The sequence below is a fragment of the Ovis canadensis genome, chromosome 13, assembly GCF_042477335.2.
Source record: "Ovis canadensis isolate MfBH-ARS-UI-01 breed Bighorn chromosome 13, ARS-UI_OviCan_v2, whole genome shotgun sequence".
In the NCBI taxonomy this organism is placed as follows: domain Eukaryota; kingdom Metazoa; phylum Chordata; class Mammalia; order Artiodactyla; family Bovidae; genus Ovis; species Ovis canadensis.
Window position 1 is genome coordinate 51,738,891 of NC_091257.1, and position 60,948 is coordinate 51,799,838.

The 60,948-nt window shown below is 39.3% G+C and overlaps 1 protein-coding gene and 1 pseudogene across 1 annotated transcript; one reads left to right on the forward strand and one right to left on the reverse strand.

The window, feature by feature from the left end:
• Positions 1–18,740: 18,740 nt before the first annotated feature.
• On the forward strand, positions 18,741–19,301 carry LOC138416845 (adenine phosphoribosyltransferase pseudogene; annotated as a pseudogene).
• Positions 19,302–31,391: 12,090 nt separating this feature from the next.
• Positions 31,392–59,773, reverse strand: RAB18 (RAB18, member RAS oncogene family). Its single transcript, XM_069547757.2, has 7 exons — positions 59,476–59,773; positions 54,448–54,503; positions 41,701–41,762; positions 37,645–37,717; positions 35,881–35,999; positions 35,740–35,806; positions 31,392–32,657 (listed from the first exon to the last, which is right to left on the reverse strand). The coding sequence occupies exons 1-7, from the start codon at positions 59,541–59,543 to the stop codon at positions 32,482–32,484; spliced, it is 621 nt and encodes a 206-aa protein (XP_069403858.1). The 5' UTR covers positions 59,544–59,773; the 3' UTR covers positions 31,392–32,481.
• Positions 59,774–60,948: the final 1,175 nt, after the last annotated feature.

Here is a 60,948-nt window from a genome sequence, read left to right on the forward strand (position 1 = left end):
GTTATAAACAGGATAAAAACATCAGCATTTAGATTAATAACAGGATTGTTTAAAACATTTCCTTAATTATAATGCATTTAATTTTTTTCTTTTTGCTGTTTAAGGGATTTTTTCTTGTTATTGTTATTGGTTTCCAGAGAAAATCCCTTACTTGTGTTTCTTAAATGATGATTTCATGTTTTGGGATTCAGAGCTGAAAAATATGGTGGCAGTTATTCTGAAAGATTTTTCATTTTGCTTTATTAAAAATCTGTACTCAAGCAATAGTTATCTTTTAGGAATAGGTCTTCAAAAAATTTAAATCTCTGTGAATCATGAAGAAATAGAAGTTCACAAAACTGGAGGAAGGTCAGTGACTCTTGGAGGAAAAGTTTCAAAAGATAAAAACAAGTAAATACTGCTAGGGTGTTTACTTTCCCTTGAAATGTAGAAAGACTGGAGTCACCTAAGAGCTACATGAACCCAAGATGCTAGTTTTTTCTCACTTTTCTGCTTTTTGAGAGACTGGAGGCACAGCCCACCTGTCACCATAGGAAGCCAAGGTGAAGATTCATCATTTCAAAAACGATCAATTTTTATTTTAACACCCCACACATGACTCAGACCAAAAACCTTAACTCTTAGAGACTCAAAAAATGTTGTGGAATTAGTCCTGTTTTGATAAAAATAACAGCAGCAGTGGCAGGAGAAATAAACCACAGTATCAAGATATGATGCCAATAATTATACTCACATAATATAAATGAAGAAAAGGAAGTAGAAACAAGGAGCTAGTCACTATGTGCTAAAACTGGGTATCCTGGAAAGTTGAGACAGTCATATTTGCAATAAAATGTTCAAGAGATGGTTCTGTAGCAAAGTAATAGAAACATTCCTCAGAAAGTGTTCTGAAACTGAGATTATCTTAGATTTCGGAGGTGGAAAGAAGACAGGAACAACAACATCAAAAACACAAAACTAAAAGCAGCGATGGTGCAAGTAGAAAACAAATCAGCAAATGGTAGATACGTGTACAACTGTCTCAATAACTGTTTAATAAATAAGTGAATGAAAGTTGCTCAGTTGTGTCTGACTCTTGGAGAACCCATTGACTGTAGCCCGCCAGGCTTCTCTGTTCGTGGAATTCTCCAGGCAAGAACCCTGGAGTGAGTAGGTATTCCCTTCTCCAGGGGATCTTCCCAACCTAGGGATCGAGGATCGAACCTGGGTCACCTGCATTGCAGGCAGATTCTTTACCATCTGAGCCACAAGGGACGCCCTATACCAAAATATTCTAACTAAAAAGACAGAGATCGTTGAATTTTTTAAAAAAGCCCAATCCAATTATATGCTGCCTACAAGAGACACACTTAAATTTGAAGACACTGATAGATTGAGAGTAAAAGGATCAAAACACTGTTTCATGCTGTAAAAAGCTGGTGTGTCTATGGTATCAATGTAGACTTCAAGAAAAAGAGAATTTTATCATTTTACGGTGATAAAAGGGCTGATTAATTAGGAAGGCAAAATTCTAAGTGTGCATGGACTTAATTTCAAAATAAACATTTATAATTTTATCTCCCTAATTAATCAAAGCAAAAGTTGGGAGAACTGAATGGCGAAAAAGAGAAACTCACAATTGAAATTGGAGAATTTAACTGCAGTCTCAGCAACTGATAGAACAACTAAACAAAAAAATCAGTAGAGGTACAGAAGACAACTAAACGACGCTATTAATCACTTTTACCTCAATGGATATTTACAGAGTTCAATTTCCAATACATGGAATGTTTGCTAGAATAGATCATATGTGCTGGTACATAAAAATGTTCAATAAATTCCAAAGGATTGAAATTTTACACAAAATATTCCATCTGCAATAGAATTAAATTAGAAATTGATTACAAAAATATATCTATAATGTCTCCAGGTATTTGAAAATTAATAAACATCTGAATAATATATGGAATGTATAAGCACCCTTTTCTCCTCTGTCTGATTGTCACATGGTTCTTCTTTTATGAGATAAGCACTGTTGCCAATTTCTCACATATTCTTCTGGAGATAGTTTATGTATTTTCAAATATATATATATATTCTTCATTATACAAATGACAGCCAGCATACACTGTGTTGCAATGTTTCCTTCACTTAACAAATGAAGTCTTCCTAAAATTAGTATATTTAAAGATATCTTTCTATAATTTGTATATTTAAAGATGTCTTATTTGTTACAATGCATGGTTGAACTATATTTTATTTAAAGAGACTCACAGATTTATAGGGAACAAACTGAGACAGGTCTGGGACCTGGGAACTTTTGCCGTAATGAGCAAAGCTTGCACCTAGACACACCTCTCCTCAAGCTACAAAATACGAAGAAACTGTATGAGAATAAAACTAACCATGTATACGCACAATTGGGGCAAATTCTGGACCAAAAGATACAAAGCCAAAAAAAACACCACCCAACTGCCGGATTTCTGAAGAGCTGGAAGCAAAAGCAGGGTACTGTACACTCCCCTCTGCACTCAACACCACAAGGGGGTGAGCAAACCACCTAAGCCACCCCTCCAGCCTGACCCTTGGACACATCCCTACACCTCACATTTAATGAATGAGCTCCTGTTCCCTCAGAGAGTGAGCAAGGGAGCTTGTTACTTGTTCTTGCTCCCTCCTGCTGCAGGCATAGGAGCCCCAATAAAGCCTTCTCTGAATTTCTTGTCTGGCCTCTAGTCAGTTTCTGTTGCTTGGGGAAGACCAAGAATTCCGGTCGGTATCAAAACTAGTGGTTACCAGTGAGGAGAGAGAAGGAGGGAAGGTCAATACAGGATTAAGGGATTAAGAGACACAAAGAAGCTACAAGAACATATTGTATAACAGGGGACATAACAAACACTTTATAATAACTATAAATGGAATATAACCTTTAAAAATTATGAGTCACTGTAATGTACATCTGTAACATATAATATGGTACAGCAACTATACTTTAGGATATGTGAGTATATAGAACTCTCTTTTAAAAATGTGGACTCCTGGAAGAGCATCAAAGTAAGAACGTCTCAAAATTCTTCTTTGGAACCCAGGTGATGGAGTAGGTGAACAAGAACGATCAGTGTGTGAAATAAACTTATATTTAAAAATTCTACCAGCAGATACTCCTAGCCACTTCATCTTTGCAGAGTGACTCAGAGCTGTTCCTCTGATGTGAGTTAATACAGGGATAAGGGAGGACATGGACCTTTCAGCCCAAGATCCTCATCTCTAGACATGGTACCCATTCTGCTTCTACCACTGAATTTGAGCATAAACTCTGTGTTTCTGCCTGAAAGCCCAGGAGAGTTAATCCCTTGGCAATGCAACCAGATGTGCATATCTTTTAAACTAATGTTCCATTTTAGCTTGTGAAGAAAATCCCTAATTAAACTCAGCCTTCATCACTAATGGGATGAAAAATTTAGAGCAAGATTCCAGAGTCTTGCTCCTGTTTCTGGGATGCCACGCTCATACCTAGAGAAATATTCTGTCAACAAACGGAGCCATTACCACTCCTGGGTGTGTAAAATAGTGCTCAGTTTGATCTCAAAGGAAATAACTGTGGAGTGTCTTTTACTACTGGAATCAAAACGACTGTAATCAACGGTTAGCGTTTTTTGGAAGGAACGTTAGGACACTGGGGCTTCCCTGGTGGCTCAGATGGTAAAGAATTTGCCTCCAATGCAGGAGACCTGGGTTCAGTTCCTGGGTTGGGAAGATCCCCTGGAGGAGAGCATGGCAACCCACTCCAGTATTCTAGCCTGGAGAATCCCATGGATGGAGGAGCCTGACAGGCTTCAGTCCATAGGATTGCAAAGAGTCGGATATGACTGAGCACAGCACACACACTGTACCTTCTATTAAAAAAAAAAAAATCTAAAGTCAACAAGCTCTGCAAACAAGTGTGCTCCATCATGGCTGACTCTTTTATGACCCCATGGACTGCAGCCTGTCAGGCTCCTCTGTCCATGGGATTTCCCAGGCAAGAATACCAGAATGGATTGCCAGTTCCTTATCTATGGGATCTTCATGACCCAGGCATTGAACCTTCGACTCTTGTGTCTGCAGCTTTGTAGGTGGATTCTTTACCACTGCGCCACCTGGGAAGCCCCAGCAAAGCACACATTAACATTTGCTAAATCTGGTTCTTAAACAAATCGATGTTTTGCCGTCGATTTTCTGTCAGAAGTAGTTTGTAAAAAAATATTATTTCATAAAAGAAAACATTGCATTTTACCCAAATATGACTGTGAAATTATTTTATTAAATTGTTTATCATACACTGTCTTCTTCAATATGACAAAATTAAAATTTAGCTGGCTGCCATCCAAATGAGCTCGCTGGCACTTGACACTACTTCCTACCTCTCTGTTCTTTATTGGTCTTTGGCTTGTCTGCCCTTTCTTGGGAGCACAGTGCTGTGGAAAGAACACTGACCAGGTCAACAGAGAAAACACAGTAACAAAGAAAACTGAATAACAAATAACAGTCTGTTTCCAATGCAAAGGAAGAATGGCACCCCAACTAGTAAGTGTTTAACTCTATCAACAGCTCAGGTTAAAATATATTAACTACAGGCTCTATCATCGGATTTCACTGGGTCAGGGAGATGCATGGGCTCCATGCACAGAAAAGCAAGCCATCCATCACACAAGAAGGCTACACAGGATGCAGTGTGCTGCGGCGGGCCTGCCCCACTCTACAGCCGAGCCGCCGAGCTCTGCCATGTGGTTCTCATCAAAGCCCGCAAAAGTGCATTTCACATCATAATCTAAAGAGACGACCCTAGATTAAATGCAGGCCCGACACACATACATTTCAGGGCTTGGTAGAGGTATTTCGATGGTATAACATATGTAGTCATTTCTGGTACATAAATTGGATTTTTACAGGCCCTTACAGAATCCATAAAGAACCCTCCTACATTTTATATTCTGACAATACTCTGTGTAAATCGTTGACATTTATCCTTCGGCTTGTGTTAATTGGGTGGTATGGCTTCTGTGTCCTTGTAGGATGACTTTGAGATTTTAGTGTTGGGGAGCAAGAAGGGGAGAGGAAAGGGACAAGTGGGCTCCACGGGGGCAGTGAAGCGATAGTGGGGTGGGTGAGCGGGGAGTGGGGAAACTGACAGGGAAAGGGCAGAGGCACAATAGAGGACCCACCCAAACCTAGGAGACCTCTTCCTCACCTGCGTCAGAGAGCACCCCCTGCTCTGCATCAATAGGCTCCGAGGATACAGAGTAACAGTCCCCTAAAGATGTTCACATTCTAACTCCCAGAACCAGTGAATATGTTCTCTTCTATGGCAAAAGAGACTTTGCAGAACTGACTTACTTAAGGCTGTTGGGATTGGGAGGTTAGCCTATCACCTGAAGGGGCCCAGTGTAATCACATGGGTCCTTACAGGAGAAAGGGAGAAGGATCCAATTCACTGAAGGAGATGTGGTGAGGAAAACAGAGATCAGAGGAAGATTCAGAGACAAACAGGCAGATCAAATATCCTGGTTCTGAAGATGGAGGAGGGGCCATGAGTCGAGGAGTGGAGGTGCCTCTAAAAGGCCAGGAGTAAAGCCAGGGACTGGATTCTCCCCTACAACCTCCAGAAGGAAACGGGCCCTCTTGACATGGATTTTAAGACTTCTGACCTTTGGTGCTGTGAGATAATGCAATTGTTGTTTAAGCCACCAAATCTGTGACAAGTTGTTGAGGCAACAATAGGAAACTAGTATGTCTCTCCACTCACCGAAGAGTTACTGTTGCATAGCTCCACTCTTCCAAACCTTGATGGCCTCTCCAGGCTTCAAAGTTTGTGTCATTACTGACTATGAGGAAAACCTGTTGTGTTTTAATATGCTGCACATACTTTCCTCTAAACAAATTATGGACTTAATGTGAAAGACGCTCACTGGGGCCACAGAAACGGGTACTATTCCACTTATATGTCAACTGACAAGAAACATGGGAGCCCCACACCCACCAGACATGGTAGCTACTGACAGTAAGAAAAACCCCCCAGCAAGAACATCCTCCTTGTCTTTCTTACATAATCTTGGGAATATTAACTTCCAGGAAAACAAAAGTTCTCAATTTGCTGAAGGAATACTTTTCAGCTAAAAGCACTGAAACAAAAATCTCTCCTCATAAACATAAGCATATTTCCAAGAACCACAGATGCCTGAGAAAACATGAAAAAAGAGCTGACACGTAAGGAAACATAATTTTCATAGTAGACCGGAGGAGAATAATCATTAGTATCCTTAGAGAGATGAGAGGTTATCCCAACAAGAAAAATAAGGGTATTACAAAGGTGATCAGAGTAGCTGGAAAATAGAAACAATCATTATTCCCCAACTCCACAAACAAATTTCACTACATAAGACTCATTTGAAAAGACCCTGATGCTGAGAAAGATTGAGGGCAGGAGGAGAAGGGGACGACAGAGGTTGAGACTGTTGGATGGCATCACCGACACAATGGACATGGGTTTCGGTGGACGCTGAGAGTTGGTGATGGACAGGGAGGCCTGGCATGCTGCGGTTCATGGGGTCGCAAAGAGTCGGACATGACTGAGAGACTGAACTGAACTGAAGCTGAATTACATAATGGAAATGTAAAGATTAAATTGAACCTGAAAACAAGGACTGAAGGATTCTTCAGGAACAGAGTGAAAAATAAAGAGTAATGAATTATAAGGAAAAACAAGTAAACAGTCCACTGAAAGTCTAGCATGACTTGTGGGGGGAAAGTCATATCAGATACATCTAACTGAAATTCTTGGTAAAGACAGAGTTATTTAAGTGCCAAAGAAGAAATAAAGGAGGAAAGGAGGAGAAGGAGGGAAGAAATGAAGAATGAAATAAGGAAGAAATGGAGAGAGGGAAGAGACAAAGGAAGGTGGGGAGGGAGGGAAAAGGGCAAAGCGCAAAACAGGTTGCCTACAAAATTTTTAAGTAGACTAGCATATGACTCCACATCTGCAAGAAATCCATAGAGCAATATATTATATCCATAGCAAAAATAATTTTAAGCTTGGGACTCAAATACAGAACCACAACTTCATATAATTTTGAATGCAGAAAAAGAAAAGATATTTTCAAATAGGAAGATTCTATAGAAAGTTGACCTCTCCTGGAACCCATTCCTATGGAATTTCTAGATGGCGTACTTCACTAAATAACAATAAAGTTGGGGAAAAGCCATCATGGAGTTCAACAAATAATGCAAAGTATTGAAACCAGTAAAATCATGACATTTTTATTCTATATGGCTTTGACGCACAATACAACTTAGGAAACCATTACTTGAAAAGTAGAGGAATCAAGGTCTTAAAATAATAAAAATCTGCAAATATCAATTCCACATGCTTTTAAGAAAGTCAGTCCAATGGGTAGACAAAAAGAGGGATTGAAGTGCCAAACTGCTGACTGTTCAGCTGCTGAGAGAAGATGGTAAAGAAAATGTTTTTTATAGAAAAACATAAGGTTACCAATTTGGAGAATAATAATAAGATGCATAACTTTCAAACCACAAAAATATTGAAAAAGGAAGGACAGAAGGGAGGAAGGGATGAGGGAGAAGGAGGAAAGGAAACGGGAAAAGAAATAAGAACACATTAGTTTAAAATGAAAGTAAAATACATGGGAAATATAAACCAAGGTAGGAAGTATAATGCTAAATATTTCAATTAATGTGGCAAAAATAAATGGGTTAAATCCAGTGTCTCTGGGAGGGCAGGGGGATTCTTAGACTGAACCCAAAATAGAAAGCATAAACAACTTAAGAACACACACATAAATCACTGTCTACAGAACACACACATCAATCAAAATGCTACAAAAATGGGGAAAAATGGGATAGAAATTGATAAACTAAGTAAATGTTAGCACTTCGGCACTATTAATGTCAGCCAAAACATAATCAATGCGGAAAACATATTTTGTTAAAAAGACACACATAAGAGAAGTACCTTTTGTGGAACAGGAAGAAAGAGGAAGGTAAGAATGGTTAAAAAAGCAAAATTTGATCAGTATAATACAGCACAGTTACAGAATGAAGGATGAAACCAGCACATTGTCTCAATTGATGCTGAAAAAGTATTTGATAAAATTCAACACCCTTTAATGATAAAAAAAAATCAAAACACAACACTCAACAAAGTAGGAATAGAAGGAAACTATCTCAACATAATAAAAGCCATATGTGAAAAGCTCAGAGTGAACATTTTACTCAGTGATAAGACTGAAAGCGCTTCCTCTACAATCAGCAACATTTTCATCATTTCTATTCTACATAGTAGTAAGTTCTAACCAGAGAAATTAGGCAAAAATAAAGAAATAAAATGCATCCAAACTGGAAAAGAAGAAGTAAAATTATCTCTGTCTGCCTATGATATGATTTTCTATGTAGGAAAACATAAAGATCACACACACACACATGCACACACACACACACACACACACACACTGCTAGAACTAATCAATGAATTCAGCAAGCAGCAGGATATAAAGTCAACACAAAAATCGGCTGCATTTCATTACACCAGCAATAAACAATCTGAAAAGAAAATTACAAAAACTATTCCATTTACAACAGCATCAAAAAAATAAAGTACTTGGAAATTAAGTTAAAAGGTAAAAGACTTGTACAATGAAAACTAAAAAAAAAATTAGTGAAAGAAATTAAACAAGATATAGTAAATGGAAACACATCCCATATTTATTGACTGAAAACTCAATATAAGATGACAGTACTACTCAAAGCAATCTACAGTTTTAATGCAATCCTTATCAAAATCCCAACATTATTATTTGTAGAAATAGAAAAATTCATTCTAAAATTTCTATACAAAAAAAAGATATATACAAAAAAGATCTTTACAACTAAGATAATCACAATGATGTGATCACTCACCTAGAGCCAGACATCCTGGAATGCGAAGTCAAGTGAGCCTTAGGAAGCATCACTACAAACAAAGCTAGTGGAGGTGACAGAATTCCAGCTGAGCTATTTCAAATCTTAAAAGATGATGATGTGAAAGTGCTGCACTCAATATGCCAGCAAATTTGGAAAACTCAGCAGTGGCCACAGGACTGGAAAAGGTCAATTTTCATTCCAATCCCAAAGAAAGGCAATGCCAAAGAATGCTCAAATTAGCGCACAATTGCACTCATCTCACATGCTAGTAAAGTAATACTCAAAATTCTCCAAGCCAGGCTTCAGCAATATGTGAACCATGAACTTCCAGATGTTCAAGCTGGATTTAGAAAAGGCAGAGGAACCTGAGATCAAATTGCCAACATCCGTTGAATCACTGAAAAAGCAAGAGAGTTCCAGAAAAACATTTATTTCTGCTTTATTGACTACACCAAAGCCTTTGACTGTGTGGGTCACAACAAACTGTAGAAAATTCTTCCAGAGGTGGTAATACCAGACCACCTGATCTGCTTCGTTAGAAATCTATATGCAGGCCAGGAAGCAACAGTCAGAACTGGACATGGAACAACAGACTGGTTCCAAATAGGAAAAGGAGTACATCAAGGCTGTATATTGTCACCCTGCTTATTTAACTGTTATGCAGAGTACATCATAAGAAATGCTGGGCTGGATGAAGCACAAGCTGGAATCAAGATTGCCGGGGAAATATCAATAACCTCAGATATGCAGATGACACCACCCTTGTGGCAGAAAGTGAAGAGGAACTAAAAAGCTTCTTGATGAAAGTGAAAGAGGAGAGTGAAAAAGTTGTTTTAAAACTCAACATCTTAAAACTCATTGGAAAAGACTCTGATGCTAGGAGGGATTGGGGGCAGGAGGAGAAGGGGATGTCAGAGATGAGATGGTTGGATGGCATCACTAACTCAATGGACATGGGTTTGGGTGGACTCCAGGAGTTGGTGATGGACAGGGAGGCCTGGCATGCTGCAGTCCATGGGGTCGCAAAGAGTCATAACTGAGCGACTAAACTGAACTGAACTGAACATTTCTATGGAATCTCAAGTAACCCTGTATAGCCAAAACAATTTTTTAAAGGAAGAACAATCCTGATTTCAAAACTTACTACAAAGTTACAGTAATCAAAACTCAAAACAGTGTTACTGGCACAGACATAGACCAAGGGAATAGAACAGAGAGCACAGAAATAAACCCTTGTATAAATGATCAAATTATTTTTGACATGGCTGCCTAGACCATTCAATGGGGAAAGGATCAGTTCAGTTCAGCTCAGTTCAGTCGCTCAGTTGTGTCCGACTCTTTGCGACCCCATGCACTGCAGCACACCAGGCCTCCCTGTCCATCACCAACTCCCAGAGTTCACTCAAACTCATGTTCATCAAGTCGGTGATGCCATCCAGCCATCTCATCCTCTGTCACCCCCTTCTCCTCCTGCCCTCAATCCCTCCTAGCATCAGAGTCTTTTCCAATGAGTCAACTCTTCACATGAGGTGGCCAAAGTACTGGAGTTTCAGCTTCAGCATCAGTCCTTCCAAAGAACATCCAGGACTGATTTCCTTTAGGATGGACTGGTTGGATTGCCTTGCAGTCCAAGGAACTCTCAAGAGTCTTCTCCAACACCACAGTTCAAAAGCATCAATTCTTCGGTGCTCAGCTTTCTTCACAGTCCAACTCTCACATCCATACATGGCCACTGGAAAAACCATAGCTTTGACTAGACGGACCTTTGTTGACAAAGTAACGTCTCTGCTTTTGAAAGTGCTATCTAGGTTGGTGATAACTTTCCTTCCAAGGAGTAAGCGTCTTTTAATTTCATGGCTGCAATCACCATCTGCAGTGATTTTGGAGCCCCCCAAAATAAAGTCTGACACTGTTTCCCATTTCCGCATCTATTTCCCATGATATGATGGGACCAGATGCCATGATCTTCGTTTTCTGAACGTTGAGCTTTAAGTCAACTTTTTCACTCTCCTCTTTCACTTTCATCAAGAAGCTTTTTAGTTCCTCTTCACTTTCTGCCATAAGGGTGGTGTCATCTGCATATCTGAGGTTATTGATATTTCTCCCGGCAATCTTGATTCCAGCTTGTGCTTCATCCAGTCCAGCGTTTCTCATGATGTACTCTGCATAGAAGTTAAATAAGCAGGGTGACAATATACAGCCTTGACGTACTCCTTTTCCTATTTGGAACCAGTCTGTTGTTCCATGTCCAGTTCTAACTGTTGCTTCCTGACCTGCACATAGGTTTCCCAAGTGGCAGGTCAGGTGGTCTGGTATTCCCATCTCTTTCAGAATTTTCCACAGTTTATTGTGATCTACACAGTCAAAGGCTTCAATTCAGTCACTAGATGGGGAAAGGATAGTCTTACCAATAAATTGTGCTGGGAAGACTGGATATCCACATGCAAAAGAATTAAGATAGATCCTTACCCAATAACATATACAAAAATAAAACCTAAATGTAAGACATAATACTATAAAACTCTTAGGAAAAAGCATAGAACAAAAATTTCAAAAACTGGATTTTGGCATTGATTTCTATGGAATATGACATCAATATGATTTCTTGGACATGACATCAAAAGCACAGGCAGTAGAATAAAAAATTTTTTTGGATTTTATGAGAAATTAAAAATTTTGTACATCAGAAGACAATCTCAACAGAGTAGAAAGGTAACCCACAGAAAGGAAGTATTTGCAAATCATATATCTGATAAGGGAATAAAACCCAAAATATAGAGAACAACAACATAAATTTAAACAGTATAAAAACAATCTCTTTCAAAACTGGGCAAAGGACTTAGAAGAGACATTTCTCCAAAGACATACAAATGGTCAATAAAAACATGAAAATATGATCAATATCACTCATCATTAGGAAAATGAAAAATTAATACTAAAATGAGATACCATTTCACACCCATTTCAAATCAAAAAGTCCAGAAAGTAACAAGTGTTGCCAAGGGAACACTTGCACATTGTTGGTGGGAATGTCAAGTCACAAAGCTACTGTGAAAAGCATTATGGCAGCTCCTCAAAAAAATTAAAAATAATATGCCACATTTTCAGCAATTTGTTCTTGGTATACACACAAAATAATTGAAGGCATGGTCTTGAAGAGATATTTGCACATGTCAATAGCAACATTATTCACAACAACTGAAACTTGGTTACAACCCAAGTATCCATCAGTGAATGAATGGGTATGTATAATGTGGTATAACCATGAAATATTATGCTGCCTTAGAAAGGGAGGAAATTCTGCAGTATGCTCTAATATGGATGAACCCCATGGACATTATGCTAAGTGAAATAACCCAGTCGCAAAAAACAAATATGGTATGATTCCATTTACATGAAATACTGGAGATCGTCAAAATCATAGAGACAGAAGTTAAAATTATGGTTGCCAGGAACTGGCAGGAAATAAATGGGGAGTCATTGCTTAGTGGGTAGAGGATTCCAGTCTTACAAGATGAAAAGAGTTATGGAGATGGACAGTGGTGGCAGTTACAAAACATTAAGAATATATATATATAATATCACTAAGTTGTATACTTTAAAATAATTAAGATGGTGAATTTTATGTTTTGTCTATTTTGCCACAATGAAAAAAATCAGAAAAAAAGAGATGCTAAACTTCCTTTATAATTAATTAAATAAAAATTAAAACAAAAAAAAAGGTAGAGACCAAAACCACTGCAACAGAAATGAATAATGTCTTGCATGTGCTAGTTAGTAGACTGTGTATGGCTGAGAGAAGAATCACTGAACTTGAGGAGAGGTCAACAGAAACTTTCAAGAGAAAAAAGAATAAAAAAAAGTAACAGACTATCCAAAAACTGTGAAACAAATACAAAAGGTATAACATACACATAACAGAAATACCAGAAGGAAAAGAGAGATAGAAAAAGTACAAAATATTTGAATCAGTAATGACTTAGGGGACTTCCCTGCGGGTGCAGTGTTTAAGAATCTGCCTTACAATGCAGAGGATGCTTGCGGGAGAACTAGGGTCCCACGTGTGGCAGGGCAACTGGGCCCACACACCACAGCTACTGAGCCCACACTCTAGAGCCTGTGAGTCACAACTACCGAAGCCCATGCTCTGCAACCAGGTCCAAGTGCTTCAACAAAAGATCCCAGGTGATGCTCAGTAAAGATCCCCCATGTTGCAATTAAGACCCAATGCAGCCAAATAAATCATAAATAAACTTTAAAAAATGACTGAGAATTCTCCCCAAATGAAAGTCCAACACTAAACCACAGACCAGGAAGCTCAGAAACACCAAGCAGAATAAATGCAGTAAAACAAAGCCCCCCAGACTCTACACCTGCTGCTGCTGCTGCTGCTAAGTTGCTTCAGTTGTGTCTGACTCTGTGCGACCCCAAAGACCTAGGCATATCATTTTCAAAGTGCACAAAGTCAAAGATAAAGAAAAAATATTAAGGAAGTCTTCAGAAAAAAAAACACAACCTTATCTGTTAAAAAAGAAAGATATGAATTATATCAAAAATCTCCTCAGAAACTATGCAAGCAAGAAGAAAGTGGAGTGAAATATTTTAAATATTGAGAGGGGAAAAAAAAAGTCAATACTTCAGAATTCTGTATCGTGCAAAATTATCCTTCAAAAGTGAGGGATAAAGACTTTTTCAGGCAAACAAAAATTGAGGGAATTTATTGCTAGCAGGGGCTTTCCAGGTGGTGCTAATGGTAAAGAACCCACCTGCCAATCCAGGAGATACAAGAGATGTGGGTTCGATCCCTGGGTAGGCAGATCCCCTGGAAGAGGGCACAGCAACCCAGCCCAGTATTCTTGCCTGGAGAGTCCCATGGACAGAGGAGCCTGGTGGGTTAGAGTCCATAGCATTGCAGAGAGTCAGACATGACTGAAGTGACTTAGCATGCACACACGTGCATATGTAGGGCAAGGGGTATATGGAAACTCTGCTTTTTGCTCAGTTTTTACTGTGAACTACTATTAAAAAAAAAAGTCTGTTTCCTTAAGTAGAGGGAAGAATTAATCAAAACTGAAACATTACCAGTAAAAGTATAGACATTATCAATAAAACCAACAGTTTAAAAGTGGCAAGGGTGATCAAGAACACTAACTGAAAAAAGACTCCTGAACCTTCTAAAAATGACTAACATTATAAACATATATTTATACCAAGCATGTCTGCCATTACTCAGTCCAGAAACAGTGCCATTTAAGCAAAGTAAGCAGAGAAAGAGAGGTCCTGCCAGATTCTGATGAAGAATACAATGACAGAATTGTCTTATAATTCAAAACATTTGTAGAAAAATAGCCTATGAGAATTAAGTGCATTCAGTATACTGGAGTCAAAATCATCGAACAATTTAGTTTTAAAAGTTTGGTGGAAAATGAAGTGCAATTTTAAATCCTTTAACTGAGTGTTTCCAGAAAAGTTCTCAGTCCCACAAAAAGAAGCTTAATATAATCTCCTCTTTGAGCTCTAAAATGACTTAAAATAAAAAAAAAAGTCAATAATTTTAAAGCCTTAAATTAATGCAGTTTCACAGAATATCTGTGGCATCCTCATCTTATCTGGAAAGTCTCTATTCAATCCCCCAAAACTTCTCTTTAAAAAGATATAAAGACACACGAGAGGAAGGAAGCAGTCCTCTTCCAAAACGCTAGTCAATTATGCTTCCATTTTCTCCACCTCCAGCCAAGACAACTGTAAGGAATGTTATAAAGTCTATACGTTGACTTTGGTATAAGTAGGTCATTTCAGAACAGAAAGTCTCAGGTCTAATAAAAAGGTGATCTGTGCCTGAACTTTGCCAAAAAGGAAAAAGAAAAGAAATGTAAACAAGAGATAGTGACAGAGAGAAAGAGAGAGAAGGCAGGAGAGAGGGAGGAGGAAGATGGCAAGATAAAACAAAACAAAACACAGGCAGCAAAAACAACCCCGCAGGCTGTAAAAATTCTCAAAAATATTGGACAGTGTTTGACTGTGACCTTCACCGCGGGAATTCTCAAATAACTGAAGAGCTGCTGCCCCCTCATGGTAAACTGAAATATCTCATTTAGAAGTGCTGATTCTACAATCACACATTTATTAATACATTCTGACTTCTCTTTTTTGGGACTTTTTTTTTTTCTTAAAAAGCCACAAACATTTTCTATAGAAGACACCCACTATTCTTGACCTATAAGTAAAAATAACTGATTTAATTTTTGATGACTGTGGTATTATATAGCACGTGCACAGGAAAGGAATAAAACATAGAAATTCACAGTAAGCTTTTACTTGGATTTAGATGTCAAACTCTTTTTTCCCAAATATGACTATGGGGAGAAACAGCCTGATGTTCCATGTTACAATTCTTCCCTGAACACACACTCTACAAATCTAACAGTGAAATAGCAGAGTTTAGAGAATAGTACCTTCCCTGAAACAACCTGACTGAAAATCAAGAATCTTTCCTTCCAGTCTTGTGTATTGTCCTTCCAATTTCATGTCTATGTCAAGCCATGTGATCCTAGCAACAGAAATGCGCAAGCTCAATAAATTCACTTGCAAAAACCTTTCATCAGTTCAGTTCAGTCGCTCAGTCGTGTCCGACTCTTTGCGACCCCATGAATCGCAGCACGCCAGGCCTCCCTGTCCATCACTATCTCCCGGAGTTCACTCAGACTCACGTCCATCGAGTCCGTGATGCCATCCAGCTATCTCATCCTGTCGTCCCCTCCTCCTCCTGCCCCCAATCCCTCCCAGCATCAGAGTCTTTTCCAATGAGTCAACTCTTCACATGAGGTGGCCAAAGTATTGGAGTTTCAGCTTTAGCATCATTCCTTCCAAAGAAATCCCAGGGTTGATCTCCTTCAGAATGGACTGGTTGGATCTGCTTGCAGTCCAAGGGACTCTCAAGAGTCTTCTCCAACACCACAGTTCAAATGCATCAATTCTTCGGCGCTCAGCCTTCTTCACAGTCCAACTCTCACATCCATACATGACCACAGGAAAAACCATAGCCTTGACTAGATGGACCTTAGTCGGCAAAGTAATGTCTCTGTTTTTTAATATAGTATCTAGATTTGGTGATAACTTTTCTTCCAAGGAGTAAGCATCTTTTAATTTCATGGCTACAGTCACCATTTGCAGTGATTTTGGAGCCCAAAGAAATAAAGTCTGACACTGTTTCCACTGTTTCCCCATCTATTTCCCATGAAGTGATGGGACCGGATGCCATGATCTTCATTTTCTGAATGTTGAGCTTTAAGCCAACTTTTTCACTCTCCTCTTTCACTTTCATCAAGAGGCTTTTTAGTTCCTCTTCACTTTCTGCCATAAGGGTGGTGCCATCTGCATATCTGAGGTTATTGATATTTCTCCTGGCAATCTTGATTCCAGCTTGTGTTTCTTCCAGTCCAGTGTTTCTCATGAGGTACTCTGCATAGAAGTTAAATTAGCAGGATGACAACATACAGCCTTGACGTACTCCTTTTCCTATTTGGAACCAGTCTGTTGTTCCACGTCCAGCTCTAATTGTTGCTTCCTGACCTGCATACAGATTTCTCAAGAGGCAGGTCAGGTGGTCTGGTATTCCCATCTCTTTCAGAATTTTCCACAGTTTATTGTGATCCACACAAAGGCTTTGGCATAGTCAATAAAGCAGAAATAGATGTTTTTCTGGAACTCTCTTACTTTTTCCATGATCCAGGGGATGTTGGCAATTTGATTTCTTGTTCCTCTGCCTTTTCTAAAACCACCTTGAACATCAGGGAGTTCACGGTTCATGTATTGCTGAAGCCTGGCTTGGAGAATTTTGAGTATTACTTTACTACTAGCATGTGAGATGAGTGCAATTGAGCATTCTTTGGCATTGCCTTTCTTTGGGATTGGAATGAAAATTGACCTTTTCCAGTCCTGTGGCCACTGCTGAGTTTTCCAAATTTGCTGGCATATTGAGTGCAGCACTTTCACAGCATCATCTTTCAGGATTTGAAACAGCTCAACTGGAATTTCATCACCTCCACTAGCTTTGTTTGCAGTGATGCTTTCTAAGGCCCACTTGACTTCACTTTCCAAGATGTCTGGCTCTAGATTAGTGATCACATCATCATGATTATCTGGGCCATGAAGATCTTTTTTGTACAGTTCTTCCGTGTATTCTTGCCACCTCTTCTTAATATCTTCTGCTTCTCTTAGGTCCATACCATTTCTGTCCTTTATTGAGCCCATCTTTGCATGAAATGTTCCCTTGGTATCTCTAATTTTCTTAAAGAGATCTCTAGTTTTTCCCATTCTTTTCTTTTCCTCTATTTCTTTGCATTGATCACTGAAGAAGGCTTTCTTATCTCTTCTTGTTATTCTTTGGAACTCTGCATTCAGATGCTTATATCTTTCCTTTTCTCCTTTGCTTTTCGCCTCTCTTCTTTTCACAGCTATTTGTAAGGCCTCCCCAGACAGCCATTTTGCTTTTTTGCATTTCTTTTCCATGGGGATGGTCTTGATCCCTGTCTCCTGTACAATGTCACGAACCTCATTCCACAGTTCATCAGGCACTCTATCTATTAGATCTAGGCCCTTAAATCTATTTCTCACTTCCACTGTATAATCATAAGGGATTTGATTTAGGTCATACCTGAAGGGTCTAGCGGTTTTCCCTATTTTCTTCAATTTGAGTCTGAATTTGGTAATAAGGAGTTCATGATCTGAGCCACAGTCATCTCCTGGCCTTGTTTTTGTTGACGGTATAGAGCTTCTCCATCTTTGGCTGCAGAGAATATAATCAATCTGATTTTGGTGTTGACCATCTGGTGATGTCCATGTGTAGAGTCTTCTCTTGTGTTGTTGGAAGAGGGTGTCTGCTATGACTAGTGCATTTTCTTGGCAAAACTCTATTAGTCTTTGCCCTGCTTCATTCCACATTCCAAGGCCAAATTTGCCTGTTACTCCAGGTGTTTCTTGACTTCCTACTTTTGCATTCCAGTCCCCTTTAATGAAAAGGACACCTTTTTGGGGTGTTAGTTCTAAAAGGTCTTGTAGGTCTTCATAAAACCGTTCAACTTCATAGCAAAGCAAAGCCGCATGCCTTTTTCTTCTTCAGGGAAGAATAATATGCTGTAGTGTGAATTTTGATCCAGGCAGAGAATGACCTCAAAATCTAATCTTTTAATTGCCTGTCTCATCCTCAGTTCAATTCAGTCGCTCAATCGTGTCCGACTCTTTGTGACCCCTTGAACTGCAGCACGGCCAGGCCTCCCTGTCCATCACCAACTCTCGGAGTTCACTCAGACTCACGTCCATTGAGTCAGTCCAGCCATCTCATCCTCTGTCGTCCCCTTCTCCTCCTGCCCCCAATCCCTCCTAGCATCAGAGTCTTTTCCAGTGAGTCAACTCTTCGTATGAAGTGGCCAAAGTATTGGAGTTTCAGCTTCAGCATCAGTCCTTCAAAAGAATACCCAGGACTGATCTCCTTTAGATGGACTGGTTGGATCTCCTTGCAGTCCAAGGAACTCTCAAGGGTCTTCCCCAACACCACAGCTCAAAAGCATTAATTCTTCAGCGCTCAGCTTTTTTCTCTGTCCAACTCTCACATCCTACTAGAATATAAATTCCAGGAAAATAGGGAACTTGTCTATCTCGTTCTAGGTCATAGGGAATTTAAAACACTTCCGTGTCAATGCAAAAATTAACGTTGGTGTTTACACAATGACAATCATTTTTTTTTTCCCCACTAGCACCTGTATCTTGGCTGCATTTCTAAGTTTTTTCAAAGCACCTGATGTCATATGGACAGAAATCTATCCACAAAACTAGTTTTCTCTCAAAATTCAAAGAGGAGCCCACGACACGTGCGGAAGTGGCAAAGGCGGGTCCTGTTCAGGGCCATCTCATCCGTCCTGAAAGCCCCCAACTCCTTCCACGCCTCTATCAGCCTCCTGGTGAATCACCTGAAAAAGGCCCACAGGGGTAGGATCGCCTACATCGCTGGGCCTAGACTCCTGCAATTTCCTTATTTGGTCCGTCCCTGGCCCAGGAGCTGGGCTTGGACTACGTTCTCATCCGAAAGCAAGGGAAGCTCCCGCCCCACACCGTGCACGCCTCATATGCGCTGGAGTACGGGAAGGCTGAACTGGAAATCTAGAGAGATGCCCTGGGACCAGCTGAAGGTGGTGGTTGTGGGCTGTTCTGCTCGCCACTGGTGGAACAATGCGCGCCGCCTGTGAGCTTCAGGGCCACTTGCAGGCTGAGGTTGCTGGAGTGTGTGAGCCTGGTGGAGCTGAGCTCACTGAAGGGCAGGGAGAAGCTGGGGGGCTGCGCCCTTCTTCTCCCTCCTGCAGTATAAGTGACCCCAGCCCCAAGCCACCTGGAAGAAGAGGACCAGCATGGGCAGATGCAGCAACCCCCACTGGCCACCAGGGGGCACTGGCTGCCCGCCTGGACTTGCTCTGTGTCTATGGCTGAGTGACTTTCTTCAGAGTGGGGCTGCCCCTCGGGCCCTTGCTAGGGCTGTTAAGTCCTATGGCCGGGAGCTGCCGGCTGGTTGATAGTGGAATGAGAATAAACAACTTTCTAGGGAAAAACAAAATTCAAAAAGGATGAACTTTGAGAAACTACTGAATTTACTTCGATCTCTATTTTCAAATACTAACCTAATGCTTATGCTTTGTAAGTCAAGACTCATTCTTGAAAAAAAGAAAAGCTCCTTGTATCCAGCTTTACTGGAAGCATAGTAAATACTGTAAGATATTTAAAGTGCATATCATGAGGATTTGATATAAGTATGGATTGTGAAAGCATTCCCCCCATCTAGTTAATTGATGCATCTAAGATGCAATTTATACAAATTATATTCATCCCTGCTTGAAATGGGGTTCCCAATAGCTGCATCTTAATTCTTAGAAACTAAGTGAATTTTGGTATTTCCACATCTTCTTTGAATGCTTCAATAAGGACCCCTTCTCCATCAAATCTGTGTAAAAACTAAGACTTTAATAACTGTGTTCACCTACTTTTGACCCCACTTAGATATTAACATGATTTGAAAACAAATCTGAATTCCTGTATTTTGCACACTCTCCAAATTTTTCCAAAGTTGGAAGAGAAAATCTAAAGGTAAAAGTCTATTTTCAATTTTATTACCAAGTCTGATTTGTATAGAAATTGAGTAAATCTCCCAAAATAAATTTTATACACACACAGGCACATTCACAGTAGGACCTCAATGGGTGTTCATCGTATTATTCTTAATAACATATATACATTATCCACATTCTCTTATAAAGATGAAAAAATTAATGAAATAAAAACAAAAGAATACATGGTTGTTATATTATCAGGTTAAACAAATTCAACATGCAAATAGATTTAACGAGGGAGTTTATGTAATGATAAAAGATACAATCATAAAGAATATATATGTTCTATTTCTTTATGGACTAAATAACATAAAGCTAAATCTTACAGCTCTATAGGAACTTGATAAAATCATCTATCATGATAATACCCTTTAATACAACTCTTTCAGAATTTGATGGCTCAAATATACAAAATAACAATGTATAAAACTTTATTCTCTATAAATGATATATATTAAACTTCTGATATCCATGAAACATCTTTTAAAATGAATCAGAATTTCAACTCTATTGGCTGTGTGACCTTGGAAAAGTTACTTAATTTTTCTGAGTTTCTATTTCCTTTTCTGTAAAATAAAAATTGTCACACCTGCAGTTCCCTGGTGGTCCAGTGGTGAAGAATTGACCTGCCAGTGCAAGGGACACAGGTTTGGTCCCTCATCCAGGAAGATCCCACATGCCACAGGGCAACTAAGCCAGTGAGCCACAACTGCTGAGCCCACAGGCCCTGGAGTTGAGGCTCCATAAAAAGAGAAGGCACTGCAATGAGAAGCCCACACATCAAAACGAAAAGTAGCCCTTGCTGGCCATAACCAGAGTAAGCCCAAACACAGTGATGAAGACCCAGCGCAGCCAAAAATTAATAAATAAACCTTAAAAAAAGAGAATATTATGAACCTAGAAAGTAAAAAACAATAGATTAGTATTAACAAATTTCAGTAGGATTATGTTTATAAGAAACATATAAACTAAATTTTATTACAGAGAAAAATAAGAAAAAACAGTGGTACATGATAGTAACAATAAAATGCCTAGGAACACATTATGCTGCGCTGAGCTTAGTTGCTGTCATGTCTGACTCTTTGCAATCTCATGGACTATAGCCCGCCAGGCTTCTCTGTCTATGGGACTCTCCAGGCAAGAATACTGGAGTGGGTTGCCCTGCCCTCCTCCAGGGGATCTTCCCAACCCAGGAACTGAGCTGGGGTCTCCTGCATTGCAGGTGGATTCTTTACTGTCTGAGCCACCAGGGAAGCCCAGGAATACATTATAGGGGGTGTGTATGAAGGAGATTCTGAAATTTTATTGAAAGACTTAAAATAAGAACTCAATAAACGGAAAGATATGCCATGTTTCTGGATGGGAAGATTTCTTAAAATGTCAGCTTATAAATTAATACACAAATGTAATGAAGCTCCCATCAGAATTTCAAAGAACTTTATTTTCTAATCGGATAAAATAATTGCCAAGATGATAAGTTGTTAAAAAAAAAAAGTAGTCGGGGGGGGGGGGGAAGCTTGCTTTATAAACATACTACAAATCATTATGGTTCGGCACAGGATACATTTGCTGAACAGGACAGAATCGAGAACTTATTTAATTGCCTATCTATTGATTGAAAAAACATCCAGGATCAGTCAAGTACTTTGGTCCCTTCACTTCCAAATTTCACCCATATGTCAGGAATCACACGTTCATAATCATGATTTATTCCCAGAATCTCATTAGCAAGCATCCCTCCACTATTGCCTGTCTTTCCAGCTCACTGGCTTTAACATATAGATTCTGAAATATTTGGCCTAAGGGGAACACTCATTCTTCGATTCTACCATTTTCCCCCAATCAATTTCCTATTGACCCCATTGTTGCCTGTTCACTTATATGTGGAACCTAAATAATATAACTAGTGAATATAACAAAAAAGAAGCAGACTCACAGATACACAGAAGAAACCGGTGGTTACCCTTGGGGCAAGAAAAGGAGAAAGGAGCAGTACAGTGGTAGGGAGGGGGTTACAAAATGCATGCTATATGACTGAGTGACTGAGAAAGCGTGCACAAGCTGCAGAGATGTACTTGACAATACAGGGAATATAGCCATTATTTTATAATGAGTGGAGTAAAACTTTTTAAAATTGTGATTTATTGTATTGTATAACTGTTGTTCAGTCACTAAGTTGTGTCCAACTCTTTGCAAACCCCATGAACTGCAAGATGCCAGGCTTCACTGTCCTTCACTATCTCCCAGAGCTTGCTCAAACTCATGTCCATTGAGTCAGTGATGCCTCCAACCATTTCATTCTCTGTTGTCCCCTTCTCCTTTGGCCTTCGATCTTTCCCAGCATCAACATCTTTTCCAATGAGTCGGCTCTTTTTACTAGGTGGTCAAAGTATTAGAGCTGCAGTATCAGTCCTTCCAATGAATATCCAGGGTTGATTTCCTTTTAGGATTGACTGGTTTGATCGCCTTCCTGTCCAAGGGACTCTCAAGACAACGGTAATGTATGTAAAAATTGTACAGCAACTATAGTGTGGATAACACATGCATGCTCAGTGGTGTCTCTTTTGCAGCCCCATGAACCATAGCCCACCAGGCTCTTCTGTCCAGTGGATTTCCCTGGCAAGAACACTGGAGTGGATTGCCATTTCCTATTCCAGGGGATCTTTCTGACCCTGGGATTGAACCCAGGTCTCCTTTTCCTGAACTGGCACGCAGATTCTTGCCACTATGTTGCTGCTCTTAGTCACTAAGTCATGTCCAACTGTTTGTGACCCCAGGGACTGTAGACTGCCAGGCTTCTCTGTAAATAGGGTTTCCCAGGCAAGAATACTGGAGTGAATCGCCATTTCCTTCTTAAGGGGATCTTCCCCACCCAGGGATTGAAATTGCATCTCCTGATTGGCAAGCAGATTCTTTACCACAGACAAAATTGAAAATAATCAGGAGCAAATGAACTAAGTAATTTGAACAACTTGACGGTATATCCATGGTGAGATAAACATCTTAAGGTCAAAAAAGAATGCAAGTGAATTTTGACATTTTCTTAGCAGGTTCATGCTTGGTAGTTCCCTTGGTATTACAACTCTGAAGTCATTCTGTAAGAATCGTTTATTTGTACTTCTATTAATGAACAGTGAACTGTGCAAGTGGTACATGTTAACAGGCATGCTTATTAATGTACATGGTTATCATCTCTACCCAGCACTGCAAGATTTATTAGTGTGGTTTTAGAGAAAACTTAGATGTTGCTTGTGTTTTCTAACCTAAAAAAAAGGTGGTATGAGTGTGACACACAGGAATATTTAAGTAGCTTAAACTTCCTTGTGAATATGGCTGAAGGTACATGAATCTCAAAAGGACAACTGCCTCATGTCCAGGAGTCTGGACCATTTCCTGATGTGGTGGCAGGTTTGGACTTCAGAGGCTGGGACATATGAGATGCCTTAGAGCCTGATGTGAGGTTGGCTGACAACATCTGGGACTTCACAATGCAGGGAACCTGGCAGCGTTCTCAACAGATACCTCATTTGCACTTAATGGCTCTCCTTGGAAATCACTTTAGCATTCATTTCCAGTTCACTGTTCCACACTACCTTTCTGCTTGTTGAAAAGTACTTGCTGAAGAAAAAAGGAAAACATACATACACACACGTGGAATGAGAAACTATAACCTTACAAAACTAATTTTCAAATGAGTATATCCACTTTTGCTCCAGAAAAATTTTAAACCTCCAAAGGAAAAATAAAACCAAACAACTTTGTTTTCTCTACATTAATTATAAAAAAGGACTTAGGAATAGAAAAACTGAGAAGACCAATAACCACATATGCTATCATTCAGTTCAGTCACTCAGTTGTGTCTGACTGTGACCCCAAGGACTGTAGCATGCCAGGCTTCCCTGTTCACCAACTATGCTATTATTAATAACAGCTAAACATACTGTTGCTCAGCTGGTAAAGAATCTGCCTGCAATGTGGGAGACCTGGGTTCAATCCTTGGGTTGGGAAGATCCCCTGGAGCAGGGAAAGGCTACCCACTCCAATATTCTGGCCTGGAGAATTCCATGGACTGTATTCCATGTATTGTGATGGGTCGCAAAGAGTCAGACACGACTGAGCGACTTTCACCTTCACGAACGTACTTAAGTGTGCTGTCAAGCTTTATACTGTCTTAATTCATTTAGTGCTCAGAAAAACCCTAGAAAGTGTTGAGACTATTATTATCTCATTGTCAATTTGAACAAACTGAGACCCAAGTCTAGGAAACGTGCAATAAACGATGACTCTATATGCAAGACAGCAAAAGAGACACAGATATATAGAACAGTCTTTTGGACTCTGTGGGAGAAGGCGAGGGGGGGATGGTTTGAGAGAATAGCATTGAAACATGTATATTATCATGTGTTAAACAGATTGCTAGTCCAGGTTTGATGCATGAGACAGGGTGCTCAGGGCTGGCACTGGGATGACACTGAGGGATGGGATGGGGAAGGAGGTGGGAGGGGGGTTCAGGATGGGGAACACATGTATACCCATGGCTGATTCGTGTCAATGTATGGCAAAACCGACTACAGTATTGTAATTAGCCTCCAATTAAAATAATTTAAAAAAAACAGGAAATATCCATTTTTACAATTAAGTATTCCAGCATGTAGAAAAAGAATCCTCAAGTTTATGAATCCTGCAAGACATGAAGCTAGCATCAATAGAAATGACAGACCAGTCTATGATTGCATATGAAAAAAGCAGAAAATGGTAGCCCTGAGGGAGAGCTTGGCCTGCCTGAGAGCCTTGGCCTGGGAGAGGGCTGGAAGGGCTTACCCAGGAACTGAATGGAAGGTTGCAGACCTTAGCAGTGGTTGTGAAACGGGAGGTTTCCTCCACTTTGTCAGAAAACAAATTCAAAATGGTATTAGAAACTAAACAGATGGCTGTAATTTCCTCTAAATAAATATATATGTGTATTAAAATTACCATTTTAAGGTAATTTTGAAGGCAAAAGGAGAAGAGAATGGCAGAGGATGAGATAAGAATGTTAGAGAGCATCACCAACTCAATGGACATGAACTTGAGCAAACTCCGCAAGACAGTGGAGGGCAGGGAAGCCTGGTGTGCTGCAGTCCATGGGGTTGCAAAGAGTCAGACATGGCTTAGTGACTGAAAGATGACAAAATTACAAATTATATTTTCTCTATTTTACCTAGAAAATGAACGAAATCTTATTTTAGAACAAAGTACCAAATTGATTTAGTCAGCTGGATAGACAGAAGTTAATAGCTTTTCCTTATTAGCATCATCTACATAGATTCCAAAATTAGAAGACCAACTTTATTCACACTTAAAAAAAAGGTTTTAGGAATAGTTTTTAAAAAGAAGGTTCAGAACCTATGTACCTAAAAGTATAAATATAAAAATAGCATAAACTCTGAATAGAAAGGTATCTCGTTTCCTAATGGCAAGTCTTACCATTAGATGATCAGTTTTCTCATAATTAACACAGAAATATTTATCAAGTGATTCCAATAAGAATTCGTTTCATAATTAAAGTTTTACTTAATTTTTTTAACTTTGCACATTTCAAACAAATTCAAATAATTCTGAGACTTCAGCAATATATATTAGTGACAAAAGACTAGTACTCTTACCACATTTTATAAAGAACTCCTCTGTTTAAAAAAAAGAGACCACAAAAAGGAAAAATGGGCATAGGATAAAATGAAGGAATCGTATGTCAAAAAACAAATTGAAAAAGAATGAGAGAGAACTTGCCTTATCAGTCATGAACATATTATAGAGCCACTACCATGAAAACTTTGGTTTTGTCGGGCCTCTGGAGTTGTCTAATGAAACCTGCAAAGCCCTTCTTAGAATGCTTTTAGAGCATAAATCAAAACACAGGATTAAAGAGATCTAGACACACTAAAATCCATAACCGTCCATGGTGAAGAGAAACTAAAATAGAAGGCCAGAGTAGACTCCACTACTTACGGGAATTTTACCAAGGGCAAAATGATTATTTCACCTCAGTGGGGAAGTGCTGGCTCCCATATGAAAAACAAGATGGTTCCCTACCTTGTGTCATAAGCAAAAGTGAGTTCTAAGTTATTAAGGGTTTAAAAAGAAAAAACTAAAACAAAAGTCTCAGAAGAGGTTAAGGAGATTTGCATGTAGTCTAAGAGCTGAGGAACCCAAAAGGTATAATAAAATACTTTTAAAAGTTGTAAGAAAACACAGCATAAACAAACTGAAAAGCAAACACTAGGTTAGAAACAAATGCTTAAAACTTAAATATATGGGTTAGTATCTGTACTAGTTAGTATCTCCCTATGGCTCAGAGGTTAAAGCATCTGCCTCCAATGTGGGAGACCCGGATTCAATCCCTGGGTCAGGAAGATCCCCTGGAGAAGGAAATGGTAACCCACTCCAGTATTCTTGCCTGGAGAATCCCATCTGTACTATATAAAGAGCTCATATAACATCATAAAATCAGGAAAAAAAAAAAAAACTGAAATAGAAAATTGGCAAAGGATATGAATAATCATTCCAAAAAAGAGCAACTCCAAATAGCCTACAAACATGAAAAAATGCTCTACAGAAAATGCAAACTAACGTAAGCTAACATCTTACAAATACTGAAGTGGCAAAACTTAAAACTTGAGGACACCTCCTGCTCCTGATGGTGAATGCAGGGGGGGATATCTTTACATACTGCTAGTAGAAATGTAAATGGTTACAGATTTTTGGAAGGCAATTTACAAGACACATCAAAATAAAAAAATAAATTTTCTTTGGCCGATAGACCCAACTCTTAGAAGTTGGATCCCATAGAAACAAAAAGGTATACATACAAGGTATTTATTGTAGCACCATCTGCAAAGGCAAAAATGGAAACACCATAAATGCCCAATACTAGAGGAATGGTTAACTGTGATAATCCACAGCATTGAATATTATAAAATCATTGAAATAGATGCTGTGTATGTTCAACCGTGCCTCTTTGCAGCCCCATGGATTGTAGTCCACCAGGCTCCTCTGTCCATGGAATTTCTCAGGCAAGAATATTGGAGTGGATTGTCATGCCCTCCTCCAGAGTATCTTTCCAACCCAGGGATCAAACCATGAATCTCTTGTGTCTCCTGCCCTGGCAGATTCTCTACCACTAGTGCTACCTGGGGAGCCAAAAGAGATGCTGCTGCTGCTAAGTCGCTTCAGTCATGTCTGACTCTGTGCAACCCCACAGACAGCAGCCCACCAGGCTCCGCTGTCCCTGGGATTCTCCAGGCAAGAACACTAGAATGGGTTGCCATTTCCTTTTCCAGTGCATGAAAGTGAAAAGTGAAAGTGAAGTCACTCAGTTGCATCCGACTCTTCGCGACCCCATGGATTGCAGCCTACCAGGCTCCTCCATCCATGGGATTTTCCAGGCAAGAGTACTGGAGTGGGGTGCCATGGCCTTCTCCGGAAATAGACGCTAGATGTATCCAAATTGGCTTGAAGGGATTTTCATTTACTGTTAGGTAAGAACAGCAATATGCAGAGACGAATATACAGATAATCTCATTTTTGTAAAATAGCAAGAGTAAAATAATGCATATAGCAGAAAGGATACACATGCCAGATTGTAACAATGATTATCTCAGGGACGAAAGTGGGACAGTGAGTGTTAGGATGACACAGGAAATTAAACAAAAAAACCCCAGAAGACCCTATAAAGCAAGCCCTCAAAATTATACTGCTGTTGTTCAGTTGCTGAGTCATGTCCAACTCTTTGTGATCCGACGGACTGCAGCAAGCCAGGCTTTCCTGCCCTCCAGTATCTGCCGGAGTTTGTTCAAGTTCATATCCATTGAGTCAGTCCTGCTCTCTAATCATCTCATCCTCTGCCACCCTCTTCTCCTTTGCTTTAAAATTAGATACTTGTATATATCCACAAAAAATTTATGAAAGTAACCCCACTAAAATATTAAATTATTTAAGAATAATGGCTTTTCAAGTGATAGTGATCAACACACTGAACTCCATGTAGGAAGAGTCCCCACAAAGACCACATACACCACAGCAAAGCTTTGATTACAAGAAAAAAAGATCCAACTCAAACTGGCTTAAACAAAAAGAGAATTTATTGGCTCACATAAGTGAGAAGTCCAGAAATAAGGCTAACTTCAGGTGCAGTTTGATCCAGACACTCCAGACTTCATCAAGGCTCGAACTCCAACTCCCTTTTCTTAGTACAGCCCTCAAGCTGGCTCCTTTAAATCAGAAAAACTGGCTACAGCAAGTTCAGAGTTATCACACCACATTATCTCCAATGAAGTGTCACCTTCTGCAGTTCCTGAGGGAGGCTTAGCAAACATGCTGTAACTAAGTGGCCTGATCTGGGTCTGTCACCCATCCCTGAACCACGTACTGGGGGGAGTGGGGCAAGTGGCATTGATTTAAGAGAACCAGGTCAGCTCTGGAGCTGACGGTGTGACAATCCCATTCAAACTGCATGTGTGATGGAGGGCCGTTATCCAAAGAAAAAGGGGATGGTATTTTGAGAAGGAGGTGGATGGGCGACCACAACATAACATGAAAAAGGATTAAAAGAAAGTAATACAAATATCCGATGAAATACTAGAAGTGCTCAACCACACGAGTAATCAAAGAAATACAATAAAATTGCATACTTTTGTTATTTATCAGGTTAATGAAAGAAAAAGACACTGCTTGTGTGTGAGAGAGATGGTGAGGAAGCAGGTCCCATGAAAACTAAAAGCTCAACCACTACCGGAAACGTCTGTGACAAAACAGCTGTAACTCTAAGAGGCAATGAAACAAGCTTATACCACCCCTAGAAACACTACTGATTCATAAACATGAAACAAAAGGCCAGCAACAAATAGTAAAACTTAAAGGCCATAATGTAACAGAACTTGAGTCATGTTTCCTTTCCTCCAACCTGACAGATGTTCCTATTAAAAACAAACAAACAACAATAAAAAATACCCAGAGATTTCTGGGTAAATCTATATACCTATCTCCAGATCTTGACTTGGCTTCTTTCCGTTCTCTTCTTCAACATTTCTAGACAAAATCCAAGCTGAAATCTATAGTTGATTACCCTCAGCATAGCTGGGGTCAGAACTAGTATAAAATTATCTAAAACTGATTAAATTATCTTATTCCTATCTCTAACTAGGGAAAATAAATGAAGGACACAAAAATCTCCTAAGTATGACTGGTGAAACGAACCTCAAAATATAGAATCATAAGGATTGAGTACTGTAAAGATCTACAACCTATAGGATCAAGAGGATTATCCCACTTCATCTGAAAATCAGAAAAAAAGACACATTAAATTGTATTTAAATATATTATAGATATGAGGTAGGTCTGTGCTATTCCACACTTGGAACAGAATCATGTAATTATGTGTATTTGAGTACATGAATCACAATGAATCAAAATCAAGACCAATTTCACTGCGTTCAGTTAGAAAGTCAAGTGTGAATTTGTACATGGCAGCTGAGTACCTGAAATGAAAACATCCCCTAGATTTTAATTTTGAGCAAAAGGCCGTTCCCAGATTTAATAACTTTTCTCATGTCCAGTTATAAACAGGAAATTAAGGTGCCATAAGCTCTGACTTTTCTAGGTCAAAGATTTTCATTCCACCATGAGGAGGTAAAGAACTAGGAGACCACCTACCCTACTACCTTACCTTTTAGGTAAAATGACTTACACAGTTGGTTTATATCAATGGGATTTACTCTATAACCAAAAAATCTGAAATATACCTATTACACATAACAAAAGAATGATAAACCTGCTATTTTAAAACAGAAAGCTAGTGACTAGCCACAGCAAAGGGAACAGTGGCTAAGGGCATGGACTCAGGAGTGAAGATGCCTTGACTGAAATCCAATTCTCACTGATTAGCTTTGTGATCTTTGGGAAGTTCCTTAAAATATTTGTATTTTATTATTTTCATCTTTAAAATGGGCAGCACCAACCAATCTCTCAAGGTTGCTGTGAGGTTTAATAAGATAAACCAGCACTTAGAACAGGGCTCAACATCAAGGAAGCTTCAATAAATGTTAACTATCCCTCTTAATATAAACCGAATTTGTTTGTTTAGCTCTATATGAGTATTCCCAGAATTCAGAATGAAGTGAAGTGAAAGCTGCGCAGTCGTGTTCAACATTTTGCAACCCCATGGACTATATACGGTCCATGGCATTCTCAAGGCCAGAATACTGGAGTGGGTAGTCTTTCCCTTCTCCAGGGGATCTTCCCAACCCAGGGATCGAACCCCAGTCTCCCGTATTGCAGGCGGATTCTCTACCAGCTGAACCACAAGAACACTGGAGTGGCTAGCCTAACTTCTAATCGTTCTAATTTGCTCCATCTGCAAAAGGCACTCAACCTCAAACGACTGAGAAATGAAGAACCGACAAAATCCTGTTATTTAAGTGATAATTTTTAGCTATTACAACTACTTCATTTAGAAAACCTACACTATGAAACAAGAAGCTTGCAGCAAGAATAACTCTTGCAACAAGAGTTTTATATATATATATTATATATATATATATTCTATATTCCTACAGAATATAGGAAGTAGTATAACATTCAGGACTTCCTCAGCTGATGAGAGTAACAAGGAAATGTATAATACTTCCTGTACAAATGCATCTAGGGAAAGCAGGCTAGATTTATTAAAAAACTATAAAAGGTTACAATATAAATCAAACAAAATTAGTTGTTAAAAGTTAAGTGACTCATATGTATCCAAATTCTGACCAAATAAAGACAATCCAATGCATAGGAAGAATTTTCTATGGCTCAAGGAGCAAATAGCAATAAACAGAAATGTCAATACAGAAACCACATATACAAATCTACAGTTTTAATGTAACAACATATCTTAAGTACATGTGTTAGCTATCTTTCTCTAACATTAAAGTAGTAGTATATGTTTCATTTTTTGTAAAAACATATGTAACGCATAAAACCTTTAATCCCATGTAATATAGTCTAAGAAGTGTGAACCACGTAGAATGTTTTCTTATGTGAAGATATACATTTCAGTCTATTACCACAGGCATTGTAAAGGTGACCCACAAAAATGTTTATCGTTTGCAACTGTATATAGAGAACAAACCGCCCAGAAATTAGTATTTCTTATTAATCTTACTGAGTTGTATTAAAGTGGCCTGCCTGAAAGGGCAAATTACTTATCTGCAAGCTTAAAACAGCAGAGATCAATGCGTATTAAATAATACATGAGTGAAAAAAATATACAATGTACAATAGGAGGAGGTTACAAAACTGAATACTGTGTAAAAGATTTATTAGTCTGTACAAGTTTGTACCAAGATTTTCACTGCAACAGTATTTTTCCATACATATTGAAATCTGGAAGCAATATGCCTTTTTCAAATTATAGTTTAGTGTTTTTTCCCCAACCCTCAAAACATGGAAATATGTTTTTGAATATCAACTAGTCATTTATGGAAGTCATAAGATACAGATATTCATTAACATTACACAAGCTATAACTGAAGTACCGGAACAAACACCACCAACATTTATGGGAAAAGGTGTTGGTTTTAAAGGTGATAAGTGCTACATGAGTTACACAAACATACTACTCCCGTCCTTCTGGAACCCAATGGGGGAATCTTATTGCCATTCTGTCAAATACCACACAACCCAAAATGCTGCACAGAGGCTCATGAAGCCATGTACACATCACAGAATTAAAACTCCAGCTAAGCAATGAGCTACTCCTCAAGTCAAGGAAGACCAAACTTCTTTCACATATTTATGCTAATTCAGAAGTATCATCAGAACAAATGGGGGTTTAATTATAAATTGGCCTCGACCACATCCTGCAGAGAGGATTTTGCTTAGTACTAAAGAGAATCCGTCAGTGAACATCCTAGGAAAGCTGTGGAATCATGCTCTTTGTTATTCCTGAAGGGAAATCTGCCAGGTTTGATGACATCTGTGTATCTCCCAGTGGTCCTGGGAGTTCTATGATACCAATTAATTCAGTAATTGATAAATATTTAAGCGAAAAGGAGACCAAAACTAGACCTTGTATCAACATATACTAGAGAGGTGGATTTTTAAAAAAATCACATGATGAATGTAAATCATAAAATCAAATGTACTTATAAAGGTACACCTATTTTATGTTACATAAAAAACTGCAGATTGCAAACTGCATGCTTACGTTTTACCTGGAAAAGTCAATGAGTGGGCTTTCTCACAAATATTTACTGCCATGATACAAAACAAATATGTGCAAACTGCAAGGTCCCTAAAATAGCAGTTAGAGAGTTTATATGCAGAAAGATGACATTATCTGATCAAATACGCAAGAGCTGGCATTTCCCAGAGTTTATAACACAGAACAGTAGCCACCACATGCTCCGCCTCCTTGGCCTTCTTCCCTGTGTGTCAGCTTGACGCCTTTGTTCTGGTTCTCACTCTCCCACAGTCCAGGGGTCTGAATGATCTTTTCAACAAGTTCCTCAAAAGCACACTGCACACCATCACAGGTTTTTGCACTTGCCTCTGAAATTCAAGGAAAAACGTCAAGAAGTATATTCTCTTCTAGTCATATTTCTATGTTTTTCTGGAAAACTATTATAGCAGAAATATCAGTGGACAATATATTTATATATATATGATTTCTCCCCTCAGGTTTAATATTAGTGAATCTCCTGCAACTCTCAAAGTTGAGCTATTTAAATTCTATCCATAAGACTAGCAGTATATAAGCTCAACATTTTGTGGTAGAATTGTACATTTTAATGCCCTACTCAAATATCCGTAAGTGTGCCCAAGTTCTTAATTTTTTGGTTAGTTCTTAAATTAGCCTCTGAAGCAGATATCATTCTCATTTTAGAATAAGGAAATTTAAGCTCCAAGTTAAACAATAAATCTGGCTGTTCTGTGCCTGCAACGAACAGCCACAGGTGGTTGCATAAGTGATATACAAACTGTGAACACTAGTTCCATTTTCAATTTATGCTCAGGAGACCCATGTGGATACGCAGGACTGCTCTCTCATCTTGTGTTTTCCCACTGACTTTTTCCTAGTCTGATGACTATTTTATGTCTTCATCTTAAAGCTCCTCTACCTCAGCTGATGATCCAGCTTTACCCTGGGAAAAGCAGAAACAATCAGACAAGAACTACTGATCACCCCACTAACAGACTGACCAACCCACCCGCATTGTGTTTAGGCTTTGCCTTCACTCCTGTTACGATGGGTGAACCCTCCCGGCTGCCGGCTGGGGCCCTCCTTCTGTCTACTTCCCGGGATCCCAACCCTCCTCATTCACTGAAGGACTATGTACCCGCTCTACTGGATTATACACCAACCAGCTTGAAAGCCCACCAAAATTACTGTCCATCTTATTAATCACTCACCCCCTGACTAACCAACCTGCCCTCCAGCCCACTTATCCTCTAGTAGCCACCTACTTTCCCCACTCTCTTCTGAAACAAAACGGTAATAAAGAGTTATCTATGTAAGTTGTTACCATTTTATCTCCAATTTTTCTTCAAACTAATCTAATTAGCCTTTGATTCCACCATTCCATGGAAACTGTTCTTTTAAAGGTGACCAACACTCACTAGCTTGTCAAATCCAATGTCCTTTTCTTATCTGACATCTTGTGGCATTTGATACAGCTGGTCACCTTCCTCCGTTAAATACTTTGTCCACTTGACTTCCAAGACAGCTGAACACTCCTGCTGCTCCTCTCTCACTGGCACACTGTTCACAACCTTGCTCCCTGGCACCTCCTCTTTCTGCTGACTTCTAACTGTTAGAGTACCCCAGGGTTCAATCTTCAGCCCTTTTCTATCCAGCTTTTCTTATAGTGACTGCTCTAATCTCATGACTGTCAATGCCACCTAAACGCCAATGACCATGATGTCCACTCACTTTCTCAAAGACAGTTCATTCTTATGACTAAGCAGAAATCTTGGGTCCCTGCTCCTCTGCATAAACCTGCTCTTGTCTCAACCTTCCACATCTTACTGACGGCACCACCATTTACCTAGCTGCTCAGGCCACAGACTTGAACCCATCTTTGATTGCTCTCTCCTTACCCTGCACACCCAGCCTACCCACCTGACCGCTTTACCCTCAAAGTGTCTCCCGGATCTGCCAACTTTCCACCACTGCTACTGCCCACTGCAGTCAGAGCCCCCAGCACTGCCCATCAAGGTCACTGTAAGTACTTAGCCTTTTGCTTCTGCTTCTTATGGTCAAATGAATCTTAAAAGAATATCAAACCACAGCACTACTCCCATGCTTTCTACCACACTTGAAAGACAATTCATTTCTTTACCATATCCCAGGAAGTCCAACACTAACTTCCATCATCACCAACCTTTCCTTAAACACACTCTGTTCCAGTCCACAAGCTTTCTTTTGTTTCTTGGACACATTACACTGGTTCCTGCCTCAGGAATAAGATGCTCTCTACCTAGATGAATTCTTGCTCAAATGGTGCTCTCTCAAAGAACTTTTCCTTATTTCCTCCCACCCTCATCATTCTCTTTCCCCTTACAACATTTTATTTCATGCAGAGCACTAGTTATGAATTCGAGTCTGCTTCCCACCATGGAATGTAAGTAAGCTCCCTGAGGGCAGAGAGTTGGACCATTTTGTTCATTGTTCTATTCTGTGTTCAATAAATATTAATTGAACAAACTAATATATGGAAATGGAAGACACCTAGCAAGTAAGCAGCAGCAGTGGTACTCAAGCCCATTCTAAAATTTCCTATACTTTCCATTTGTACCAGCTCACTTCTATCCATATATGATGTTCTCCCATTTCCACTTCCTAATTCCTACCAGGTTCATATAGTGGGAACAGTGAAAACAGTGATTCCTAAAGCTGGCTTCACATCACAACCAGCTAGGGTGTTTCTTACAAACTGCCTTCAAGGCTCTGTTTCAGACCTGTCGTAAGGCCGGCCCAAAGAGTTGTAATTTTTAAAAGCTCCCCAAGTGATACTGCCAGTCCACTTTGCCGGACCAGGAGTCAATCAACTTTTTCTGTAAGTGGCTAGAGAGTAAATATTTTGGGTGGTGATGCCATATTGTTTCCATGTAATGACTGAACTCTGCCACAAAGCTCAAGGGCAGCCATAGACAATAATGCAGATGGTGGGGCACGGGCACGGTGTGCTTCCTTACAAATGGTGGGGCCAGATCTGGTCCAGGCTGTAGCTTGCCAACCCTTGCTCTTCAGTGCTTCTCAAATATTAGCATGATACAAATCCATCTTGTTGGAATGCAGATTCTAATTCAGAACCTATGGGCTAGGGCCTCAAACGAAGCATTTCTGACAATGATGGTGCTGGCAGGACATGGCCCAGCAGGTACGCACGCCTACAGCACTGGGTCACGGGAGGAGAGAATCATGTGCTGTGTTCCATACACTCTCACATTGATCCTGTTCTTTTTTTACAGAGGGAAAAATAAGGAACCTAGTTCTACAGTTAGCTAGTTTTATAGCACAGCTATGAACTAAATACAGATTTTTTATGGTTCATAAAGAGAAGAATGTAACAGAAACTCCATTTAAAAACGTTTCCATTAATAATGAAAAGATAAATAGTCACACACCTACCTATAAATAACATGGAATGCTTTCGTGCAAATTTCAGGCCTTCATTTCTATCAACTTCACGATTTTCCTAAAAGATAAAAGCAAAGATTAAGAAAAGCTATCAAAATATATAGCCAAACTGCCAAGTGTCTGACTTCTCACCTTATCAATTTTATTTCCAACTAGCATGTTCACTATGTCATTTCTCGTGCAGTATGTTTCCAACTCATTTAACCAATTATCCAGTTTAACAAAGGTGTCTCTTCTTGTGACATCATAAACTGAAATAAAAAGAATCATTTATTAAATAAATATCAAAAGCAAGAAGCAATGACATTGTACTGCTGATATGTACTAGGAACTGACATTATTATAAAGGCAAGTCTGTTTTTTTAAGCTGTTAATGCTTTAAAAATCAATGTCCACCGATCCAAATGGAAGAAACAAGTCTATTTTTTAAACAATGCATTTATATACACACTTCAATTTAATTAATATATGCTGTTAGAGAAATGAAATAGCTGTCTTCATAACAATAAAAAAAGTGAAAGTGAAAGTTGCTCAGTCCTGTCCGACTCTGAGACCCATAGTCCATGGAATTCTCCAGGCCAGAATACTGGACTGGGTAGCTTTTCCCTGTTCCAGGGGATCTTCCCAACCCAGGGATCAAACCGAGGTCTGCACTCCCACATTGCAGGTGGATTCTTTACCAGCTGAGCCACAAGGGAAGCCCAATATGAAAAAAGGTTTGTCTAAAAGCTAAAAGGTGTTTAGACCCAAATCTGTGGCAAAATACAAATAAGTTTTACATAAATTTAAGCATCTATGAACCCATTAACTTATTTCTCACAAGGACCAGAATTTGCAAATTTGAAAACATATGTAAAGTTAGAGGGTGGGCAACAAGGACCTACTGTATAGCACAGGGAACTCTGCTCAATGTTACGTGGCAGCCTTGGATAGGAGGCAAGTATGGGGGAGAATGGGTACATGTGTATGTATGGCCGAGCCTTTTGATCACCTGAAACTATCACATCGCTGTTAACTGACTATACCTCAACACAAAATATAAAAAAAAAAAAGTTAGTGGGTGGAACCCTGATTGTCTTCCTCTGTTTACATGTTCATCATTCTGCATTATATGAAATAATTTGTTAAAGCGTTTTCTAAACTTAGGAGGTACTGAACCAAAACGGAGAGTCACTTGTCAAATTAACAGAAATGAAACCAAAGCCTCACAAGTTGTGATATAAAATGAGGTCTCTCCCTACAGCTGAACAGTGTTCATTTTAGACAGTTTCCCAGCAATATTAAGAACAAGCACTTTTCAACAAATTATACTGAAAATCCACATTTGGTTTTTAAGTTCTGTGGGATTATAAATCAATAGCATTAAGTGCTTTGTGCTATTTTTCAAGACTAATAAAACAGATTCCACTAAGCAACCAACACTCCTTCCATTATAATCTAGCAGTAAATATCAGTAAGCTGCTAACTGAAGATCAGTTTCTGGTAATACTCTAAGACAAATCAATGACACAAGGACAGGTCCTCAGTTATGTACTCATCAACACCTGCTTTTAACCCAAATAAATAATAGAGGTGTTTTAATATAGGTAAGCAATTTTTAGGCTGTACTTTTAAAAATGTTTTCTATGTATTTTCTTTTGGGGAAATGCATTAAAACCAAACCACTTCTTATTACATGTTTCTGATCTTTATTTTTTAATTGCTAGACAAAGGGCTGAAACAAAATTTTAAAAGTTTAAATATTTCCTAATATTACATAAAGTTAATATAAATTAAAGTCACATAAAAGCAGCCATAAAGAAAAATAAAGCAAAAAATTACTGACCTTCACAAACAGGAAAATCAGAAATTCCAGTAATACAACAATATATTTTAAACAGTAAAGTAAAACCTTACCTAATATAACACCCTGTGCACCTCTATAATAGCTGGGAGTTAATGTTCTGAACCTTTCTTGACCAGCAGTATCCTAAAAGTGACAATCAATTATTATTAAACAAAACACTGGATAAATAACAGATCTTCAAAATATTAATATAAGAGTAGAAAGTTAACAGCATGGTTAAAACATCAAGCTTATTTAAAACTTAAAATTTAAATAAGATGTGTTCTTTTACTGACAAATGCTACATAAAAATTAACAAGTATTGCCTCATCTCTAGGAAAAAATGTAACAAAGTTCAGATTTTCTACCACTTGGACTCAAGATTTTTATCACATACGAAAACCATTCACTGAAAGCCACTGTTCTCAAATCTGGCACAATAAAATTTCCTGGGAAATGAAAAATACAGATACTGAGGTTCAACTCACAAAGATTCTGATTTAATACGGGCATGAGAGAAGCTTTAATAAGCTTCTCAGGTGATTCTAACATAGAGTCAAAGGTTGAGAACTACTGTTAAAGAATTACAGGGGTGTTTTATTTTACATAAGCAGTGTTCAGGTTGTACTTTTAAAAATATTTTCTAGGTCTCTTCTTCCAGAAAAACGCATGAAAACCAAACCACTCCTTATTATGTTTCTGACTCATACCTGGGGTATAAGATAAGATGTATACTAGCTAGGAAATGTAAATTTCATATGGAAGAGAATTTTTCAGCTCAATGACCAGTTTAACCCCAGAGCCTGAGAAATGCTTGCCATAGGACAGTTGCTCAAATTTTGTTGGAAAAAAAAAAAAGAAAAAGAAAACTATAACAAGCCTCTTCTGGGCCTGGTTCCTTCTGTCTGTCTTCCTTCTACCATCCTTGGGCTGTGGCTTCAAGTCTACCTAAGATTATGCAAATATGCAGTCTGCAACTGCTGCCTCAGCGCATCACCTGTTTCATTACATAAGCTTTTATTAAGTAAAGTCTGACTGGAACACGGCCAGGCCCATTCACTTGTGTACTGCCACATGGACTGCCGTATGGTCCACCTTGGGGCTGGACTAAACATTTACTATCTTGCCTTCAAAGAAAAAATCTGCAGTCTGCTAATGTAAAATGACCTGAAGAAAAATAAAGACACATCAAACATCAACAACTACCAGTCCTCTGACTGTGAGTGTGGGTTTAGCTATGGGGCAAGCATAGGCTCAGCTGGGTCAGGACTTATGATAACCATACAATAAATAGTCAAAGGTAGATTATTGCTTGCCTTCAAAACAGGAATTCGTAGTAAGAGTAATAACATCTTTGTAAGATAAAAGAAGCAAAGTTTATTATCTGTGGTTTTATTTTCTGATGGGAGAAGACAGAAGGGATATTAGAGACAGAAATGGACAGAGGAAATGGACAAAGCTGGAAAGGCTAAATAACAGAAACTGGGGAGCAGAAGAGCAGGAGGATGCAGAGAAGATGTGTACCACGCAGGTCCTGATGAACATGCCGCACCATCAGGGGAAGAGGAGCAGGGTGAGGCCCAGCTATTCTACTTGAGTAATCCCAGGAGGTGCATCCAACAGGGAGAGGAATTGATTTTATTTATATATGAATAAAACCACAGAAAAATGAGAGGAAACAACAGATTCATATATTTCTAACACTGACTGAGGAGGCCCTCCTATATATGACAGGACTCCCAGAAGCATGAGGAAAATGACTGATTCAATCATGGAAAGATTAAAACCGTGGTATGACCTAAGAATCTCTCCCCAACACCACACTCACCATCCCCCTTTTGCCCCCAACACTCATCCTCAACAAGATTTGAAGGTAAATCACAAACTAGGGGAAAAAAATCTGCAGCATATAACAGAGTTAGTATTACACATACGAGAATATTAAGAAACACTCATCTTAAGATTTTGAAGACAAATGACAAGAGTGGAAAAAATGTGGCATAAGACATGAAAGTCTTTATTGCATAAAGACTTTAATCATGAAGAAAATGAGCACAATATAAAAAGGCAAAGCATATTAAAGAAAATTCATTAAAATATAATCATATATAAGAAAAATCTCACTAATCAAAAGAAATGCACATATAAGTGAAAAACTATTACTCAGAGAGGCAAAAATGAGAAACATTAACAATATATAGTACAGAAGACCTTCTTCCTAAATCTTAATGTTAAATCTTCACATTCTTTCAGCCAATAATTCACTTTCTGAGTATACATTGTAAAGTAACTGGACTAGTGCACAAAGATGTAAAGATGAGGAGGCTCACCAAGGCACTGATGATCTTTGTGAAAAACTATTAACACTGTAAATATCTTTCACTGAGGGCTGACTAAATTATAGTCATAAGATGGATACAAATGGTCATTTAAACTGATGGACTTCTGTACTGACACAGAACAGTGAGTACAACGTGTGCACTGGCGGCGGGGGGGGGGGGGGGGGCGTGGGAGGGACAAGCAGGTGAAAGGATTTAAATACAATCCTTTCTTTTGGAAAATTGCTGTGAACACATGTGTGACAATGTGCACGCGTCTAACCTATTTTATAGAATGTTCACTAAAATACACATGTTGGCTAAAGATGAACTTTCTTCTCTATTATTAATTTTCTTTGGTTATCCTTTTTTATCAATAGAATGAGACTATATTATCCTCACAATCAGGAGAAGCCTCTCTTATTTAAAAAATAGGGATAAACTTATGATAAAGATGTCACTTCAATAATACTTGCCAGCTAGTATTTTCATTGAGCAGGAACTAGAAAGTAAATTAAAAACAAACAAAAAACCTCCTGTATGAAAGTAAGATCTCACAGCAACCATCAAACCTCAGATCCCACTCTGAACTATTTCTCAAAGCAGGAGCAAGGGCAGAAGAGTTTATAAATCAAGCAAGAAAAACATGGGAAATCAGGTTCCACTTCAGGACAGCATTCTTCAACATATATTTTACTGTGGTCTAGTCCAACATTTTCCAAATTATTTTCTGTTAGGCATTACTGTACTGATTGATAGTAAGTATTTATTTAGGGGAATGGTCAAACAAGCTACAATCATGTAAAACATTGTATCTTAGAAAGAAATTAATGGGGGGAAAAAAAGCTGTAAGACACACAGTCATTTGGAATAAAATGCGTGTTAGAAATAGTGTGCCATTCAGAGAATGTCATTAATATGAATGACATCATACAATGCATGAACACTTGCTGGTTCAATCTGTAACTGACACCAAGCCAGCATTTACTCTTTAACCACCACGATGAAGTATAACTCAACTTGACTGCAGACCAGTTCTAATGTGATTATCATCTTATAAAAATATACTGAGATATTTAACTATAGCAGATGTGGGGATCTGATGAGTATATTTTTATACATTTTATATGTAACACATTTACTATATAAGCAATCACATTTAGATCGAGAGACAGGAAGGCGGGAGAGAGGAAGGAGCAGACAGATAGAGACTGGGTGTCCTGGTGGTTCTGACAGCGAGTGCATCCATACTCAGCACTGCCAGGGAGAGGTCGACTCACAGAGAATGTGGACGAGAACAGCTGGGTTCACAGGCAAATGAAAAGAAGCCAGTAAGTACACACTGGGCATCAGTACTCAAAAAATCCAAAGTTGGCAAACTCAAGTGCTATAGATATTTACACTAACAAACATGAAAAATCATGTTTTCTAAGTATGACTTCATTCCCTTCTCTGCAACAGCTGCCTGCAGCACTAGTTCAGTGTGACTTGTCTTTTTTAAAGCTTCAAAGAAACACATTCAATAAAAATGATTCTCTGCAGCAGATGACTTTTTAAAAAAACACTGCTTTCAAATATTCTGAAGAGGCTACATATTTTAAAAATCTGAGCAGGTGAAACAGGTCTCTGCCTAATTACAGAATTATAAAACATAACTACTTATTGTCTATCCAGTAATCAGCATCAAATCTCCCAAGTTATTTAATACAAATTGCTCATTCTCCTGTAGAACACTATACACATCGATCTTTGCATCTTCAAAAAGTACAAGTTTAATATTTATACAAAATACATTAAAAAAATTCTTACCCATATTGCAAGTTTTGCCTTATTTCCGTCCACTGAAATTGTTTTCACCTTAAAATCAACACCTTGAAAAAAACGAAAAATTTTATAAGAATTCCAATGAACTTTAAAAATCAATTATCAAGAAAACCAAGAAAGAAAAAAGCCACTTTATTAAATGCCCAAATTCACATCCAAATTCTTAGTTATGGATGTGAAAACGAAAGGAAAAGTGTCACTAAAGTTTAGCAGCTTAGGATTTAATCAGGGAAATGAAAACCAAATGCCTGTAGAATTCATTCATCCACCAGTACTTCTCGAAAAACACTTAAAAGAAAAAAAGAAATTCAGTGTAAGGTGGTGACTGACTGCGTATTAAAAGTCAAGAGCTAGAATTCACAGTGCTAATGCAGAGATCTCTGGCTGAGGGGTGGGTGAGGGCACTTTACCAGAGGTGCTCTAAGCTATCATTAAAGAGTGTTGTCCATAGCTGGCCAACACCCTAAATCAGATTCTGACTGTGGGCAACCTGGAAGATTGGTAAAATTATAAAAGAGCCACTCTCTCCTTGCGTTATGAATTCTTTGTCTTTCTTTTTGTCCTAAAGAAAAGTATTCGTTTTATGTAACTTTATCAATAATCACTTGCTGCTGTATGACTGCAAAAAGAGAATTTACATACAAAAACATTTATGCCCAATCCTTTAAGAATATTCATAAGTGAAGAGGAGTGCTCAAGGAGCAATGAGAATCTATAAGCACTGATTTATGTAAACAGAAGACGAATTCCATAAGGCGTCATAAGGGTTCACTACAGCAGCCCTGCAAAACCTCTTCCTCCCCAGAAAAAGGACTTGACACATGCCATCTGGCTTAAACGAGCAGTGACTGCCCAGTGTCTTAACAGTGTCAGAAATAATGAGAAGCCTCTCCCACTGGCCAGAGAAAACATTAACTCCAGACACTTGGAAAGAAACTTTCAAAAGATTTTAGCTTGTCACAATTAATTCAGGACAGCCACAACTAACATGATATATATACATGCTCATATACTAAATGCTTCCTAGAACATCCATCATCAATATGGAAATATATTAGTAATTCTTGGATGACTTCTGGTAATCCATTATATACACAAATGAGGTAATAAAATGCATTTCAAAACATGCATTACACCAGTTCCTTCTGTTTGCCAAGGATTTTAAAACAACAGTTTGTGGTGTTTTGGGCTAAGGTGATAAGGAAGTTGATAAAGACATGTTTAGAATGTCAGGCGACCATGAGTTAAAGGACAGTGCTGACTGCAAAAGTCCAAGGATGTAGCCTAAATGTAGTTTCTTTGTAGCCAAACAAAAAAAAATTTTTATGTTAAAAAATCTTGTGTCCACCAGGGCTATATAAAGAAATATGCCACACCATCTATATTAAAAATATGGAATTTTTACATTCTACTTATATTTGCTTAAAAAAAAACTTGAGAAAATGCAGACGAGAAAAATGGTTTGACTTGGTCAAGGTACTAAATGAAGGCAATTGGTAGACATTTCATAGAGACAGCCTGTCATATATACTCTATAGTTAAATTCTCAAGGTTCTTCAAAGAAAATACAAAGAACTTATTTTCCCTTAAACACCTAAGACAACATGCCCCAGGGCACACTGGCCTTCCTGCTAGCCTCCAGCTATGTATTCCACCCAGGAAAAGAAACTGCATGTTCCAGTGTGCTTGTGCTCTCCTCCCTTCCCCCTTCCTCTTTCTCTTTTATACTTTCTTGCATATATTTCTTGGCAGTCTAATGACAGCCTCTGAATAACTGTCTCTAAATTACTCTTCTGACAGATTTGAAACCTACAGATAACACCCTCAGGAAACATTCCCCCTGGAGTCCCACCATCCAAGTTAAGAGACAAGCAGCCTGAAAGGGTATTTCATCTACACCCAGGACCTTCAGTTTCCATTTATCCTCCCTTGGTTCTTCTGCTGAATCTCGTGTGCAGACATTGACCCCTTTAGCTCTTACATGCTCAATCTGCCTTTTCACCATGTCTGGATCTTGTATTTTGCAAGTTGCTATTAATTTGCCTTTATTGGTGGCAGCAGTGGGAATCTTTCTGATAAATTTGATTTTGCCAACTTCTCACTGTATTTGATTAAACTATCTTTTCAACCGCATGTGGATGACAAACAAGGAGGTCATAAAAGACGCAGACTATTTAGGAAAAAGACTCCTTCCTGTCTCTCCTCCTCTACAGCACTGAGCACTTCTGTGAGCCAATATGCAGGGTTCCCCCAACAACAGCCAATTCTTTGACTTCCTGGGGACACCAGATGTGTGTCCCACGATTCAATTCAGTTCTGACATCATCTTTCTGACATTAAAAGGCAGATCCCACAGGATAAAAGTGCAGTCCCACAAGACTGCCACACCCCACATCAGAGGCCAGTCTCACGTCCAGGTTATTACCTGTGCTTCTGACCAACTGGCTATAAACTAGAGGTTTCCACTTAGATTAATTTAGATAGTAGTTAGATTAACTTGAGATAGTGGCTCAAAGAATGCAGAACACAGTCTACTGGTCTACTAGATTCTCATTCTATTAGAAAAGGACACGACCCAGGAACAGCCAGATGGCAGAGGCGCACAGGGCACAGTGTGGGGGCTGGCAGAACCCTCACGCCCTCTCCACGCATGTCATCCTCCCAGCATCTCCATGTGGTCTCCAACACAGCACTCTCTGAATCCATGGGCTTCCTTATGGAGGCTTGGCTGGTTAAATCTTTTGCCTTTGATGATTAAACAAACAAAATCTCCAGCTCCTCGCCCCACCCTGGGAGTAAGGAAGGTAAACTAGAGCTGAAGTTCCAACCCTTTAATCACATGGTTGGTTTTCCTCTAGGCTTAGAGGCTTTCTAGAAGTCACATCAGTAATATAAATTCAGGTGTAGTTGAAAAAGGCCTGTTATGAAAATACAAAACACATCCTGGGAATTCCCTAGCAGTGCAGAGATTAGGATTTGGTGCTTTCACTACTGGGGCCTGGGTTCACTTCCTGGTTGGGGAACTAAGATCCTATAAGCTGTGTGGTGCAGCCAAAAAAAGGAATAAAAGGAAAGAAAGAATAGATAAACAAAAGACATCTTTAATGATCTTATCACTTAAGAAAATCCAAGGGTATAGCAGAAAGCAACACAACATTGTGAAGTAATTATTCTGCAATTAAAAATAGATTTAAATTGCAAAAAATGATAATAAAAAAGGAAATCCAGTAGTTTAGGAGTTCTGTGGCAAGAATCAAACATATATTTCTTAACATAAACTATAAAATCACAGAACTGTTGCTTCAGCTTTTCTCTAATTGTTCATTTGGGCTTGCATTTTTAATACAATATTCAATTCTGTTCCTTTGCAGGAATCTTTCCTTAGGCACAGGCCTATTTTATAAAGGTTAAATTGGCTAAAATTAGGTAATATAATCAACAAGGCCTTTGAAATAAGCAATAAGTGAGACATGAAAATTTACCAAAGGCATATTAACTGCACCACAAAGAAATACCAATGAATGGGAAACCAAAACACAACAATGGAATCATCTGCCTTACCAAAGATGAAAAAGCAATCAAGAGAAGCTGACTCAGGACTAGCAAAGATGTGAAAACTAGCAAAGAATATTAAAAACAATTATAACCATATATCACATGTTTAGAAAGTTAAGCAGATATGAGCTAGATTTAAAAAATCCAAAACAAACATCCAGAGACGAAAATGACAACATCTGAGGTTAAAAAAAGAATACACAGGATGAGATTAACGGCAGATTAAGACAATGCAGAAAAAAACACAATTGAATATGTAAGAAAACCCCAGAGCTAACATCATACTCATTGATAAAGAACTGAAAGCTTTCCCTCTCAGATCAGAACAAGATTAAGAATGTCTACTCTTAGCACTTCTGTTCTCAGAGTATTGGAAGTCCTAGCCAGAGCAATTAGGCAAGAAAAGGAAATAAAAGGTATCCAAACTGGGAAGGAAGAAGTAAAATCATCTCTGTTCACAGACCACATGTAGACAACATTTCTTATATGTAGAAAATTCTAATGACTCTATTCCACACACATACAAAAATATTGTTATAGCTATTAAGTGAATTCAGCAAAGTTACAGGATATAACACCAACATGCAAAAATCCACTGCATTTCCATATCCTAGTAATAAACAATCCAAAAATAAAATTTAAAAAATCATTTCATTTACAATAGCATCAAAAAATAAAATATTTTAAAAATAGATGACGACGATACTACTATTCAGGAATAAACCTAACCAAGGAGCTTAAATATTTATACACTGAAAACTTCAAAACACTGATGAAAGAAATTAAAGACACAAGTAAGTGAAAGATATGTTGCGTTCATGAGTTGGAAGGCCTAGTATTGTTAAGATAACAATATTACCCAAAGTAATCTACAGATCCAATGCAATCCAATAAAAATTCTAACAGCATTTTTGCAGAATGGAAAAGCTGACATTCAAATTCATACAGAATTACAAGAGGCATTAAATAACAAAACAGCACTGAAAAAAATTGAGGACTCGAACTTTACAACTTCAAAACTGACTCAAAACTACAATAACTAAAATAAACAGTGCCAGCATAAAGGACATTTAAACCAATGGAATAGAGAGGCCAGAAATAAACCATCACATATACAGCCAATTGACTGTAAACAAGGAACCCAAGAACATTCAGTAGGGAAAGCACAGTTTTTTCTATAAATGGTGCTCAGAAAATTAGATGTTCACAAACAGAAGAATGAAGTTGGACCCTTACCTTTACACCATATACAATTAGCACAAAATGTATCAAAGACCTAAATGTAAAACCTAGGTCTTAAAAACGCTTAGAAAACATAGGAAAAATATTTTCACGACATGGGATCTGGTGATGATTTTTCTGGCTATCACACCAGGAAGACAGGCAACAAAAGAAAAGTAGATAATCCAGATTTCATCAAAATTAAAAACTTATGTGCATCGAAGGACAACATCGAGGGGGTATGAAAAAAAAATCTCACAAAATGGGAGCGGCCCCAACTGGAGAGCCTGTGCTGCAACTAGAGAAGCCAGTGCACCGCGACACTGAGCCCGCTTCCTCCAGAGCCCGTGCCCCACGAGAGAGGCCCACGCAGTGCAGCCCAAAATTCTAAAAAGAGAGAGAGAAAAAATATTTGAAAGCCAAAGAGCTGACTCATTGGTGAAGACTCTGATGCTGGGAGGGATTGGGGGCAGGAGGAGAAGGGGACGACAGAGGGTGAGATGGCTGGATGGCATCACTGACTCGATGGACTTGAGTTTGGGTGAACTCCGGAGTTGGTGATGGACAGGGAGACCTGGCGTGCTGCGATTCATGGGGTCGCAAAGAGTCAGATACAACTGAGCGACTGAACTGAACTGTCTGATAAGGGATTAGTATTCTAATATGAAGAATGACTATATAACTCAACAACAGAAAACCTGATTCAAAAACGGGTAAAGGATCTGAACAGACAATCCTTCAAATAATAAACACAAATGGCCAACAAGCACATTAAAAGATGCTTAACATCATTATCCATTAAGGAAATGCAAATTAAAACCACACTGAGACACTATCATAATGGATTAAAAACTATTATTAAAGAAAAAAAAATAACAAGCATTGACAAGGACATAATTAGAATGCTTGTGCATTGCTGGTAGGAATGTAAAATGGTTCAGCCACTGTAAAAAATAGCCTGGTGGGTCCGCAGAAAGCTAAAAATAGAATTACCATATAACACAGCAATTCTACTCCTAGGTATAGACCCAAAGAACTGACAACAGGAACTCAAACAGATACTTGTACAATGTTCACAGCAGCTGTTATTCACAAAAGGCAAACAGTGGAAGCAATTCAAGTATCCACGGAGAGATGAAAGGATAAACAAAATGTGGCATGTACATACAATGTAACATTATTAGTCATAAAATGGAATGAAATTCTGATATATGCTACAACACAGATGAACCTTAAACATATTATGCTAAGTGAAATAAGCCAGTTACAAAAGGACAAATACTGTATGAGTCTACAAATATTATGAGTCTAATACAAGGTTTCTATAGACTAGGCAAGTTCACAGAGACAGAAAGTAGAAAAGGTTACCAGGGACTGAGGGGAAATGTCGAGTGGGAGTTACTGCTTAACTGGTGGAGCTTCTACTTGAGGTGAGGAAAAAGTTCTAGAAGTAGATAGTACTGATGGCTGCAAAACAACATGAACATACTCACTGCCACTGAACTATACACTTAAAAATGGGTAAAAAAGTAAATTGAAATGTTATGCATAATTTTACCACAATAAAAAACAGATTAACTAGAGAAGCCTAAACTATGAAAGAAACTGAATCTGTGGATAAAACCTTTCCATGAGAAAACTTCAAGCCCCAAATGAATTTCACAAACATTTAAATAATAATCCATTATAAACAAACTCTTCCAGAAAACTGAAGAGGAATGAGTATTTCCTTAATCTATGAATTCTAAATACCTAATACCAAAACCAGACAAAGACACTACAATTAAAGGAAACTAAAGATTAATATCCCTCATGAATATAAAGCCCTAAACAAAATTTCGTAAGTAATCCAAACATGTGTAAAAGAACAATACACCACAACAAAGAGATGTTACCTCAGAAATGAAAGGTTCATTCAACACTGAAAAAAAGAAAAAAAATCATTGTGGACTTTACTAAACTAAAAAAGAAACTTCATATGATCATCTCAAGAATCGTGGAAAATACATTTAACAAACTGCAACACCATTCCTAATGAAAAGTAAAAGTGTTAGTCCAACTCTTAGTGTTAGTAAAAGTTGTGTCCGACTCTTAGCAACCCCATGGACTGAGGCTGCCAGTCTCCTCTGTCCATGGAATTCTCCAGGCCAAGAATACTGGAATGGGTAACCACTGCCTTCTCCATGGGATCTTCCTGACCCAGGGATCAAACCTAGGTTTCCTGCATTGCAGGTGGATTCTTTACTGTCTAAGCCACCAGAGAAGCCCGTTCCCAATGAAACCTCTCAGCAAACTAGAAATAGAAGGACATTTCCTCAACCTTATAACGATGCTACCAGAAAACTACTAGAGATCATCAGTGAATTTAGTAAAGTTGCAGGATACATACACAAAAATTACTAGCATTCCTATTTACTAACAATGAAAGATAAGGACAGATTGAAGAAACAATCCCATTTACCATCAAAACAAAAAGAAAATAACCTAGGAATAAACCTCCCCAACAAAGGCCCGTCTAGTCAAGGTTATGGTTTTTCCAGTGGTCATGTATGGATCTGAGAGTTGTTGGACTATAAATAGAGTTGAGTGTGGAAGAATGGATGCTTTTGAACTGTGGTGTTGGAGAAGACTCTTGAGAGTCCCTTGGACTGCAAGGAGATCCAACTAGTTCATCTGAAAGGAGATCAGTCCTGGGTGTTCTTTGGAAGGACCGATGTTGAAGCTGAAACTCCAATACTTTGGCCACTTCATGCAAAGAGTTGACTCATTTGAGAAGACCCTGATGCTAGGAAAGATTGAGGGCAGGAGGAGAAGGGGACGACAGAGGATGAGATGGTTAGATGGCATCGCCGACTCAATGGACATGAGTTTGGGTAAACTCCAGGAGTTGGTGATGGACAGGGAGGCCTGGCATGCTGCAGTTCATGGGGTCGCAAAGAGTTGGACACGACTGAGCGACTGAACTGAACTGAACCCTCCCCAAGGAGGCAAAAGAGCTGCACACAGAAAACTCTAAGAAACTAGATGAAAGAAATCAAAGGTGACGCAAGTGTAGACATACCATGTTCGTGGACTGGAAGAATCAATGTTGCAATATACCAAATCCAGAAATATATCAAACAAAGTAAGTAAAGACTTAACTAGGAAAGCAAGGACATTTCAGTATAAAAAGGTTGGTCAACCGTAAGTCAGAACTGAAAAGCACATGGGGGGAAAAAGAATCACAACCTTTCCTAATAAAGCCTCTAAGGAGACTGGAAAAAAAGAAACAAAAATAACGAGATGTCAGAGCCATATTTACTGCTTTACTCTATTTAAAATGTTTACCTAAATGAAATTATATGAAATAGAATAGTTCTTTTTTTCTTTAGGTTATATCACATTTCCAAGTATTTTAACAAGTTTATGTTATGGCATTAAACAAGATGTATTAACTGCTTTCTATTTTCATTAAGTCATCTTTCTGTTATGTACGCTCAAACGATAAAGTAACATGTGGATGGAGATCTTATATCTGCCCTTAGAAGCCAAAATGTGAAAGGGAAGTCGCTCTGTTGTGTTGGACTCTTTGCGACCCTGTGGACTGTAGCCTACCAGGCTCCTTCGTCCACGGGATTTTCCAGGCAAGAATACTGGAGTGGGTTGCCATTTCCTTCCCCAGGGGATCTTCCCGACCTAGGGACTAAACTTGGGTCTCCCACATTGTAGGCAGACGCTTTACTGGGAAGCCAAAATGGGTATCTTTAAAAACCTACTAAGGAGGTAATAAGAATCACTGACCTAAGTCAAACAACAACCCAAATTCATCTAACTTTAGCTGAAATGCATCAACCCTCACAAAATAATTTAGCATTTGTAACAATTTTAAGTCTTACAAATTAAGAAGTAGATTGTGAACCTGTCTTAAGTAGAGAACCAGTTCTAAATTTTATCTTTATTTGAAAGGTTTTACTTAAAGCACTTTTTGTATTCAAAGGTTTCTTTAGGAAGCGTAAATTTAACAAACAAAATACATGAAGAAAATTGTGGCGTTTTACTCAGACTAGATCTAACATCCACGCTTAAATTCAACCAACTGTATCTAATGGAGCTGATTAAGTACTTCAGATAAAGACATGATTAAGCATCATCTTTTGGCCTGGCTATGGAAAAAAGAAAAATCTAATGTCCCCCCCGCCCCCCTGCCACAAAACATTCCCATGTAACAAAAGCCTGGTCAAAATATTCTTACAGTTTTGTCTGTGTGTGTGTTTATTTTTTGTTAGAAATGTTACCTTGGATTATATCATTAAATATTGGCTGTTTCATTATGTTTCTTCTTTAAGATGAAAACAGACTATGTAACAATCTTCTTTTGTGATTTCCATATTTTCTCACTCGAATTTAACATTCTTATTCATTTGGGTAAATTCTACCCACTCATCCATTTCTAGCTTATTGTTCTTTAATGTGTTTTCCACAGTCTCTACTGTTCCTTGTGAGCCCTCCAATTTCATCTTCACTTCAGCCATAGTTTTATCCTATTTTCCTTTCCACTCAGCCAGCTTACACTGCACTTTCTCATGTAGTCACACTGTCTCTTCCCTGACCTCATACCAGTTTTGTGCTCTCACTGATAAATATTTTCATTAAGGGTCTTAAATTCATGGCAAGATGTTGGGTCATTATTTTCATTTTCTTTACAGCAGTATTTTTCTCTGATGAATATTCTTCACCTGTCCTTTGTTTTTTCATTCCTTTAATGGCAGTAGCGGCCTTGAGCTGGATTCTTTCTGCCAAGTCGTCACTGAAAGTGATGATGTTTTCCTGGACGAGCTGTCTACAGGAAGCTAATGCAGAAGGCCATAGTGGGATGAGTTCTGCACGAGCAAAATTCTGTTTTGATTCAGGGTTTTACATGAGAATCAGTTAGCTATTTACTTCTCAGCATCCAGAGGAGATAGAAGGTCTTAACATTAGTCAAAGGCATCACCTCCCCTTGTCTGCGTGACTCCTTGTTTGGTTTCATTTCCCAACTTCTCAAAATCAAACCAGCGGCAGGGAAACTCCTGCCATTGGCTTGAGAAGCCATCCTGCTTTTACAAAGGCTAACAGGTTTTGCACCTCAAGGTGGGCCTCTCAAACTCATGAAGCATCTCCTGCTGGCCCCAAGCTCTGCAGCCATGGCACCGGCCACTTTCTCCCACAGGCGGCCTGCCTGGTCTCCGCTGCTTCAGGCAGCCATTCCCCTGTTTTGTGGCTTAGTAGACCATGGGGTCTGTATTTTAGTTTTTCCCACTTTGTTGTTAATAGCCAATTCCCAGAAAGCAGAAGAAAATGCCAACTTAACAGTACCATCTTCAAACCCAAAATCCAACAATTAACCTTAGTATTTCATACATGATAGAAACTTGAATGTCTCACTACATTACTGAAAGATAAAGGTGTGCTTTACTTACTGTTACACTGTGAGGTAAAATACCGACTTTCCACAAAATACTATTTTTCACATGGCCATTAACAACTGAGATAATTATTTTCATTTCAAAACCTCATGTGTATATTGGTTGTAACCTAGGGCAGAAAATTATCTGATGCCAAAATGTAAAAGGCTCTTTTCAAGACCCAGGGTCGGCTGGGGGAACAAATTATGAATGATCTCTCAGTAGGCTACAATCTTAGCATTTGTTTTTAAAGCAGAACCTTTTTAGTAATAAAGACAACAAATCATCTGTCAATCTGTAAGACACCAATGACATTTGGGTTTGAAAGGAAGACAATTTATACTATGGGCTCCCCTGGCAGTGGTAAAAAATCTGCCTGCCAATGCAGGAAATGAGGATTTGATCCCTGGAATAGGAAGAATCTCTGGAGAAAGAATGGCAACCCACTTCAGTATTCTTGCCTGGGAAATCCCAAGTAGAGGACAGGCTATGGGGTCCATGGGGTCGCAGAGTCAGACACGACTTAGAGCTTAAATAACAAGTTTATATTATATATAGGATCATTCCCTTAGTATTTAACTCTAGGCACATTTTTTTTCCTGCCAGTTACTATTCTTCTACTCTCTGCTTATCCAATACCAGGTATGTTCTGAGTAAAATCAAGTTTTACTAATAGCTCATTTTTTAAAGAAGCAAATAATATATCAAAACCAAATTAAACAGATTTTGAACTAGTAGTGTTTTAAATGATTCCACTTTCATACATAACTAAATCTGTCAATGCTAACATGTCATACAAAAGCGAAGTAATGCCTGATATACTGTATTAAATTTAGAGGCACCATGAGATCATATCGGCAGAAACGAAGAAGAGCCTTTCCTCTGTTGTTGTTTAGTCACTAAGTCCTGTCCGACTCTGTGACCTCAAGGACTGTAGCCCGTCAGGCTTCTCTGTCCTCCACCATCTCTCGGAGTTTGCTCAGACTCATGTCCAAAGCTCTTTCTCGCAGAATTCTAAGTAAGAAATGTAAATGGAAAGATGGAATTTGAAAAACCACGGTTCAACCACCACCGGAGTTGGAATGACAGTGGACAGGAAGAGACATGGTGCACTCCATCTAAGTAACCAAGTCCAATCACCACTAACGGCACCAACACACACCACGCTCTGAGAAGCACTGCTGAGGAATTCCTGCCCAAAACGCACAACCTGAATCTAACCGTGAGGACACGTGGACAACTGCAGTGGAAGCATATTCTACAGGACGACTGGCCTGCACAGGCCCTTCAAAAATGCCAAGGCCACAAAGAGACAGAGAAAGAATGAAGAACTGTTCAGATTAAAAGAGACTAAGGAAAAATGACAGCAAAATTCAGTGTAGGATCCTGGACTGGACTCTGGACCAGAAACAATTCTTTCCTTTGGTATATACGATATTAGCGGGGCAACTGACAAAAATCTATCTGTATACAGGAGAACTGTATCCATGCTCATCAAGGAAACATACACTGAAGTACTTAAGAGTTAAAGACACTGAAGACACTGAATGCAATTTTCTCTCAAACAATTCGAAAAAAGCAAGAATACTGTGTATGTGTATGTGGAGAGAATGCTAAAGCATATGTGATAAATGTGAACAATTCGGGAATCTGATTAAGACACTTCCCCTAATTGCAATACAAGATCAGATCTTTACTACACTCTCCTCATCAGATCACGAAATTTTAGAGCTGGAAGAAAAATGTATTCTCTTGCCCAAATTACTCCCAACTTACAGATGAGGACAAGGAAGTTAATGACTTGCTCAAGGTGACAACGTTCAAGGCAGAGCTGAGACGCTCATACTACTCTGACTCAGCTCTTTCCACTACTGCCAGTTGTCTCTTATACCTTTACATTGTCATCTACTCCCTAAACATGTGATACCAAATCATCTAGCTCTGTCTCCTCATATATTTTAATAAGCTGGTGTGGCAAACCACTTTCAGGCAATCTAAACTTCAGTTTTTAAAAGGCACTTAGGTGCACAGTCTTCAATAACTAATATCAATAAATATGTTGCCAGAAACATGTTGAATACTATATGAAATGCTGAAAATACAAAACTAACACACTCTACTGTGAGTGACACAGCGAGGTCCATTATGACAGACACCACGTTTGTATCACTGATCACCATAACCCACCTCTTAGGAGAGTGCCTGGCATACAATAAACATTCAAATGACTGCATGCTGCTAAATAAAAGACATCCCACAGCACAAGAATGTGTATAAAGATAATCATAACATCCTCAGTGCTAACAAAAAACCATAAGACAACAGCAAAGGAAGTTATATTTTTGCTTGATTAGATCTACAAATATTTTGGAAACTGAATGACTACCAAAGGTAACATTGAAAGACAAGTTAAGATTTTGACAGACACGGAAGCAGTGGGGTAGTGAGAGGATGGGGAGGAGGAGTTAGATAAAACATCCTGAAGGCAAGAAAGTATTTGGCATTTCTATTAAATTTTTAAACATGGGCTTACCTATTGTTGCTGCAAGTTCTGGATCAAAAGTATCATCTGTGAACCTCAAGAGCAGGCTAAAAGAGATGTCAAAAAGACAGATTAGTAATTCAACTTTTCTTTCTAAACACCTGATAAATCTTCCTGATTGCTGTATTTTGTCACAAGTTAGACACAATTTCAAAGAGCTAATGTAGTCAGTTTCCAGAAACATGGCCTCATTGCAGGTACATTCAGAGGAATTAAATTATTGGAAAGGCAATTAAAGAATCCCCAAAGCAAAGTAGTTTACTAGAAAACTTATTTCCCATGCTCCATTTCCTAAGTGTGAAAAGAGGTTTTTGTTTTATATAACTGTACTGGTATGCCCTTCTGAGAAAATGGTATTTGCAAACATGTAACGCTTTAACTGACATGGACAAAAGAGGAAGAAGAAGTCTCTTGGAATGCAACAAATTAAATTTTTAAGAAATCTAATGTGTCATCCACTCAGGTAAAAACGGAAAGGTGTGAAGTCGAGCAATTTGAAACAAGTAGTCTGACTTTCACTGAAGTGGGAAGAAGAGATACAATAAAAGTAAGGGCTGAAGGTCACATGCTGGCCAGAGTAGGTTTCCTTTGGCAATGCTGGGTAAGGTGCATGAAATCTGGTAGCAATATTCAGCTACCAAAGGCTGCCAACAAAAGGAATGGCAGGAACTGCTCTATATTTTGAAAAGTTAATGCCAGCAAAAAAAGGAAAAAAAAACTAAGAAAATCAACAGAAGACAACTGCCATGATTACAGTAAGAGACAGTGAAGGACTACGCCTGGGAAACGGTAAAGGGAGGCAGGCAGGAAGTGAAAGGAAAGGTAACCACAAAAGTACTCTGAGATTTTATCTTCCAGAATTGTTTCATTTAACATAAGGCTGAAATGTCAATTATTTGAAGTTCTTCAAAAATAAAACCTAAGTGTTTGTTAAAGCCCTTTCAGTTCATTTCAGTCGCTCAGTTGTGTCCAACTTTTTGCAACCACATCAACCGCAGCACGCCAGGCCTCCCTGTCCATCACCAACTCCTGGAGTTCACTCAGACTCATGTCCATCGAGTTGGTGATGCCATCCAGCCATCTCATCCTCTGTTGTCCCCTTCTCTTCCTGCCCCCAATCCCTCCCAGCATCAGTCTTTTCCAATGAGTCAACTCTTTGCATGAGGTGGCCAAAGTATTGGAGTTTCAGCTTTAGCATCAGTCCTTCCAAAGAACACCCAGGACTGATCTCCTTTAGGATGGACTGGTTGGATCTCCTTGCTTTTAGATTTATAAAATTAATAAATCTCCCCTCACATTATACCTAAGTAGGATGAGACCATTCTATTAACTTAATTGCATTAATAAGATCAAGACAATAACTATCTTATGTCTGCATTGCAGGGGACAAAAAAATGTATGACTATTTCTATAGACAGTAATTACTGCTGCCAAAGATTTTTTTTTTTTGGTCCACAGGGTATACTGCAAAAGATAGTGGCCTCTTGGCACTTTCCAAACCCAGTATCATTAATTCAGTTTGAAGAACTAACTCTCCCTTTCCCAGTTTTGCTTTCTGGTGATCAAAAAACCAGCACGACAAAAGCAAAGTAAGACAAAAGCATCAAATTGGGGCTTTTTCTACTTAACATTGAACTATAACTAATTTTATTTAATTCCAACATGAATTAGGTGACAGCACTAATAAGAATCTTAAAAAACTACTCATAAAAATTTTCTTCTCTCCCCAGCATAAGCTTCAAATTAGGGAAGCCCCAAAATTTCAATTACTCTTAATTTAAGAATAGAAAAGTTGTATATTTATACTCGTCACCAAAGACAGTATTACAAAAATGTTGACCCTTACTGAGCAGTAGTAGTAAGGATACCATAACAATAACATAAATGATAGCAACAGTATGGGCTATTATTCATTGAACTTGGACAACGAGCCAGATACTGAGCCTGGGGGTTTTCTTATATAATTACTAATCCTTAAAACATCACTTGTCATTAACGGTATTTCGTCAGGAAAGGCAAGAATGTAAAACAACAAATTTTAATACAGGCACTGAGGATAAGGCAGCAGATTTTAGCTATGGCTACACTGTCAGATGAAAATGTATCCTAAATTCTACATGTGGATTTTCTAGGTAGGGAGTCTATTTCTCTACTAGATTTTGAAAGGAATCCACAACCCGAAAATGATTAAGCAACACTGTTCTAAAGCATGTATGGTCAAGCCTTCATTTTCAACGGTTAAGGAGCAAAATACAGAGCTGTAGATAGAAGGAGTAACTCCTGCTCTTCCACTTGGAAGAGACCAAATGTATAATTAATCAGTGCAATTATAACTAAGCTGCATTTCTCAGTTTACAAATGAAACTGGTCAAAAAGGACAGGGATGTAACAGACACAGAAGGGACAGCAAAGTAAATAACAACAGGTCTCTATAATCCCTTCCAGTTCTGAAACACCTTGCTACTTCTTTACTTCACCATGCGTTCGCCATGGAATCCAAGAATATTACACATTTAACACTAGATAGGTTTGAGAGATTTCTACTCCAACCTCACTTTGAAACAAAGAGATGAAGGCCTAGAGTGTCTGAGTGTCACACACAAGGTCACACAAATGGCAGCACCAGTTTCATCATTCTGATCTCCTGGCTGCTCTCACACGTTTATTAACTCTAAGTATAAAATAAACTGGAAAAATAACCCACTAGTTTGAATGTGTTAAGATCTCCTTTGTTGTGCAATTTCTCAACAACACACGTGATACCTCACTTTCATTAACTCTAGATTTACAGAGAAATAGAAACTATTGGTTAGAACAATCCTGTAGGATTATATCGATGTCAAATGTTTTTGTACTAACTCACCTTAAAAAGCATGCTACACTAAATCGCTTCAGTCATGTCCAACTCTTGGCGACTCCATGGACTGTAGCCTGCCAGGCTCCTCTGTCCATGGGATTCTCCAGGCAAGAATACTGGAGTGGGTTGCCATTTCCTTCTCGAGGGGATCTTCCCAACCCAGGAATCGAACCCAGGTCTCCTGCGTTGCACGCAGATTTTTTTACTGACTGATCTATGAGGGAAGCCCAGGCTTCTGAAGAGTCATTTTATCTAGGAAGATAAGCGTTCCAAGTTTTTTTCCAGAGCATATGTCCACCAGTAATGTGTAACCAGCTGGAAAGATAAGGTAGCTTTTTCCCTAAATGCAATCCCTTCTTCAAAGAGGTAAGGGTGTTAAAATTTTGCAGTGAGCTTTTGAGGTGAGAAAAAGCTTGGAGCAGATAAGCTCCAAATAAATTTGTTTGCCAGGAGGGAACCAAGGAAACCAATAAATCCACTTAACAGATTTTACTCCAGAGAAAGAATATCAGCTTTCACTGTTTAGCAACTACAGAACAATAACAACAACAGGAGTGTTTACTTTGGGCTTCCCTGGTGGCTCAGACGGTAAAGAATCCACCTGCAATGCAGGAGACATGGGTTCATTCCCTGGGTTGGGAAGATCACCTGGAGAAGTGAACAGCTACCCACTCCAGTCTTCTGGCCTGGAGAATTCCATTGGACTGTATAGTCCATGGGGCTGCAAGAGTGGAGCATGACAAAGCGAGCTTCACTCAATCATCCATCCAATACATTTAGAATAGGCACCAACCAACCATGATTTGGGCTGAACCACACAAAACAACATCCAACCAGTCTTGACTTCAAATTCAGCAATTTCATATGCCTTAACCTAACCGAGGGTCACATCTCAAGAAGAAAAAAGGGTCACGTGGCCAGGGAATTCCTAAGACAATGTTCACATATTACCTAATTTTTTAACTCTCACATATACTAGACAGTGATGATGAAAATGATATTAGCCCTTTAAATAACACATACACACACACAATCATACTATTTTTTTTTAGTCTGCAGTGTTTCATTTCTTTATTCCTTGTTACATACAAATTTCTCATTCCAATACAAAAAGTACATCAAAAGAGGGAAACTATGAAAATGTACTATCATGCTTTAGAAGTACATAAAGCTGCAGAACACATTACAGATTTCAAATGCTTAAATATCTTTAAAAAGAAAGATCTCATGAAGTAATTTGAAAGATAAGCTTATAAGGAGGCATAGCTAAAATATGCAATTGTTTACAGCTTCTGGAATTTGAATTTTATTTAAAGATCAAGGCAGCCTGGGACACACCCTACTCATAATCGGATGACAAAGATAACTTCACCTGGAGAACTCTGCTCTAAGACCTGGATAAAATCACAGCTCTCTCCCAACACCCAGCAGGCTCCACGTCTTCCCTAATACTCAACCTTAACTACTGTCAACATCATTCCCCCCCTCTCCCGCAAAAACCGTCAAGAAATAAAAGACACATACTAACGTGTTTCGTTACCTCTATATGACGTGGCAGAGCAAGAAACAATTACACTGGATTCTCAAAAGTGGTCCACAGCTTAAGCTCCTGCATCTTAGACCAAAGTGAATTATTTAAGCAGTCGGAAGACTGATGAGTTCTTTCACAGCTGACTCATTAAAAAAAAAAAAAGAATTGGCTACGGGGTGCACCCAAATAGGCCAGGAATGTGACCCGTGGCGTCACGAAACTTGCTGTGCAGAACTTCAGGTATTTAGAGAAAGCCCGACAGAAATCCCACGATGGTCAAGTCACAAGCTCTCCGCTCGCGGGGTGACAGGCAGCTCGATCCCCGGGGCCGGGAGGCCTCTTCCTTCCGCCGGACTCGGCCCCGACCCGCCCGCCACGCCCTAGGCGCCTCTGCGGCGGCGACCCGGCCGGCCCAGCGGCGCCCTCGGAATCGCTCTTCTCCGGGTGCGACAGGAGGGGACGCGATCCAGGGAACCAGGCCGGGCCGAGGCCGCGGGGCCGCGAGCCGAGTTCGCCCCGTCCAGGCCCGGCCCGCCGCCGTTTACCGTTCCCGCCGCGGCCCCAGGAAACAAGCCGCCACCGAGGAGGAAAGACCTCGCCACTGTCGTCACGAACCGCAGACCCCTCTCACCTGGACTTGCCCACGCCGCTCTCGCCGATGATGAGGATCTTCAGGGTGGTCAGCACGTCCTCGTCCATCCTGACCCTGCTCCGCACCGCGAGCAGCTGGCCGCCCCTTCCGCTCCTCAGCCCTTCCCCCCTATCGGGGCGAGCTGCCGCGCATGCGCCCCGCCCCGCCCGGGGCCACCTTCCTTTCACACCGGGTGTTTAGCTTTCGCAGGGGCCCGGGACGCCCCAGTTCCGCCTGGAAGTAGAGCTCTGCGTCTGCGTAAAACCCGGAGGTCCGGGCTTCCTTCCGGGGAGGGACCATCTTCCCTTGCGCAAGCGCAGAGGGAGAGAGCCCGAATTCGGTTTCACGCTCTATTTCTCCTGCCTCAAGTTAACGTAACCGTCCTTTCCTGGTGCTTGGAAGAGGTGTGAGTTAGGGGCGTATAGTGCTCTTTTATTTCAGTAGCTGCTCAGAACAGCTGCACTGCAGTGGGAAGTCTTGTGCGTGAAGGCATGATTACCTTAATTTTAGTTCCAACCACCGTGTATGCTTTGTGCTTAGTCGCTCAGTCGTGTCCGACTCTTTCCGACCCCATGGACTGTAGCCCCCCAGGCTCCTCTGACCGTGGAGATTCTCCAGGCAAGAATACTAGAGTGGGTTGTCATGCCCTCCTCCCTCCGGCGGATCTTCCTCACCCAGGGATCGAACCCAGGTATCCCACATGGCAGGCGGATTTTTCTTTTTCTTTTTTTTAACACCGTCTAAACATCGGGGTAGCAAAGAGTCGGACACGACTGAGCGACTGAACTGAAACTGAACTGAAGACATCAGGGAAGCCCAAGAATACTGGAGTGGGTAGCCTATCCCATTTCCAGAGGATTCTTCCCACCCAGGAATCTAACCGGTCTCCTGTATTGCAGGCGGAGTCTTCACTGCCTGAACTACCAAGGAAGCTCATAGGGAACATTTTTAAGACTGGAAGTTTGGGATGACCTATGAGCAAGCCTAGTTTGGAGGAGGGGATTGTAACTATGAAACGACTTAGAAGTGTGACGGGAGGGCGCCCTAAATCTGTGATGTCTGCAAACGTTCCCACAGCAGCAGCAGGTTCAGAAGGGGCCAGGTCAGCAAGGGGAAAAAAATGATCAAATTTGGACCATTGCCTCTTCTGCTTCTTTTTCCTCTCAGCATCAGGGAAGAGAAGACTTAGAAATGCTGCTTACAGAATTCACATGCTCTGAACAGGTGGCAACATGAGCTCTGTGAGTCACAGCTTGTCCAGGAGTGCTCCTACCCAAGTATGAGAGGCCTTTGTGGCTACAATTCAAGTGCTACTGGTGAGAAAGAGTCCTACAGCATTCCTCCCCTCCCCATAAACTCCATTGGCCCCTGGCTAAGCAGAGGTTCCAGAACAACACCCTACCTTCCGGGTATCTTCTACCTCCATTGTTGTGCACAGGAACTTTGGTTTGCAGTGAGTGAGGAGATTGTTCC

What these genes read in the sequence shown, in the direction of transcription:
- RAB18 (XM_069547757.2), bottom strand. Translation starts at nt 59,543, where the DNA reads ATGGACGAGGACGTGCTGACCACCCTGAAGATCCTCATCATCGGCGAG. An exon ending in AGCGGCGTGGGCAAGTCCAG is followed by an intron (nt 54,504 to 59,475) that starts GTGAGAGGGGTC and finishes CATCTCTTTTAG; the next exon opens with CCTGCTCTTGAGGTTCACAG. An exon ending in TTGGAAATAAAATTGATAAG is followed by an intron (nt 35,807 to 35,880) that starts GTGAGAAGTCAG and finishes TTTATCTTTTAG; the next exon opens with GAAAATCGTGAAGTTGATAG.